Source organism: Melospiza melodia, chromosome 29 (assembly GCF_035770615.1).
Source record: "Melospiza melodia melodia isolate bMelMel2 chromosome 29, bMelMel2.pri, whole genome shotgun sequence".
NCBI classification, from domain to species: domain Eukaryota; kingdom Metazoa; phylum Chordata; class Aves; order Passeriformes; family Passerellidae; genus Melospiza; species Melospiza melodia.
Genome location: NC_086222.1, coordinates 2,390,304 through 2,451,251, shown reverse-complemented (window position 1 = coordinate 2,451,251; position 60,948 = coordinate 2,390,304). Strand labels below are relative to the sequence as shown.

The following is a 60,948-nucleotide window of genomic DNA, read 5'->3' as shown; positions in this document are numbered from 1 at the left end:
TGCTTGAAGAATGCTTTATTCTAGGCGTTCATTTTAATTACAACCCTAATTATTTTGGTGCACGGCTATGACCCAGTTAACAAACCCACCTTGGGCATCTTGTGGACTCCCCGACCCTGCCCATCTCTGCAAGGAAGGAACCAAATTATTTTTGAAACAAGTGGTGGAACTGGTTGCTACATCTTAATGAAAATGCCTTTTTTTTTTCTTTTCTTTTCTCTTCTTTTTTTTTTTTTTTTTTGAAGGAGACATTTCTATGTATATAAACAGCCCTTCCTCCCCAACCTGGTTAGACAAGAATGTTCCTGGGTGTGGACTGCCTTGTATAATTAACTGCACAGCTGGAGCTCTTCTGATCCCTCCACGTCTGCTCCTTCCTTTCCTCCTTCCTTTCTTTCCCCCTTGCATCCACCTGGGCGCGATCCGGGCGCGCTGCTCCTCCTCAGGGAGCGTCACTGGGGCAGGAAGGTTCCCTGAATTCTGCATTCCAGAGCCCTTCCTGGCTGGGAGCAGCACCAGGCAGAGCCTGCCTGCCTTGGAGGGGGCTGAGAGCCGGGAGCTGGAGCAGAGAGCGAGCAGAGAAACCCCTACAAACCCCTGTTTAGGCCATGGAAACGGGGAGTGCAGCCAGGACAAACGGCACCGCCAGCAAGCCCGAGGACGTGAAGAGCCCAACTACCCCCAAAAAAGAAGAGGAGGCCAAGAAGGCCACGAGCCCTGGCGGAGGCGAGAAAGAAGCTATAAAAGGCACGGGCGGCGCTGCGTTGGAGACAGGGCAGATCAAGAGCTCCCTCTTCTCTGGGAGTGACTGGAAGAGGCCCATCATTCAGTTTGTGGAGTCATCCGACGAGAAGAGGTCAACCTACTTCAGCATGGACTCGGCCGACTCCAAGAAGATGCAGTTCAACAGCGGCCAGATCGGAGACATGAGGAGACCAGGCCTCAACTTCCCAGAGAAGGGCGACCTCAGGAAATCCCTGTTCTCCTTGGATTCCAAAAAGAGCTTCCTGCCCGCTGATGGGGAAGGGAGGAAGTCCCTGTTCTCTGCGGGGGACCTGAAGAAATCCTCCCTGCCCCTGGTGGAGACGGGGGACCTGAGGAGACCCTTCAACAAGGCCGAGCGCGCGGCGGGCTCGCGGCCCCGCGTGAAGCTGGAGGACGTTCTCTGCGACTCCTGCATCGACAACAAGCAGAAGGCTGTCAAGTCCTGCCTGGTGTGCCAGGCCTCCTTCTGCGAGCTGCACCTCAAGCCCCACCTGGAGGGAGCGGCATTCCGGGACCACCAGCTGCTGGACCCCATCAGGGACTTCGAGGCCAGAAAGTGCCCCGTGCATGGCAAGACCATGGAGCTGTTCTGCCAGACGGACCAGATGTGCATCTGCTACCTCTGCATGTTCCAGGAGCACAAGAACCACAGCACGGTGACAGTGGAGATCGAGAAGGCGGGCAAAGAGGTAACTTTATTCTCCTCTCATTCCTCCTTTCATTCCTTAAGTTCCTAGCAGCCTGCAGATGTCACGGCACAGCCTTTGCTCCCCTGCTCCCAGGTGATTTTTGGGGTGGAATCCTGGATGCAGTGGTGCTAGTGGGAAGTGTTTAGTGGAAACTGATATTTCCTGGCTGCTGGTGGGAAGTATTTAGTAGAAACTGACATGTCCTGGCTGCTGTTTCCATGGGATTGGTGTTCTCCTGATCCTGCCTGCAGCAGCACAGCTCTGCAAGCTGCATTTAGGGATGGAGAACCTGGCTGCCAGCACACCTGACTTCCAGCAGTGGCTGAAGCAAAGCCCTAAATGCCAAGTTTTTAAAAATTTTCTTGAGTTTTGACAGTGGTTGTGTGGTGTTGCCCACAGAAAGTCAGGATCAGCACCTCCAGAATACAAATTGTCAAATCAGTGGCTGCTAAAATTACTCATGGGTGCTAATGACTATTGAAAATTGCTATCTCAGCTCATTAGAGTGAGATTAGGTTTTGTTGGTTTTTTTTTTCTTTTCTGTTGAGCCACACCTATGGAAAAAATCTTTTGAAGTTTAGATGGAAAAAAAAAAAAAAAAACAAAAAAACAACAAACCCTGGTGCAAGCACGAAACCTGATAATTTCCCCTGAAGTGTTACTACAACACGTTCAGAGGATGAACATCCAGGGAGATTTCACTTTTGTTTGCTAAAAGCCTCTTCTTGTTTGCTTTCTGGGTGGATGAGGAGGATTTCACTTGTTCTAGCAAAAAAATCAGGCTCTCACCACGTTTGTTGCTGCACATCCCCGTGGTAAAAGGAAGAAACTTTCTAAGCAGACAGGACAGGAGAGATGCCAATAAAGAGAGCTGTAAAATTTTAATTATATAAAACAAGGTGCCTGGAGTCACACAGTCAGGAGTAGGAAGGGCACTAAGATCTCCTAAACCCCAAACCAGTGCTGTGATGTGGTGACCAGGCAGACACAGTTCCCTTGAGTTCCCTTCATGGGAAGGACAATTTTACTCTTCCCAAGGAGCTCGGAAGATTCAGCTCATCAGGCTGAGAGAGCATCTTGTGCAGAGCTTATCTCTGGCTGCTCTGGTCTTTTCTTGCCGTGTCATCTCCAGTTTGCAGCCCTGCTGAAACCAGACAAAGCCTTTTCCACGTCTCAGACAGCCTTTCCCAAATTCCTGCAGGGCTTGCCAGCCTTGCTGTTTGTTCCATAATTGCCTGAACTCGTGGTTTTGATGTCAGCCCTGACATAAAGCCCTGCCTGGTGTCTGCCAAGGTGTCCAATTCCTGCCTGCAACGAGGTGAGCAGCTGCTTCCTGAGGAAGCAAAGCTGCTCAGATCCTTCCTCCTGTGCTGGAGACACCTCCAGCACCTTGGTTTTAAAGGCACAGCCGTGGATGAGCAGAGAATGGGGTTTAAATGCTGTTTGATTCCTGTCTCTGAGTCTTTTTGCCACCTTCAGCTCTGCTGCTACTCAGCCTAGAGGATTTAGGATTTATCAACATGAATCATGCCCATGTGTGAGTTTCTCCTGACAGAGTCTGATCATGTTGTAACTCGAGCGAGCATTCACTCAGACAAAAACAATTAGCAGCAAAGCTGTTGCCTACAAATGCTTGTTCCCAGCCCTGATTTATTCTCCAGAGGTGGAGCCTCAGCAGGAGCCACAAAGAGCAATGAATATTTCCAAGCCCCTGGTGTTTAACACCTCTCCTTATCACATCAGCCCAGCTGGAATTTGACCACAGACTGGGAGGGTGCCTGGTGCTGCTGCCCTTTTGGAAGGGATAAATCACAACCTCACACCAGGTCACCCTATCCCTGCCCAGTTCTCCTAGCTTGGCATCCCAGCAGCTGCAGAGGGCCTTTAAAACCTTCAGATCCATCCTGCCGCTGGAATAAAGCTGTGTCCTGGCAGAGCTTTTCACTTTAAAACCTCAAAAATCCATCCTGCCACTGGAATAAAGCTGTTTCCTGACAGAGCTTTTCGCTTTAAAACCTCCAAATCTTGTGCCATTGGAGTGGTGACCGGCACAAAGCTGTGTCCTGACAGAGCCTTTCACACCTTGCTGGGTGTCCAGGATTTATCTGCAGGGATTTCCTCACCCCTGGCTGCTGTGTGGCTCCAGGACTGGGAAGGGTTCCAGAGCTGGGGTTTGCTTTGCTGCACTGCCAACCTGGGAGCTCAGCGATTTGGTGGCACAAGAAGTGTCACAGAATGAGCTTGGTTTGGGTGCATCTGCCCTTCAGACCTGCAGAATTAATGCAGATTTCAGCCTGGCTTTGCTGCGGGGAGGAGAGGGGCTGTGCTGTGGAGAAAGGAATTAGGAAACGCTGCTTGTCGCCTCACGGAGCAGACGGAGCAGAGGAATGCAAACAAGCCAGAACAGACACCTATAGTTAGGGCAGTGCAAACCTGATATCTCTGTCCCAGACAGAGAGCACAGCCCCATCTTCCACTTTTCAGCAGCCTGGGGTGAGAGTCACTCACCCCCTGTTCCTGCTGAGCAGACACAAGTGAAGGAAAGGCACAGGGACTCAGACACAGACATTTGCCTGACTTCCCACCCAGTGCTATTTGCCTATTTTACCCAGCAAACCTTTAATGCTCTCCCCAGATCCACTTTGCATTCATTTCCTGCTGCAGCTTTAGAGGAAAAGTAACAGTTTGCACCAGAACTGGCACAAAAAACCAGCCAGGAAAAAAAAAAAAATCTGTGAGGCTGGGGAATAACAACTCCTACCTGAAAAGTGAGAATGCTCCACAGCAGCTTGTGCAGGCCAATAAAACCCTGGTTTATCAGCAGAGCCCCCCCTTGGAGCCAGCATCCTTCATCCTGAAAGGGGATCCTTCATCCCAAACCTGTTTTACAGGGCTGCTCTCCAAAGGAGACAACTTCACCTCTGCCTGCCAGTCCCAGAGCTGGAAACAACCTGGCATTGCCTTCCAGCTCCAGCCCTGGTGCTCAGCATGCCAGCTCAGCTCTGCTGAAAACCACTTTGATCTGGTTGTGTTTTGCTCTAATTCTTCATCTTTTAAAGCAAAGTTCGCTGTGGGTACAGGAAGGGGAGCTGGGTGTTCCTCCTTCCCACAGAGCTGCTTTGAAAAGGGGTTTTTTACAAAGGCTTTGAAGGAAACCATCCACAGAGATGGATCCAGAGGGGTTCCCATCCCTGCATCAATGGCATTGAGCAGAGAGCAAACAAAATTAAATTTTGGAAGGGTTTGGGGGCATTTCTCAGTGCTGCAGCATGGCTGGGAGGTTTTACCCACACCAGCTGTGGCTGCCCTGTGGGCGCAGCTCAAAATAAATTTGTCTGTTTGCCTGAATTCTGCATTAATCCTCCACACCGAGGACAGAATCCAGGCAAAATCCACTTGTTCTGAAAGCAAGGAATTCCAGTCTTGGAGAGAATTCCTTGCTTTCAAACAAGTGGAATTCCAATAAATTCCACTTGTTTGCAAGCAAGGAATTCTCTCCAAGGAATCAGTTTTTCCAGTGGCATTTTGTGGGATGCTGGCAGAGTTTTCAGGGATTTCAGCCCTCTCTGCTTAACAGAAACTGGGATGGGAAAATGCAGTTGTGCACCCAGAGATGGATCCAGAGGGGTTCCCATCCCTGCATCACTGTCACTGAGCAGAGAGCAAACAAAATTAAACTTTGGAAGGTTTAATTCTATTTAATTCTAACAAATCCACTTGTTTTAAAGCAAGGAATTCTCTCCAAGGACTCAGCTTTTCCAGTGGCATTTCAGGGGATGCTGGCAGAGTTTTCAGGGGTTTCTGCTTAACAGAAACTGAGATGGGAAAATGCAGTTGTGCACTCAGCAGGAATCATATCCCAAACACCCCCCCTGACTTTCCAGCCTGGCCCTGCACTGGGACAACGAGCTGGAGCAGCACTTTGTGCAGCTTTCCCTTGGTTAATGAGCAGAGCTGGGGACACAGGGCTGTTCCCAGGGTGTTCAGGGCATGATGCTGCTTGTGCTGCCGCTGCCTCCTTGCACAAAGCGCTTGCATCATCGCGCAGGGCTCTGTAATCTCCCATCTGCAGCTCCTCCACAGCACCAGGGCTGGGTTCAGCTCCTTGGATGTACACTCTGAACTTTCACTGAAGCCTCTGAGCTGCCCTAATTAGCTGAGGCTCTAATAGGGGATCCAATCTGAGCACGGAGGTTCTCAGCGCCTTCGGTTCTCAGCCTGCTGTGCTCAAAAATTTGTCTAAATGTGAATTTCCTGGCTTTTCCCACACTATTCCTGTTATTTCTGCTCTGGGGGACCCCCACCATGGGGGTGTTGCTGTTTTAGCTCTCATTAGGATCTTCTGAACCCCAAATCCTCCAATGGATTTCTTCTAGAGGGTGCATCAAGGATTTCTGAGCCTGGAAAATCTGAGGAATGTGAAGACAGATGGGAGTTTTCTCTTGAGGCACTGCCTGTCTCTAACCCCTGTGGCCCCCATATTGTGATTATATTTCTGTCATACCCATGGGCAGCCAAAGCAACCTTCCAGACAGAAAAAAGTCATTAAAACCATCAGGAAATCACCTATTGAACCCTTGGTGTTGTGCTTCACCTCCAGAGAACCCTTCTGCCCATGCCACCAGTGCTTCCCCTATTCCAGACTCTCCCTGAACCTCTTTAACATGTTTTCCTATGTTTAGGGTATTTCTTTGTAGTATTTATTTAATTTCTTGCAGCACCCCACAGTCCCACCTCCCCTCCCCTGCCCCTGCTGCACTCTGTGCTGGTGTTTCCCCTTTGCCAGGACTGGCTGAGTGTGGGATTTGCATCCTGGCCATTGGGAGCATCTCTGTAATTTCCATTTGCAAGTCATAAACCTGCTCCAAATTGTTGTGTGCCTCTGCTCCTAAGTGGCTGTTCCACCCCACACCACCTTTCTGGGGGGTGTTTGAACTGCTGGGAGTCACGAGCACTCTTACAAATAATAGTTCCCAAAATTCCTTGGAGACCCATCTTAATTAAAAAGGAAGCATAAAAGCATAATATTGTTATCACCACCTTCCAGCCATCACCTGATTTTTTTTTTCCTGTCATTTTCTCTGTAAATCCCTTGAGTTTGGGAGTGTCTATGTGAAAGTTCTGCTCTTCCCCAAAAATTCCTTCCAATCCTTCTCTGTAGGACTTAACATCCTTAGAAAAGGATTTTACATCCTTTTTTTAAAAGGACGTCCTGATTTTTGGGGATGAGGATGGAAATAATTGCTCTGGAGATGAGCTTTTCACTTCCTAAGCAATCAATGCCTGCTGGATGCAGCTCTGTGGCTCAAGGAAATCCCTGGAATTTGGGTGTAATTTCTCATGTTGGTTAATGCAGTGGATAAAAGGACCTAAACCCTTTTCATCTCATTGCATTTCCCTGCTGTGCAGAGTCCCCATGCACAGGACATCTCCCCCTGCACGTGGCAGTGGAAACCAGCAGGAATTTCTCCAAGCCGCTGTCTTGAAAATGTGAAAATTGTGGGATCAAACTCCTCTCTTTGTTCTTTCCATCAGTAGCAGGGCAGATTTTCTCATCTGGAAGCCAGTGTGGGCTCCCTGGCGAAGCTGTGCCACAAAATCCTTCCCTGTGTGCCCTGAATCCCTGCAGAGGGTGAGAATCAGCTCATGGCAGCGTTCAGGCCTCTGCCGAGGGTGTGTGGGTGATATTTAGAGATCCAGTGCTCTCCTAACTCCTAAAAACAATCTGAGGATGCACTGAGACACCTCTGACCACGCTTCCTTTTTTTCTGCCCACTTTTCCTGTGTTTTACAAGGCAACAAAACCACCATCCAGTCCTTGTCCCTCCACAAGCAGAGATTTTCTGGGTTGGAGCAGCTGGGGCTGTTGGCTCTCAGAGCAGCTGTGCTGGATTCCAGCTCCAGAGGCTGCTCAGACACTTGGCTGGCATCAGGGCAACAGCTCCTGTCTGGGCTGGTTCACGGCTCCTTCCCCGCTCTTCATTTCCAGTGCAGAACTGAAAACCCTCGAACCCTGATCAATAAAAACCCAGATTTTCATGTTCCACCACATTCTTGGATGGACAGCTGGAGTGTGAGAGTGCATTTATCCATCCGTGCCTCTAATTGTTGGCCTGGATTTCAGTGGTTTTGGGTGAATTTAATGATTTTGCAGAAGATCCCACACGACCAGCAGGTTCTCAGGACTCTCCTGACATGGCAGAACACGGAATTTCTGCCAGCTCTGGAATTCCTCAACAGCTCTGGGCTGGGTGTCCCGCAGCCAGATTGCCTCCAGCCATGGCTGAGACCAACCTGCACACACGTGAAATGCAGAAATGCCCCAGCAAAGGGTGGGACAGGGATGGAGAATGGGAACAACCCAGGGAGGGATTGCTGGAGTTAATGGGGTTTTGACAACGTTCAGGTCCAGGGCTGATCCAAGGAAAAAATGATCCAGGGGAAAAATGACCCAGGGAAACAGTGCATGGTCTGCACTGCCACAAATTCCTGTGCAGGTCCCAGCTCTGAGCTTCTCTGGGAATCCACTGCACAACAAAATGCAAATAATCCCAGTGAAATTGCTGATCTCAGCCCAGCAGGTTGACTACACCTCTTCCCTCCTCCTTTTGTGGCTTTCTCTTTTTTTCCTTTTCAATTTTTTTTTTTCCAAGCATTCCCCAGCTCCATCGCTACATGAAAGCTCTCAATTCAGAGCAAATTAATCCACAATCCTGTCTAAACAGAATTCCTGCCGGAGGCATCGTCCTCTTGTTGCAACACTCGTCCAACGTCATTCCGTAATTGCACGAAAACTGTTATTGCTGCACAGGCACACCCTGGGCTGGGCCCTGCTCTGCACACACAGCTGAATTTTGAAACAGCTCCCTTCCCCTGCAGCTCATGACTCCCATGTGATTAAAGGCAGCCTGGGAGGTGGGTGCTGCTGCTTTGCTGAATCTGCTGGGTCGGTGCCCGCTGGCAGCACGTGATGCCAGCTGGACCTCCCTGCTGCTCTGCTCAGCACAGCAGCACGGATTTGTGTCCTGGTTTAGGGCAAACTGGGGAGAAAACCTCCAAAAGGGGGCCCCTCCAGAAAGCAAACCCTCACCGACCAGTCTGGGAGGGATTCCTCGGAGAGAAGTGGAAAGAACCTGTTTATTTGATAGGAAAACACCCCCCAGCACACAAAATGAGCAATACCAGGTGACACCACTCTGTCACCGCTATGACAAATGACAAGATGACAAATTCAGAAAGTCTCTCCTGTGGGTGCTCACTGTGTTATCAATCCCTCGACCACTGGGGCAGCTGCTGCAGCCACAAGGTGCAAATTCTCAGTGTTCCCAGGTCCCAGTCTGGAGCAGGTTCGAGTTGGTCCAAAAAAGGGAGAGGAGAAACAGTCCAGAGAAAACTCAGACTGCTTAGCCAAACTAACTAATGAGCAGAAGCAAGAGCAAAGCGAAAAGCCAAGCAAAAAGCAAAAGCAGCACCATGTACTGCCCTGTCTCTGTGTCCCGCCAGCCAGGGGGGAGCGGCTGATAGCAGAACCAAAAAAAACCAAAACTTCACTTTTCAGAGCCAGTCTTGAAGGCACAGAACATGATATCCAGCATGAACAGCCCACACAAATGGGGGTACAAGCCTCACAATGTCACCCTAGGACAGGGTGATGTGGGACAGAGAGAGAAACAGCAAGGGTTTGTCACAGTGGCTTGTGAGAACTTTCAGGGAGTTGTGAGGATGTGAGAACTTGTTAAGCACAATCAGTTTGCAGGTGGTGTTATTCTACTTTGTCTTTCTGTTCTTCTCAAGGACAGTGTGTGAGAAAGGTGCTTTTGTTAAGCGGCCAATCAAACAGAATCTATCCTATCACTCTATAAAAACCATGTGGTTCTCTTGAATAAAACCTTCTTTTGCTCTTTTTACAATCCTGCCTCTCACCTGTGTCATTCTCTGTGCAAGAGTGACACAGCAGGGCAGGCTGGGGCTGGTGGAAGGGGCCACCAGCTCACCAGGGTCCCTCCCCTCTCATCTCCTCTCCTCTGCTCTCCCCGCAGACGGAGCTGTCCCTGCAGAAGGAGCAGCTGCAGCTGAAGATCATCGAGGTGGAGGATGAGGTGGACAAGTGGCAGAAGGAGAGGGACCGCATCAAGGTGCGTTCGAGGGGCCCCTCCTGTCAGCCCCAATTCCTGCTCCCCTCCTCTCCCTCATCCCTCCATCCCTTCCTCACTCCATCCCTTCCCCAGCCCTTATCTCATCCCCAAACTCCCAGCCAAATCTTGGAAACAACAACTCCCACTGAAGTCATCTTGCGACATTCCCTGCGGGGAGATGCAGCCCTGATACAAAACCGAGGCACCTCCCTGCTCTGGCTCCTTTTTTAGGTCCTTTGTGGCCCTTCCATCACCAGTAGCCAGGCAGATTTAGAAACAAAATCCACAAATAACCTGCAGGAGGGCTCTGGGTTGCCCAAACTGAGATAAGACAGCAGGAGCAGAAGAATTTACCCACACAAACGTCTTATTTATGGTGGAACAGCTTTTTCCATGCTGAGAGAGGGCTCCTTTGTAATTCTTGCACCGTGGTAAGGGTTGGAATAGAGTCATGGTATTATTTTTTTCATTTATAGCCTAACTGAATAAAGCAGTGAAAGCACAAGTTGGAGACACCCCAGAAAATTTGCATAATATTAACAGGCAAAGCCATTCTTCTCCCTTTTATGTGGTGCAAGCACATTGGCTCACCAGCTCTGCTTTTCATCTGCTTTATTATTACTATTATTACTATTATTATTATTATTATTGGAAACCTGACCTAGAAATTCTGACTCTCAATATAGTTACATCCCCGGTCCTTCTGAGGAATATTTCAGAGGCACCTCGAGGTCAGGCTTGTAAAAAGAGTTTCAGCACCTTTCATCCTTTGAAATGGTGGGAATTTGGTCCTCAAATAATCCAGGAGCCAGAGCCCTGATTTAGAAGGTGACAGAGAGTTTTTAAATGTCACCTGTGAGTGCATGAATTGAAATTGGAGATGTGCTCTTACCTCTGGGAAGGCAGTGGCCCTTTTGGATTGCATCCATGTGAATATTGCAGGAACAGGTATTGCTTCTCTTGGCACAACTTTCCTGCAGCTGAGACATGCCTAGCTGGAGTTTCCATACCCTAAATGCTGAATCCTTGGATTTATCCCCCTCTGTGTCTCTCTGCTAGCAAAGAAATCAGTGAAATTTTAATATTTTCTTGCTCCTCTTTCCTGCTGCCTCCTCTCTGTGCCCCTTCCCCACCCAGAATTACACCACCAACGAGAAAGCCACGGTGGACCAGCACTTCAAGGAGCTGATCCGTGACCTGGAGAGGCAGAGGGATGAGGTGAAGGCTGCCCTGGACCAGAGGGAGAAGATTGCCTCGGAGAACGTGAAGGAAATTGTGGATGAGCTGGAGGAGAGGGCGAAGCTGCTGAGAGAAGACAAGGAGAACAGGGAGCAGATCCACCAGATCAGCGACTCCGTGCTCTTCCTGCAGGTGACACAGACCTCATTTCCCTTCCCTTTGTCCTTGTGAGGACAAGATTTGTCCCAAAGACAAGCCCAAAAAAGTGTGAGATGTGTGAACTCTGTAAATAAACAGCTGGCATCAAGAAGGCTTGTAAGGAAAGAGTGGAATGGAATGATAATAAAATCCTGTGACTCTCAGACAGTCTGAGCCACCTGACTGTGATTGGCCATTAATTAGAAACAACCACATGAGACCAATCCCAGATGCACCTGTTGCATTCCACAGCAGCAGATAACCATTTTTTACATTTTGTTCCTGAGGCCTGTCAGCTTCTCAGGAGAAAAAATCCTAAGGAAAGGATTTTCCATAAAACATGTCTGTGACACCTTTCCACTTTTGGATTCCAATACCAACCAGCTTCCTCCAATTCAGCCTCCACACCTTTATGATCCTCATTAATGCCATCCCTTTCTCTGGCAGGAATTTGGGGCTCTGATGAGGAATTATGTGCCCCCTCCATCCCTCCCAACCTACAGCGTGCTGCTGGAAGGGGAGAGCATGAGCCCATCCATGGGGCTGCTCAGGGATGATCTCCTCAACGTCTGCATGAGGCATGTGGAGAAGATCTGCAAGGCAGACCTGGGCCGCAACTTCATCGAGAGGAACCACATGGAGAACGGTAAAACATCCCCAAAATTCCCCTCCCTGCTTCCCCAGAGGGCAGGCTCAGGGCTGGTGAGGATGGTGAGCACTCCTGGTCAAGAGGAAAGCAAGCAAAGACTGGGGGAAGGTGGGAGTAGCAACTCCTGTAGCTGGAATTAATTCTGGAAGGAGCCACATAGAAACGGTAAAACCACATGGAGAACAGTAAAACATCCCCAAAATTCCCCTCCCTGCTCCCCTGGAAGGCAGGGTCAGGGGTGGTGAGGACGGTGAGCACTCCTGGCGAGGAAGAAAACAAGCAAAGACCAGGGGGGGAAGTGGGAGAAGCAACTCCTGTAGCTGGAATTAATTCTGGAAGATGAGAGTTAGAAGAATGTGAATTCTGGAATATCAGAGGGGGATGGAATCAGCTGAACTGCCAGATTTAGGGTATCCCATACAGGACACCAAACTGGCTCCACTTCCCTGATTTTTGGTTCATTTTAGGGTTTCATGTTTAGGATTTAACGTGTGGAGTCAAGAGCAGCCACCCTTCCCTCCTGCCCTGTGCCAGGCTCCAGCAATCCCCTGGAAATTTAGCAGGACATTTTCCAGGAGGGGAAACTCCACAGATCTGCTGAGGCAGCTCAGTGAAGGGTGAATTCACACAGGAGGAATGTGGGATGGCAAGTTTGGAACCCCATTTGTACACTCAGTTAGCACATGGAGGGTGCTGGTGTGACATCAAATATTACAAGTGCAGGGTTTCAGCGCTGGAATACCCTGCAAGCACCTGCCACTGAGAAGGAAATATTCGAAAATGTAATTTTCAAAGTAAAAAATGGCTCAATTTGGGTGTTCAGCTACAGCTTGAGCTGGAATGATTCTGATCATATTCCCTGTTCCACCTGGGACAGCTTTCCTGCCTGCCCTGACCCAGGCTGTTCCCCACACCTCAGTGGTGTTTAAGGTGAACAGAGAGGTCACAGCCACCACCACATCAGCAAAACCAATCTTTTAACTTTATAGCCCACTTCCTCACAATTAGCTGTGAATAAAGGACTTGTCTTGCATCACACCTGAGATCAGGACATCCTGCTCACTCACACCTGAGATCAGGACAGGGCACCACAACAGGGCTGTGCTGTCTGCACTTCCCAGACCTTTGTAACCCTGGGCACGTTGCCTAATCCCAGGGGATGACCTCTGGCAGCAGGGATGGGAATCAGTGGTGACCTCACCTGGATGGTTATCCAGGGACAGCAGGGATGGGAATCAGTGGTGATCCCATCTGGATGGTTATGCAGGAGAACAGGGATGGAAATCAGTGGTGATCTCACCTGGATGGTTGTCCAGGAGAGCAGGGATGAGTGGTTACCTCACCTGGATGGTTATTCAGGGATAGCAGGGATGGAAATCACTGGTTATCTCAGCTGGATGGTTCTCCAGGAGAGCAGGGGTGGGAATCAGTGGTGATCTCACCTGGATGGTTGTCCAGGAGAGCAGGGATGAGTGGTTATCTCACCTGGATAGTTATAGAGGGAGAGCAGGGATGGGAGTGAGGGGTTATCTCACCTGGATGGTTGTCCAGGAGAGCAGGGATGAGTGGTTACCTCACCTGGATGGTTATTCAGGGATAGCAGGGATGGAAATCACTGGTTATCTCAGCTGGATGATTGTCCAGGGACAGCAGGGATGGCAATGAGAGGTTATCTCACCTGGAAGGTTACCCAGGGAGAGCAGGAATGAGTGGTGATCTCACCTGGATGGTTATCAGGACAGCAGCGATAGGAATGAGTGGTTACCTCACCTGGATGGTTCTCCAGGGATGGGAATCAGTGGTTACCTCACCTGGGTGGCTATCCAGGGAGTGCAAAGATGCCAATGAGTGGTTACCTCACCTGGATGGTTGTCCAGGGACAGCAGGGATGGCAGTGAGTGGTTACCTCACCTGGTTATCTCACCTGGATGTAATCTCCCAGCCACTGAGGAAGCCCAATACCAGGGCAGCAGTGGGTGATATCAGGATAAGTGGCACCCTGCTCTTCCAGGAGGATGTGGGAGGCCAAAAGGTGCAGGAATAACCTCAAGGACAGCTCATGCAACTCAGGAGCTGAGGAACTCTGCTGCAGATCTGCAAAATTGTTGATAATTCACTCAAATTCACAGTATTTACTGGAGACCCCTCCTGTGTCAATAATTACAGAGCCATCATTCTCCATCAGACATGAATTAAATGGACCAGATCCTTCTGGACCAACCTTTCAGGAAGGTCAGGGATCCCAGAAGGCTCAGGATGCACAGCTAGATGCAGGTTTCAAAACTCTCCCTGCCTTTAAAGTAGCACCAGAAATTGAATATTACTCATCTTCCATCACTGTAACATTCCTATTAAAATTCCCAACCCTCCACATGCTCCAGAATTACTGAGAAATTTGACAACAACTCAATATCAATAGATGACAAACATGCAAAAATCACTTCTGTGCATTTTTCTTTCTTTGTTCACCTGAAGCTGCGCAGAATTTCCATCTGCTGGGTTTTGCATTTTCCTTGGGCATTTTTAAAACCCAACAAAGTTCTGCAGCTGCTCAGTTCTGGTAGCTCAGGATAAAGCCTGATTACTTCTTGATTATTTTAATTGGGGTCTCTCCCATGTTACTGATGCCCGAAGCCCTCGTTTTTATTTGACATTCATAAAATCCAAGTGCCAAAATTGTTTTTAACTCCTGCCAGAAACCTGGGTGCTTCCAGGTGCTTTACCAGGGACTCAGCTTGGATTCTGCCCTAATGAAAAGTTGGGAAAAGTTATTTATGGCGAGTCCCAGGAGCTTCAGAGCTCTCCATTCTCCAAGCCATGGTTGCAGATGAAAGAGGGCAGCACTCTGCATCCAGTGGCTGCCAGGGAATTAAATCCATTAAGGAACTGTGGAGTTATTAACTCAGACTCCCCCTGAGTCACTGCAACAAATTCATTTGCAGCTGGCTTGATCTTCCACTGTAAAAAAAAAACCTTCCCAGGAAGAAATATTATATTAATGGAATGAAAGCTGCTTAATAGCAGACTCCAAAGGGAATCCATGTCCTTTTAGTTGTCATAACAGGTACCTGTGTGGTGAGGAGACAAATAATCAGGGAGCTTAAATAGCACTGAAAGAAATGGGAGAAATAAAAGAAAAGTTTGTTCAGTGACTTGAGAATCAAAGAATGGAGCTATTTAAACACAAAAACTGAATTTACTTCCTTGCAGAGAACAATAGGTTTGTGGAGGCCTCCAAAGAATGTTTTCATGAGCAAGTGTAGTGATAAAGCCTCATTGCCTGTGAATCAGTGTCAGAAACCCAAACCCAGGCTGTTTGATCCATGAAACCTGAACCAGCCACCCTTGCCCAAGGGTTTAGAGCTGTTTGCAGCTCAGCTTTAGCATCTCTCTCTGAAAACTGGAGAAGCCAACCCATGGAACCCCCCCAGAAGTGATTTCTGGGGCTTTCAAGAGTGGCAATTCTCCATCAGCCACGCTGTGCTCAGGTGAATGCAGTAAAGGAGCCAAACTCAAACTTTTGGAGTCATTTTTAGCCACACATCATCATTTTGGTAAAAATGCCTCAACTCTCAGGTCCCTATGGATTTAAAAGATACTGAGTTTGCTGTGAGGTTGAATGCTTCACCTGGGCTTTGCCTCTGAAGGAATCTTTTATCTTAGACCCTGGCCAGCTCCAGAACTGCTTTGGCTCCCAGACAGAGATGCCCCAGGGGGATTAAAGACCCCCAAAGTGCATCCTGTGCTCCCTGGACCTGGGGGTGCTGGTGACAGCTGGTTGAACATGAGCCAGCAGAGTGGCCAAGAGGCCAATGGCTCTGCCTGGGTCAGGAATGGTGGGGCCAGCAGGACCAGGGAGCTCATTGTGCCCCCGGACCTGGCACTGGTGAGGGCAAACCCTGAATGCTGTTCTGGCCACTTCTGGTCCCTCAGCTTGGGAAGGGTGTTGAGATGCTCAAACACAAGGCTGGAGAGGGGCTTGGAACACAAACCCTGTGAAGAACTTTTGAAGGAACTGGGTTTCTTTAGCCTGGAGAAAAGGAGGCTCAGAGGTGACCTTATTGCTCTCTACACCTTCCTGAAGGGAGGCTGCAGACAGCTGGGGTTGGTCTCTGGCAGAAGCAGAGGACACAGGCTCAAGCTATGGCAGGGAAGGGATAGGTTGGATATTAGGAAAAAAATTTTCACCGGAAGAATAATAAAGCACTGGAATGCTCTTCCCAGGGAGGTGGTGGAATCACCATCTCTGGGTGTGTTTAACAAAGACTGGACACGAAACTTGGTGCTATGGTTGAGGTGTTATGGCACAGGTTGGACTCGATGATCTTGGAGGTCTCTTCCAACCTCATCATTCTGTGATTCTGTGATTATGTGAAATTTCTGTGTCTCTGAGATTCTGTGATTCTGCAATTCTGTGACTCTGTGACTCAGAGATTCTGCGATTCTGTGATTCTGTGATTCTGTGATTCTGTGATTCTGTGTCTCTGAGATTCAGTGGCTCTGTGATTCTGCAGTTCTGTGATTCTGCAGTTCTATGATTCTGCAATTCTGTGACTCTGTGATTCTGCAATTCTGTGATTCAGTGACACTGTGACTCTGTGATTCTGTGATTAATTCTGTGATTAATTCTGTGATTAATTCTGTGATTCATGCCCTGCTCTCCCTCCGCAGGGGATCACCGGTTCATGATGAACAACTACGAGTGGAACCAGCCTGACAACCTGAAGAGATTCTCCATGTTCCTGTCTCCCAAAGGTAAGGATGGCATCCCACAGCTGGGCAGGCTCCCTTCCACCTCAGGAAAGCAACTTCACACAATCCAGCCCAAAATTTGCTATTTTCCATATCTCAGATCCATCCCTCTTCACGTTTTCTCTCCAGTTACAGAGCTTTTGCCTCACAGCAGGCAGAAAATGTTCTCAATTTTATGGGGAAGAGCTGGAGTGGCTGAACTCTATCCAAGAGTGAACACGGGGGAGTTTTGAAATGAGTTTCCAGGATAAAATCAGTGTTTTTCTCCACCCAAAACTTATCTCTCTGTGCTATCAAGTGAAAGCTGCATTCAGATTTTACTTTCACTACCAAACATAATTTTTCCTAACAGTGAAAGGACAGAAGAAGTCAGGAACAACAGAAGTCAGAAGTCCTTAAAAATACCCCAAAACCAGGAGTTTGGAGCTCCTCTGTGAGCTCTGACAAGAGCCCTGGTGATTAGTTTTATGTCCCTCTTGCAGTGTGGCCACTGCAGGGTGAATATTTGGAGTGAACCAATATTTCCAACACACCCAGCTCTAAAATCACAGCTGGCATTCCCAAACTGGCATCCAGAGCAAGGAGCTGAGAGTGCTGAAAGCCCAGGGAAGGCGAGGAACAAATGAACAGGGAGAGTGGCACCAAACAAGTGACCAAATTTCAGCCCTGCTGGGTTTGCCAGGTGTTTCCAGCTGCTGCTCTGGGCAGGGCCATGGCAGCAGGGACAGTCCCTGAGGGCACATTCCTGCCCTGTGCTGGTGTTTCCTGAGGAGAACCCAGACCCCAACACTGAGCCCTTTGTCTGCATTGCCAGTTTGCCCTTCTGTGCCCTCAGCCCACGCCTGGCAGCTCCCTGAGGATGTTTGGAGCAGGGCTGGCATTCCCATTTCAACTTGGCTCTTCCCAAGTTCGGGGGCAGAGTGGTGATTTTTTAGACTTGAGTTTGTTTTTCTGCTCTCTTTCCTCAGGGTTTGCAGGCCCTCTGCTGAGACCACAGGCTCAGCCCTGCACCCAAAACTTTCCAACCCTGAGGGAAATCTGAAAATCAATTTTAACCCAGCACAAGCTGAGCTTATGTCTACCCAAAATCTGGAGCTTTCAGGTGGAAACAGCCCCGAAGGCATTGAAGGGGTGTGACAGGGAGGAACACCAGGCAGTGTCATCCCCTGGGATGGGGACAGTGCCCAACCTGGTAAAAAGGAAGGGAAAAAAGAAGGGATCCAGCTGATCCAGGATTGCACCCAGAGCCTGTGCTGGGTGGGGATTGAGCAGAGAAAAAGGCTCAGAGAGGATCCAGGTGATCCAGGATTGCACTCAGAGCTGTGCTGGATGGGGATGGAGCAGAGAAAGGGCTCAGAAAGGATCCAGGTGATCCAGGATTGCACCCAGAGCCTGTGCTGGATGGGGATGGAGCAGAGAAAAGGCTCAGAGAGGATCCAGGTGATCCAGGATTGCACCCAGAGCCTGTGCTGGGTGGGGATTGAGCAGAGAAAAAGGCTCAGAGAGGATCCAGGTGATCCAGGATTGCACTCAGAGCTGTGCTGGATGGGGATGGAGCAGAGAAAAGGCTCAGAGAGGATCCAGGTGATCCAGGATTGCACTCAGAGCTGTGCTGGATGGGGATGGAGCAGAGAAAGAGCTCAGAAAGGATCCAGGTGATCCAGGATTGCACCCAGAGCCTGTGCTGGGTGGGGATTGAGCAGAGAAAGGGCTCAGAAAGGATCCAGGTGATCCAGGATTGCACTCAGAGCTGTGCTGGATGGGGATGGAGCAGAGAAAGAGCTCAGAAAGGATCCAGGTGATGAAAGATTGCACCCAGAGGCCATCAGGGCCAGGGCTCAGGAGGATCCAGCTGATCCAGGATTGCCTGTGCTGGATGGAGATTTTGCAGGGCCAGGGCTCAGGGAGGATCCAGCTGCTGGAACCATTCTAGGAGAGAATTTAGGAGCAGGGTGAATCAGTAGGCAAAGCAGGAGACGTGACCCGCTTGGCTTGCAGGCTGGCTGGCCAAGGATCACCCCATGAATAATGCGCCATCCTCATCCTCACTGAACCCTCCTGAGCCCTCTGTGCCCTGTCCCTGAGGCAGCCAAGTCCAGCAGCGCAGCTGATTGCATCTCTGCTCAAGAATCCCAAAAAACAGGAGGGAAAAAAAACGAGGACCACCCTCTGCATTGTGTTACACCCTTGGAATCTCCAATATCTCATGGCAGCTCTGCTACACACCCTGTTCTCAGGCTGGGTCACTGCAGATTCTGCCCCAGGCCACAGTGGAAATTCTGTTTGCTGGATTGAGGAATGCTCTGTGCTAATTACAGCAGCCCAGACTGGGGAACTGCTTGGATTCCAGCTGAACCTTCTGGGTTTAAACCCTGCTTAAAATCAAGACTCCTGAATTTCATAATAAATGGCTTCAAGCTGCAAGAGAGGAGGTTTAGATGGGATATTAGGAAGAAATTCTTCCTGTGAGGGTGGTGAGGCCCTGGCACAGAGCAGATGTGGGTGCCCCTGGATCCCTGGAAGTGCCCAAGGCCGGGCTGGACAGGGCTTGGAGCAACCAGGTGTCCCTGTCCATGGCAGGGGCTGGAATGAGATGATTTTTAATCATCTCAACCCTTCCAACCCAAACCATTCTATGCTCCAGTATTTCCTTGCAGGGATGACAGGATGAGGCAGAGGGGCATAAAACACTTCAAACACTGCCCCAAAGACAGAGGGACAATCTGTCCAGCTGCTCCACGCTCCTTTCTGTCCTCTCCCACTGAGCTTTCTTCTCCTGGTGTGTCAAACAGTTTGGCCAAAACCAGGAGGAGGCTGGAAAAATCATCTTGGAATGAAGAGTAGAAGGGACTCAGGCACACAGAGAGAGAATTGTGTGTACAGAAACACATCTTAAACAGAATTGTGCACACAGAAACACATCTTAAATAGAGAAGCAGCCCACAGGATGGCAGCAGAGCAGCTCCAAGGATCCCTCTTTTTGCTCTACTGGGTGCTCAAAGGGCTTTACTGCCTTCCCTACACACCAGTCTGTGTCCTGGTGGGAGCCTGGAGCACTCACTTGGCACAGGGCTGGGAAATGTTCCTGTCCTGGGAAATGTTCCTGTCCTGGGACAGACACAGGGCTGGGAAATGTTCCTGTCCTGGGAAATGTTTCTGTCCTGGAATACACACCTGGCACAGGTCAGGGAAATGTTCCTGTCCTGGTGCACACACCTGGCACAGGGCTGGGAAATGTTTCTGTTCTGGGGAACACAGAGGGCAGGGAAATGTTCCTGTGCTGGGACACACAGGGCTGGGAAATCTTCCTGTCCTGGGGAACACAGGGCTGGGAATTGTTCCTGTCCTGGGAAATGTTCCTGTCCTGGGACAGACACAGGGCTGGGAAATGTTCCTGTCCCGGTGCCTGTGGAGCTCTGAACCCCAAGCTCTGCCTGCAGAGCTCTCATTTGAGTCCCGAAACCCAAACTGCAGCTCTGTGGCACTGGCAGCTCTGATCACTGCAGGAGAAGAGTTTTTCTCTCTCTGTTCCCCACTCCCCATCACCCATTGGTAAAACCCAGGCTCTCCTCTGCTGCCTGGGCCCATATTTCTGCTCTGGGGCTGCTCCCAGCTCGGTGGGCACCTTTCCTAGACCAGTGCCAGGCACAGCCTCGTCAGGAGCCCACTGCTGAACTGGATGCTCTTGTTTTTACAGCCAATTTCAACCCACGGTCATGGGAATTTTCCTCCTTCCAAGCGACCGAGGAAACACTTGGTACGGGTAATTCTGCCTGCAGCCTGAGAGGATCTAACCCCCCGTGCCACAGCTTTCTGCCTCACTAACCCACCCCTCCTGCTGCCCTCTCAGCTGCCCTGGCACCTAAAAACCCCAGAGCCAGCTCCTGCTGGGCTGTCACACACTGCCCAGCCAGGGAAAGGCGCCCCTGGTTCTGCTTGGTCACAGAAAAAAGAGGTGCAAAAACACAGGAGGCAGTTTGTAAAGATGCCCAGAGCACCCAGAGCACCCCGAGGAGCTGGCGGCAGAAGCAGGAGGAGACTCCAAGTACTCCCAGCTGGTCTCAGAAGCACGAGGTGCTTCTTTCTGTCACACCTTTTATTAATAAAAGGTGTTAATACCTCTTAGGTGTCCTTATTCTCTAAGGAGGATATTCCCAAACTGGGCATTAAAACCCCCATTTTTTTCCTGAATTCCGTGCTTATTCCTTCAGTGATGGGGGGATATTAAAACCCCCATTTTTTTCCTGAATTCCATGGTTATTCCTTCAGTCGTGGGGGGATATTCCCAACTGGACATTAAAACCCCCATTTTTTCCTGAATTCCATGGGTATTCCTTCACTAATGTGGGGACATTAAAACCCCCATTTTCCCCTGAATTCCATGGTTATTCCTCCAGTGATGGGGGGATATTAAACCCCTATTTTTTCTTGAATTCCATGGTTATTCCTTCAATGATGGGTAGGATATTCCCAACGGGAATATCGTGTGTTCTCAAAGACACAGCTTGGCCCACGTTCATGCCTTTTCTTCCCAGATCCCCATCTTCCTTTCCCTTCCCATTTCCCTCCTTTGCTTTGTTCCTCCAAGGTCCTCCAAGGTCCTCCAAGGTCCATCCTTTGCCGCTCCCTGGAATCAGCCAGGGCCACCCAGCCTGGGGAGCTCTGGTGACTCAGAGCCACACCTGAGTCAGAGCTGGCTCGCTCTCGTCTCCCTGCTCTCAGGAGGGCAGCAGGGGAAGCTTTGATGGTGTTTGGAGGAAACCTGCAGTGCTGGGAGGAAGGGCAGTGCTGGAGTCATCCCTCCTGCCTCAGGGAGCTGCTCTGCAGCCACACCTGCGCTCTGGGGCTCTCAGGAGCAAGGCTGGGCCCTGCCTGGGGGCTGGCATCACCTCACAGCCACACAGGGCTCACAGGGGTCCCAGGGTGAGGGAAGAGATGAGGATCTGACTCCATCTTTCAGAAGGCTTGACTTATTATTTTATATATAAATACTATATTTATATATTTTATATATTTATATATATACTTATATATATTTTATATATTTATATATATATTTTATATATTTATATATATATTTATATTTTATATTTTATATTTTATATTTTATTTTATATATATTTATATATATTTATCTATATTTTATATATTTTTATATATTTATATATAAATATATATTTTATATATTTTATATCTATTTATATAATTTTTATATTTAATATATTTATATATATATTATATATATATTTATATATATTTATATATATATATTTATTATATTATATTAAAACTATACTGAAAGCATAGAAGAAAGGATTTCATCAGAAATCTGGCTAAGAATAGAAAAGGAATGAAATAGCTCTCGGACAGAGTCTGAGCCAGGTGTCTGTGATTGGCCATTAATTAGGATCAACCACATGAGACCAATCCCAGATGCACCTGTTGCATTCCACAGCAGCAGATAACCATTGTTTACATTTTGTTCCTGAGGCCTCCCAGCTTCTCAGGAGGAAAAAATCCTAAGGAAAGGATTTTTCAGAGAATATCATGGCTGCACAGAGCTGCCTGCCCTCACTTGCCTCTGTTCCTGAGAGAGAAAAGGGACAAGAGGCACAAGGGACTCGTGGCAGTGTCACGGGGGTGTTTGGAACTGTCTCCCCGCAGCCCCGTGGAATAACAAAAACCTCTTTATCTTCCAGTAGGCAATGGCACTAAGCTGCCTTTTCAGTTCTCCTCGGTGGGACAGAATCCGCCCGGTGACTTCAGCAAACAGTCTGATGGGAGCCTCTTCACTAAGACCGGTACTAGGAACTGACTGTCCCCCTTCCTCCTGTCCCTTCGAGGTGCCAAACCCCCTAAAATGCCTTCCTGCTAATAAGAGGTATTAATACCTCTTGGGTGTCCTTATCCTCTAAGGAGGATGTTCCCAACTGGACATTAAACCCCCATTTTTGTCCTGAATTCCATGGTTATTCCTTCAGTGATGGGGGATAATAAAATCCCCATTTTTGTCCTGAATTCCATGGTTATTCCTTCAGTGATGGGGGATAATAAAATCCCCATTTTTGTCCTGAATTCCATGGTTATTCCTTCAGTGATGGGGGATAATAAAATCCCCATTTTTGTCCTGAATTCCATGGTTATTCCTTCAGTGATGGGGGATATTCCCAACTGGACACCTTTTGACACCTTTGAGGTGCCAAACCCCCTCATCCTGATCTGCCTTCCTGCCCCCATTTGAGGTCCCAAATGCCCTAATCCTGCTCTGCATTCCTGCAGAAGTTCCACACCTTGGCCTCACTGCCCATCTCTGAGGCACCTGCACAGGTGAGACTCTGCTGAAGCAGGGCAGCAAGGAGTGCTAAAAACCATTCAAGTTTTATATAAGGAACAGGTGGAGGGATTTTAAATTCTGTTTGTAATGGGCAGGGATAAATTTTAGATGATTCTTGAGGAAGACACCATTTGCTCCTCTGGTTTCATGGCTGAAAAATAACACAAACAGCATAACCTTAAAAAAAAAATTATATGCAGGAGCTGCTTCACCAGAACGAAACCCTCATTCACTATGTCATCTCACTGCTGTCATTTCCCACCAAGGGTGGGATCCAGGATTTTAAATTTTGTGTCTAATGGGCAGGGATAAATTTTAGATGATTCTTGAGGAAGACACCATTTGCCCCTCTAGTTTCATGGCTGAAAAATAACACCAAAAAAAAAAAAAAAAAAAAAAAAAAAAAATATGCAGGAGCTGCCTCACTAGAACCAAACCCTCATTCACCATCTCATCACCCTGCTGTCACTTCCCACCAGAGGTGGGATCCAGGAGCTCCAGAACCTGCCAAGCAGAGTCAGGTGTGATTAACTGGGGATGCTGGGCCATGGTGACACTGGCTGTGACATTTCTGGGGGGCTGCAGGGGGGTCAGGGCACCTCAGGCTGCCAGAGGAGCTGCAGGAGGGCCAGGCTCAGCTCTGTGCGCTAATTAAACAGCCTGCAGCGCTCTCTGCGAGAGCCACCACGCTGACTCTGGGGCTCGGCCTGAATTTAATTGGGCTGATTGCATTCCACCTCTCTGCATTCCTCAGACGTTTTAATTAGCCAGCCCTCCTCTCCTGCCTTTTCCTGCCTGATGGGTTGGTGGCAGAGGCATCTGTCTGACGGCTGTCTGTGTGTCCCACCCGGGGCACGGCTGCGTTTCCACGTTGAGCAATGCAAAACTAATGAGGTGGCGCTTCCAGTCCTGCTGCTGCTCCTGGGGACACCACGGGGGTGGCAGTGGCAGGGGCTGCCACCAGTGTGACTGTGTTTTGTGTTGTCACAGCCTACCCTTCCATAGTGAGGCACCAGTCCGCGAAGGTGACGCCACAGACGTGGAAATCCTCCTCCAAGCAGTCTGTATTGGTAAGGAAAAGAAGAATTTTTATTCTTGGGGGAGCTTCAGGAATAAGGATGGGAGCATAGAAATAAAAGTTTCAGTCCCACTGCTCCTGTTTGGGATCATGGAAATAAAAGTTTCAACGCCACTGCTCTTGTTCAGGATGCAGATTAACCCCCCCCCAGTGCTGATCAATGCTGCAAAAATGATGTTTTGAAAAGGTTTTAGTCTAAAATATGATGCAGAGATAGGGATAGTGTAAATGCTGTAAAATGGTACTGATAGCACTTTTCCCTGTCACCCACCCTGTCCTTTGGGAATGTGGAAATGAAAGTTTCAACCCCACTGCTCCTGTTCAGGATGCAGATTAACACCTCCCAGCTTTCACAGCTCTGATCAGTGCTGCAAAAATGATGTTTTAAAAGGTTTTGGTCTAAAATATGATGCAGGAGATAGGGACAGTGCAAATGCTGTAAAATGGTTCTGATAGCACTTTTCCCTGTCACCCACTCTGTGTCACTCTGCGACATCCACAGAGTGTCAGTGACCCCAGAAACAACCACAGCAAAATTGTCATGTCCTGCAGGATGCCAGACGAGGGGTCAGAAATCCCCACAGCATCTCTGAGCCCCTGGTTTCACACTGACCATGATAAGGGGCACAGGGCAGTGACCTTTCAGGGCTCGTAGTCTCAAATGCACAACCACTGCCTAAGGAGCACCCAGTTCATCTGGTTTTATTCACACTGCGCTGCATTAAGGCCTTGCATGATCTGAATTAAGATTGTGGAGCTTTTGCCATCACAAATGAAACAATTTTTTAATTTATTTTTTTTGTCATCCTGACGTTTGTGAGAGATGATTTAGTGTTTGGTGGAAGTGAGCAGAGATCATTCCCACACTGAGGGAAACCACAGCAGGTAGAAACTGGGGGCTGCAGCTGGATCTGCCCCATTCTCAAGGCTCCCCAGGAGGAGATTTCCTGTGCAAGGGATGTTCCTTGGAAATCCAGCCTGGAGCCTTTGAAGGTGCTGCAGCAAACCAGCAAAACTCTGCCATCCCTTCTGCCTTGGGTTTGATCTAAAACACCACCACCATGGTGTTCCCAGGGATTTTTATTTAATCCCCGCTGAGAAAATCTGAGTAACTTCACCCACCATCCTTTCCCTGTGTCCCTTCCTCTCCTTTTTACACATTTATAATGACCATTTCCTTTTTATAGCAAATATTCACCACACAGCCCTGAACCCAACAACTGAGCTGATAAATATAAGCATTTCAAAGCACCAAAATAGAAAATACATACTGCAGTATCTCTGCAGGAGCTTTTATGGTCTGTTGTGCCAATAATCTGGCTTTTAAACCAGCCTTTAAATGTGTATTTAAGTAATCTACACCCTAAAAGGCCTGTAAATATGAATTTTCACAAAGGATTGTGCTGTTTAAGGAGGAAGGTCTTTTTCACACGCAGGGAGCCATTTTAAATGCAGCCCTCCTCTTTCATATCTTAATTCTGTTGGAAATTAGAGCCATAAAATGAAAATAATCTCGACAAAAGGGAACATTGAGCAGGGAGATGGGCTGGGTTTGCTCTGCTGTTTCCTGCTGTTCAATGGGGCTGCACCAAAAGGGGCCTGTGGGGTTTTCCCACCTTCTGCACCTGAGAACAAACCCAAGGCAGACTGGGCTGAAAAACATCAATTTTTCCTGAATTCCACGGTTATTCCTTCAGTGATTTGGGGATATTTCCAAATGGACATTAAAACCCCCTTTTTTTCCTGAATTCCTGCAGTGGTGGGAGGATATTCACAGCCAGGCTGGAGATTGTGCAGCCAGGGATAATATTTATATATATATATATATATATATATATATATATATATATGTATACTATTTATATATATTTATATATGTATATTATATATATTTTTATATATACTATTTATATATTATAATATAATGAATTAAAATTACAGTATAACGTAAATATATAACATAAAATATTTTAAAAATTAAGTTTAAATAGGAACATTTTACTATATAGTATTTTATTCATTAATACATATTTTTAAAGTCTTATAATAAAAGTGTAGTGTTAAATTAGTAGAATTTAATTAATTAATTATATTTAATTTAAATTCATTTAAAATTTAAATTGATTTAAAAATTTTAAAATTAAATTATTAAAAGACATATCATACTATATAAAAATAAAATAAATTAATAAAATTATTTATTATTAGACTATATAAAAATAAAATAAAATAAAATAAATAAACCACATACAGCTTAGACTATATAAAAATAAAATAAATAGCATCATGAAAAACAATTAAAAAATCCAATTCCTCGTGGTGCTGAGGCAGGAATTAGAGAGATGAGGGTGGATGGGAGGGGTAAAGGAGGGGTCAGACTGACGTGCCCCAAATTGTCCCTTGCAGTCCCATTATCGCCCCTTCTACGTCAACAAAGGCAACGGAGCCACCTCCAACGAGGCGCCCTGAGCTGCTGCGTGAGAGGAGAGCTCAGCTGAGGAATTGTCACAGATGTCCCCGCTCCTGCCGACCCTGCTGCTCCCCCGGGCAGGGCAGGCATGGCCCTGCCCTCAGCACACCAGGACTTCTCCCTCCTTGTGCCCTCCTTGTGCCCTCCTTGTGCCCTCCTTGTCCCCCCGGCTGCTCTGCCCCTCTGGGAATTGTGGATGCTTGGGTGGCACCCCCTGCTAGGCAGCTGTCCCCTTGTCCCCAGAGCTGTCAAACCCTGCTGAGTGCCCCAAAGCTCTTGCCAGGCTCCAGATTTCCTCTCCACCCTTGTGTCACATCCCCTGGTGGCATCAGGGTGCTCTATCAGCTCAGCTCTGCTCCTCATCTCACAAAAATACCCAGCAGGGTTTCCCTAGAGATGTGGGATGTGGCACCCCCTGCTAGGCAGCTGTCCCCTTGTCCCCAGAGCTGTTAAACCCTGCTGGGTGCTCCAAAGCTCTTCCCAGGCTCCAGATTTCCTCTCCATGCTGGGGTCACATCCCCTGATGGCACCAGGGTCCTTTCAAGCTCAGCTCTGCTCCTCATCTCCCAAAAAAAAACCCAACAGGATTTCCCTAGAGCTGGAACTGTGTCACCACCCCCTGCTAGGCAGCTGTCCCCTTGTCCCCAGAGCTGGACACTCCAAAGCTCTTCCCAAGCTCCAGCTTTTCCTTCCATGGTGGGGTCACATCCCCTGGTGAGATGGGACCTCCATCAGCTCAGCCCTGCTCCTCACCTGCCCAGAAACCTCAGCAGGATTTTCCCAGAGCTGGGAATTGTGGCACCTCATGTCCCCAGAGTTCCTCCAGCAACTCAGCTCTGCTCCTCACCTCCCAAAAATACCCAGCAGGATTTTCCCAGAGCTGGAACCGTGGCACCACTCCCTGCTAGGCAGCTGTCCCCTTGTCCCCAAAGCTGGATGCCCCAAAGCTCTTCCCAAGCTCCAGATTTTTCTCTCCACCCTGGGGACACATCCCCTGGTGGCACCTCATGTCCCCAGGGTCCTCCATCAGCTCAGTTCTGCTCCTCACCTGCCCAAAAACCCCATCAGGATTTTTCTAGAGATGTGGAATGTGTCACTCCCTGCTAGGCAGCTGCCCCCTTGTCCCCTGACCTCTTAAACCCTGCTGGACACCCTAAAACCCTTCCCAAGCTCCAGATTTCCTCTCCACCCTTGTGTCACATCCCCTGATGGCATCAGAGTCCTCCAAGCTCAGCTCTGCTCCTCATCTCCCAAAAAACCCAGCGGGATTTTCCCAGAGCTGGGAATTGTGTCACCACCCCCTGCTAGGCAGCTGTCCCCTTGTCCCCAGAGCTGTCAAACCCTGCTGAGTGCCCCAAAGTTTTTCCCTCTCCACCCCGGGGACACCCAGTTCCTGCTTGTGTCACATCCCCTGGTGGCATCTCATGTCCCCAAGGTCCTCCAAGCTCAGCCCTGCTATTGACCTGCCCAAAAACCCCAGCAGGATTTTCCCGGAGCTGGGAATTGTGGCACCTCGTGTCCCCAGAGTTCCTCCATCAACTCAGCTCTGCTCCTCACCTCCCAAAAAAAAACTCCATCAGGATTTTTCCAGAGCTGGGGAATGTGTCACCCCCTGCTAGGCAGCTGTCCCCTTGTCCCCAGAGCTCCTAAACCCTTCCAGACAACCCAAAGCTCTTCCCTCTCCACCCTGGGGACACATCTCCTGCTTGTGTCACATCCCCTGGTGGCATCTCATGTCCACAGGGTCCCCAAGCTCAGCTCTGCTCCTCACCTGCCCCAAAACCCCACCAGGATTTTCCCAGAGCTGGGAATTGGTGCACCCCATGTCCCTAAGCTCAGTTTTGCTCCTCACCTCCCCAAAACCCCACCAGGATTTTCCTAGAGCTGCTGGAGGTTTCCCAGCCCGTTCAAGTGCCCCTCCAGGCACCTCTTGGAATTAAGAAATGAAAAGCAAATCCATCCTAGTGATACAAGATTGATTAGATGCCATAGGTGCTGGGTGCTTTTCTAGCTTGTGGTGGTTTTTCTTAATTCCCTTAAACCAAAATTGATTTATATGCTGTAGTTCATGTATTTTATATATATTTTTCCCCCTGCAGTGAGAATTACTGCTACAGCTTTTTTTTTGCTCAGGATAATATTTTTATATTTGCCCCCTGGACAGATGAATCACATCCAGGGCTGGAGAACCATTCCATGATCTCCCTGAGGGGATTTTCCCTCTGCATGGACAAGCTGAGGGGTTCAGTCCATGCAGTGCAGGGAGAGAAATGGAAATAAGAGCCCTCAAATGCTGAAAACCAAGGCCCAACAGCTCCTTTTCATGGTTTGCTCTATTCAAGCAGCTTTGGAATGGCTTCCCCCCCACTTTTTCCTGCTTGCAGCCCCTTGCTGAGGGAGGTCCCACCTCAAAACTCCTTCCTGGCTCATCCCTTTGCAAAGATACTCCTGGCTTTTAACCTAACACCTCACCCAAAGCTCCTGGGGCTGAATGTTGGTTGTCCAGAGCACTTAAAATGTCACTTTATGATGATTTTTAAGTTTTTTTCCCCCCCATAAAGAGCAGAGGGGGAAGGGGCAGGCGTGGTAATGCAGGATGTGACAGAAAGGATGTGAAAAAAGGGATGGAATTGCTGGGAGAAGCACTGAGGGCTTTGAGGATGCGTGTGAGAAGATAAAATCAGCCCCCTCCAGGTCTCACTGTTTTGCCATTGAGCAGGTCCAGTAAAACCTTGCACCACCTCCTTGTTATGCTCCAAAACATGGAAATATTTTTCCTTTTCCTCCTCAGCTTGGATGTTAAATCCCCCCATCCCTTTGTGGTGCCAGCTGGACCCTCCTGAGGCCACCCCTGTCCCCTCTTTGCTCCCCTTGCCCTCCCAGCCCAAATTCCCACAGGAATGGAGCTGCTCCCTGCTTGCCCCGGCCCTGGAGACACCAGAACCCCCCTGGAAACCCCAATTTCCCCCCGGGATGGGGCTCAGGGGGGTTCTGGAACCTTCCCTGTGCTTCTCAAGGGGTTCCAGCCAGGCTTTGGGGTGTGCAGGAGCTGTTTGTGTCGAGTCTCGGTCAGCAAAGCCCCAGGGATGATGATGATGATGATGATGATGATGATGATGATGATGATGGTGGTGATGATGATGATGATGGTGATTCCTCCTCAGACAGGACAGGTGATGTAAACGAGGCCCCCCACGTGTGCACCACACTGCAGAAATAAAAAAATAAAGGAGAAAGCTCCATGTCTGACCAAACCCAACGGGCTCTGCTCTGTCTTTGGTTTTTCTGTGCTCTCGCTGAGGCTGAGCCTCTCCAAATTATCCTTGAGATCCTTGAATATCCAAATTATCCTTGGGCAGCAGGCTTGGAGAAGACATTTTAGCAGTTCTCTAAGGCTGTTTCGCTGCTTTTTTTGGATATTTGAATTATCTGAATATTGGAATTTCCTTTGGAAATTCCTTTGGAATTTCTATTTTGAATATTGGAATTTCCTTTGGTCAGAGGAAATTGCCACATCCTTGAGACTCTCCTTGAGAGTCAAAAGGTGATGTGCATTTCTAGTTTTGCTGCTTTTTGGATATTTAGGAAATTCCCACATCCTTGAGGGCCAAAAGCTGATGTACATTTCTAATTTTGCTGCTTGTTGGATATTTAAGGAAATTCCCACATTCTTTAGAGTCAAAAGCTGAGGTACATTTCTAGTTTTGCTGCTTTTTTGGATATTTAAAGTCAGAGAAAATTCCAACATTCTTTAGAGTCAAAAACGGATGTACATTTCTAGTTTTGCTGCTTTTTGGATATTTAAGGTCAGAGGAAAGTCCCACACCCTTGAGGGTCAAAAGCTGATGTACATTTCCAGTACCACACCCCAAAATTACCCAGTTAGATCCAGCTCCCAAGCACTGGTGCCACAAAAGTCCTTCCCTACAAGGGCATTTCTGAAAAATCCCTCAGCCTGTGCCAGAGTTGAACCTCCCCAGTTGCCTCTGGAGGGAAATGCTTGTTCCTGTATTTATTGGCCAAAATCAGATTATTTTGGCCCAGCCTGGACCTGGATCTTTCCATGAGGGTTGGTTCTGGGACCCTCCACCCTCTTGAGCCCTTCTGGTTGTGCTCAGCTCAAAGCTCTTGGGTCCATCAGAGCTTCTCCTTCCCCTCAAGGAGAGACAAAACCCCTGTGGGTGTGCTGAAAATGCAGATTCAAGGCAAAACACAAGTAGGTGCAGCTCTGATAGCTGCTGAAAGGAGCAATTGTACGTCCCTCTGTGTGGGCAAGGGTTTTCCACAGATTTCCAGAGGATTCCTGGCATATTTTTTACTCCCAGGCATTAAATACCAGCTGTTTTCCCCCACCACTCACGCTGAAGAGCCAGGGTGCCACCGATCCACTGGAGGAGCTGGCAAATCCTTTTTGTTTACCCCACGAGGGAGCCAGCAGAGGAGAGAGCTCAGCTCTTTGCCATCAATTCCACTCACTGCCTGCGTTACTGTTATTGCTGTGATTAAAAAGCAATCAAAGAGAAATCTCCTGCCCGTCCTGGAGCTGCTGCACAGCGCCTCAGTTCCACCGGTGGAGCAGCAGAAGGGAGAATTTCCAGCACCCCCTGAGCTCCTGGGCTTGGTGACAGCTGGAAATGATGATGGAGCTCCTGGCCTGAGCGGGGAGCAGGGCTGGAATGGAGAAATGAATGTTTTTAGGGCAGGGGGTTGGGTTAAATGAGGGTTTTTTTGGTCTCTTCTCACCCAGATTATTCCATGATCCCCTAAGGAATAGGGGTGATGGGTTATGGGTTTCCCTGGCCCACCCAGTGGGAAAAGCTCAGAGGGCTTTGAGGATGTGTGTGAAAAGACAAAATCAGCCCCCTCCAGGTCTCACTGTTTTGTCATTGAGCAGGTCCAGTAAAGCCTTGCACCACCTCCTTTTTATGCTCCAAAACATGGAAATATCCTTTGGAGCATAAAATATGCAGGGGACACTGGGACACATGAAGGGGCTGTCAGAGCAGGGCTCAGTGACACCCACAGGGTGACTTGGGGTGGCACCAGCACCTGTGACAGCCCTTTGGGGGCCTGTATCAGGGAATCACAGCATGGTTTGGGCTGGAACGGACCTTAAAGGTCACCCTGGGGATAGGAGGTGGCTCTGAGGCTGCTCCTGGGGATGGAGGTGGCTCCAAGATGGATCCTGGGACAGGAGGTGGCTCAGGGCTGGTCCATGGGTCAATCCTGGGGACAGGAGGGTCCTGGGGCTGACCCCAGAGTGGATCCTGGGGCTGGAGCCAGCTCAGCACCGTTGGGAGGGACAATCCTGGGGACGTGCTGGGTCCCTGGACAATGTCAGGGACATTCCCGGGGCCAGGAGGTGGCTCAGGTCCATGGGAGAATCTCAGGACAGGAGGTGGCCCTGCCCCAGGTCGCTGCTGCCAGCAGGTGTCACCGCTCTCCTGCTCTGCGTGCCCAATTCCGGCTGCCCGCCCCGCATCCATCGCTTTTTACCCCAAAACCAACAGCCCCCGGCTCCATCCTCCTCCCTGATGGGGACAATGCCAAGGAAATTGTCACTACCCGGGCACAGGGCCTCTGCCCGAGGTAAATTCCCTGGAATATCCAGCTGAGGATCAAGGCAGCCACTTCCAAAGCTTTTTTCTCTCCTAATCCATTCAGCTCACTCAGCCACTTGACTTCAGTCACCAGAGCAACGCAGGGCACGCTTTTATCTCGGTACATATTAACTATAAAGTTTTAAAATGAACAATCCTTCAGAGGCATAAACAAGAATTACAAAATCTAATTGCCTGCAAACCTTTAAATTCTCGCAATATTTTATAATGCCATAAATTTGCCACTCTCTTGCACAAAGATAACACGGAGATAAAGTGTTTGAATTTGCTAATTAGCAAACATAAAACGCAGGGACGAGGCCTTAATGAAACTATTGGGATGTTCAATCAAAGGCTATGATAGCTCCTGCATTTTCATTGCCAGGACTCACATCTTTGGGCTTTTAGCTCTTCAGCCTACAGACCTGGATAGAGCTTCCTACAGGTTAATATTTCCCTTAACCTGGAAAAAACCAGCCCAGCATTTAAGCCAGCTAAAGCACGCTTGGGTAGTTATGGTAATTAATTTGCACATTTTAGTGCTTTTAAACGAATAATCTTACACTCTTCGTATCTAGACCTGGAGCAGTAAAGCTTCTTATATATGAGAGCAATGGAGGATGAATATTTTGTCCTTTCTGTTTGTTATTACCGGGTCTTCAGTGCTTTGTAAATAAGAGATTTAATGCTGTTGTGACTGGGATTTTCAATGCCTGCCCCTTGAGAGGCCAGGCAGCATCAGGACACAGGTGCACCAAGAGGAGCAGTGCTGATCCTGAACCCCCTGCTCTGGGATGTGCTTTGGGGAGGATTTGCAGCAAATTCTGTCAAACTCTGCCCCAGAGGGTTTGTTTAACCTGATAGGACCCAATCCCAGTCAGTCTTTCCATCAGAAATCCAGTGAAACAATCACTGGCTAATTTATTATTTCATGATACTATATTATATTAAAGGATACTAAACTACATTATACTAAAGAATACAGAAAAGATACTTACAGAAGGTTAAAAAGATAGTAATGAAAACTTGTGACTCTTTCTAGAGTCCTGACACAGCTTGGCCCTGATTGGCCAAAGAGTCAAAACACACCAGAATCCAATGAAACAATCACCAGCTAATTTATTGTTTTATGATACTCTATTATATTAAAGAATACTAAACTATACTAAAGAAAACAGAAAGGATACTTACAGAAGGCTAAAAAGATAATAATAAAAACTCGTGATTCTTTACAGAGTCCCAACACAGCTTGGCACTGATTGGCCAAAGAGTCAAAACAACTCACAGCAGAACCCAATGAAACAATCACCTGTGGGTAAACATTCTCCAAACACATTCCAAAGCAGCAAAACACAGGAGAATCAATCAGATAATTATTTCTTTATTTATTTTCTGAGGCTTCTCAGCTTCCCAGAAGAAAAATCCTGGGCGAAGGGATTTTTCCAGAAGATGTGACTGCCGCATGCAGGGTCACTGCCAGGAGTGTTTTTGTGGGATCCTTGGCCCCAAACCCCAGCAAGATCTCTGGCACTCTGCACCCAGCCCTGCTCCAGCACTCTGACCAACCCCATCACCTTTTCCCTGCCCTTGGCCCCTGTCAGGAGCAGGAAATCTCCTTAAGAAGGACACCTTGAAAGGCCACAGCCTGCCCACGGTGCTCTTTAGGCAAGATTTTCTTCCCATCTCCTCCTCCTGGCTCCTCCAGGGGTCGGCAGCTCCACAGCCCTGCTCTCCCTGCTGCTTGTGGATTCTGTGAGTGCTTTGCCATTGCAAATCCTGCAGGATTTAATATCCACTCTGTAATCTACTGGCACCAACAGGCATTATCTAACTAAAGCTTAAATTGAAAATGCTCCTGTGCTCATTCTCCCCCGGCCGCGCTGAGCAGGACGGGCTCGCTGCGTCTCACTCTAATTAAAATCCAGCAGCTCTGCCCAGTGTGACACTCGGCTGGTGCCACCAGTGTCACAGGGGCTGGGACAGCAGTGCCAGACCTCCAGCCTGACCCTGCTTTACCTCACCTGCCCCTGCCCCATCTCCCATGCAGCATGGGCTGAATTCTGGGCTTTATTTCCCTCTGCTCAGTCACTTTGGGGGCCAGTTTGTCATTGAGGGCATCCAACTCCTTGTCCCAAGGTATCACCAGAACTTAGTGACCAGGGCCATTCTGTTTGATCCAGTTTGTCACTGAGAGTGTCCAATTCCTTGTCCCAAGCCATTAGCAGGTTTTAATGATTCTGTTTGGACCGGTTTGTCATTGAGGGTGTCCAACTCCTTGTCCCAAGCCATTGCCAGACTTTAGTGACCAGGGCCATTTTATTTGGGCCATAGTTTGTCACTGAAAGTAACAATTCCTTGTCCCAAGCCATTACCAGACTCTGATGGTTCTGTTTGGACCAGTTTGTCACTGTGGGTATCCAACTCCTCATCCCAAGCCATCACCAGGCTTTAGTGATCAGCAAGGACATTTTTCAGAGTCCTGTTTGGTTCCACAAGGAAAGGGAACTGAGCAGCATCCTCAGATCCTCCCTCCAGCCCAACGACCTGGCTGGGCTAGAAAATCTCCCAGCTGGGCTGGCAGAGGTGAGCAATGTTTAGGGTTTTTAGTTTTATTAGGGGGAAGAAATGGTCTCAGTCCCAAGCATGGCTGCTGTGTGTATCAGATGGATTGGTCCCCACTGAGACCCTGCAAATGGAAAATGGGAAAATTCTGGAGGGTGAAAATCAATCAGGAGGTGCAAGAACAGAGCAAGGGGGAGGCAGAGCAAGGGCAGCTGCTTGAGAGCACATCTGGAGGAGCAGCTGCTCCTGAACAGCCCAGATGTGGGGGAACTGCCTCTGGAGAGGGTCCCATCAGTGAGCACTTGGCTTGTGGCCCTAATTAATGCCACTTTTAGCACTTTTAATGCCACTTTTAGCACTTTTAAATCCTCTTAACCACACACCAGAGGTGGCTGCCCCTTGGCACAAGCAGCATCTCCACTGGATTGATTTCCCAGCAAATGTGAGTCCCCATTTTACCACCAAACACAGAAAATTGGGAATTTTATCCTCATTTGCCCTGTTTCCCCGGCAGGTGGAAGGAGGATAACATCTCCGCGTTCATCAGAGTGTGCAAATCCCTCTGCCATTCTTACCCTGAGCTTTATCAGGTACTCTGCCACCTTGTGAAATTCCCTTTTTGCCCACAGCAGGGTGAGGAGCCACCAGTGGGGCTGAGATTTGGCACAGAAATCCCACCCTGGCATTTTGCTGTTCCAGAAATAAACTTCAGCTTAGCATTTAGCTGCTCTTGGTGAATGCCTCAGGAAAGCAGCCAAGGAAGAGCCCTGAAGTGCTGTGGACTGGCCCAAGGGGAGCTGGTAGCTAAAAACCAGAGAAATTCTGGCTCCTGAGCCCTGCCCTGTTTGTTTTGTGAAATTTGGAACCCAAATCACTTGGATTTTTGAGCTCAGAGATGCCCCAGGCATGTGCATTGCCTCAATTTCCACCTTGGAGTCACCACTGGCACGTGAAGTTTGGGCTGCAGCGACCCAGAGCTGGAATTTGGTGAAATCTGCCCAAAAATCTGCTCAGGAAACTCTCAGCCCTGGGGGGATTGTGGTGGGCAGAGAGATCCTCTCTGCTCCTGCTTTTCCTGCCAATTTAAAGTTCCCTTTCTGCCCCCAAAGCCTCTCTGAATTGTTATTCTCCCTGACCAGGGAGGGATGGGATGATCCCTGCTCCATCTTTGCCACCTTTTCTCTGTGCTGGGAATTCTCTTCCCAGTTATCCACCTTGTCCCCATAAATTGGGATCTTGCTGACCCCTAAACAAGGGGAAAAAATTTAGTAATACAGGAATCCTTGTGTATTTTGGGATTTTGTGGGATTCAAGGAACACGAAGCAGCGAAATCCTGACCTCCTCTCCCACCGAGGGGGATTGCAAAGGAGACAGCAGCATTAATTATTGATCCCAAATGGAATTAATAAAGGAAGAACATTTCCTACAGCTGATAAAATGCTCTGTGCCAGATCCTTATCCCCGGGTCAGCGGCAGGAATGAGACAACAGTGACAAACAAGATGTGAATCCTCATTTTTCCCAAAGGAGAGAAAAAACCCAGGAGCTGCTGAGGACACAGAGTGAGTTTCAAAGTTTGGGATCAGGAAAAGCTCTTCAGGCCCTGTTAATTCTGGGACAACCACCCCCAAATCCTATGGAAATTTGGGATTTTGGGATGTGCTGTGCTGAGCTCCCAGGAGGAGCTGCCTCTCCCTTTGCTGTGGAATTTGAGCAGCAAAAAACCCTCTTGGAATTATCACAATTCAAGGTTTCTCTGATTTTCTCCCTGTTGAGGTTAAGATGGTTCCTCATGTCCAGAATTAGGGAATTCAGCTGAGCCCCTCCAAATGCTCCCCTCACTCCGGACATCTCTGAAAATGACACAATTTCCCCCTTTTTTCATAATAAATACTGCCAGGGTGCATAAATCTGCATCAATTAGCACCCCTCAATATTAGGAAAGCTCTAATCAGCAGAAAGAAAACAGATTAAAGATAAAGGACTCGCAGCAAGTCTGTGCAAGTCCTGGGATTTTGTCACACCTGATGGAAGATCACAAAAGCACAGGATGGCCCAGGTATAAACTGAATTTTAATTTTATTTCATTTTATGCCACAGTCAGGATGTTTTATGACCTACTTGCATTTATTTGCACCCCCAAACCCACCTGCATCACAAATTATTGGCAAAGAGAGAGAGATTTTTTGTTGTTGATTGTGATTCCATAAATAATTAGAGGTAGTGCTAAGATGCAGAAAAAACCCACCCAAATTATGCTAACGAGCAGGATTTGGGGAAAGTTTAACCCAAATTGTGATTGGGAGTCACAAACAGCAAAAAAAAATGCTGGATTTAAAAAATGAAAGCTTTGGATTCTGTCATTACAAATCCCCTAAAAACAGAGAGAAACAGAAGGTTCAAAGGTTGAGTGTTGGAAATTAAGGCAGGGCACTTTTCTCCTCTAAATATTCTGAATTTGCATTGCCAGCAGCAGCAGCATCAGAGCAGTAAAATGTGATTTTTAAACAGTAAAATGTAATTTTAAAACAGCAAAGTGTGATTTTAAAACAGTAAAATGTGATTTTTAACAGGCCCATTGGAGGAGGGAGTTCAGGACAGGATAAAGGTTTGGGTTTGAGGTTTATAACAATGATGGCACAGCCAGGAGCAGCAGCAGCTCCTGGTTTGGGCTTTGGCTTTTCCCCTTTAGTCTGGAGCCCCAAAAATCAGCTCAGTCCCAACCCATCCTTCCCAAAACCAGTTTGTCCCAGTTTGTCCCCAGCAAAAAAAATAGCACCCAATGAGGTGGGAAAACATCAGAAATCTGAGTGGGTTTCGAAACAATTCTCCTTCTCAAAATCTGGGATTTAAAGGCCATTTTAAGGCCATTTTAAGGCCATTTTGAGGCCATTTTGAGGCCATTTTCCTGCCTGCTCCCAGGGCTCCTCTCAGACCCATCTCAGGAATTTCATGGAGCAGGGAAATGAGGAGGGAGCAGAGCTGGAAATTCCCAGCAGGAAAAGCAGGAGCAGAGAGGATCTCTCTGCCCACCACAATCCCCCCAGGGCTGAGAGTTTCCTGAGCAGATTTTTGGGCAGATTTCCCCAAATTCCAGCTCTGCGTCGCTGCGGCCCAAACTTCACGTGCCAGTGGTGACTCCAAGGTGGAAATTGAGGCAATGCAATCCCTGGGGCATCTCTGAGCTCAAAAATCCAAGTGATTTGGGTTCCAAATTCCACAAAACAAATTCAGGAGCCAGAGTTTCAGCTGGAAATTCTCAATGTTCCACAGCACCCTCAAGGAAAATATTTCAATCCTCCAATGAGGATCTTGAGACAGCTCCCAACTTTCTGAATCCCATTCCAGAAAATTCCAAACTGGCCCAGTTATTCCTGCTCCCAGCCCATCAAATCTCCCAAATCTGCCCATTCTACCTGTCCTTATTTCACTTTTCTTCTGGAATTGCTCTTCCCTCCCTTCTCCAGCACATGGAGACCACCACTGGAGGGCCCACAAGTTGTTTGAAGGAACCTCTCCTATATTTGCCACCCCCTGGAGTTAAAATATAATGAGCTCTATAAATAATAAATAAATCAGCAATTCTTTTTCATGTCTTTGGAAAGGCTATTCTCTAAGGCTACAGAGCTTTTCGAATTTTTAATGGCACTGCAAGGCTGGGGGGAGCCAGAGAGTTTTTCTTTTTGATTTTTCAAGATAAACACATGATTCATGGAGGTGAAGCTTTAAGAAAATCCCAAAAAAAGAATCAAGGAAATCTGATGAAATCATCTTTTTTTTTTTTTTTTTCAGTTCAGTGGAAAGACTGGGGAAAAGTGGACTAAGTTTTGCTTGGAACCTCCTAAGAGAAAACATTTCCTCCCACCAGACAAACAGATCAAGCTTTTTTAATGCATCTACACATGGTATTTTGAACAACTCCCCTACATGAGCACGGTGCTTGAAAGGATGAGCTCAGTGTCTGACACATCCCCAAAAAGGGAGACTCTAAAAGGGGAAGAGGAGACTGAGCTGTGCTTGTTTATTTGGGATTTTTTTGTTGGTGTTGTGACAACAGTTCAGATTGGTTTTAGGGTATCAATAAGAGAAACCCCTCAAATCTGGGGGATTTCTATTATTAATATCCTAATGTCCTATATTACCTTATCCTTAATACCCAAAATATCATGTATCATATATAATGTATCATATATAATGTATCATATATAATGTATAATATATCATATATAATATATCATATATAATATATAATATATCATATATCATATATCATATATCATATATTCAACCCAAACATCCTTGGTGAAAATTGAGTTTCACATCCACAGCTGAGCAAAAATAAAAAATAAAAATAAAAATAAATAAATATTTCTCTGCTAGGTCCTGTCTCAGCAAAGCCTTCCCTGCCTGTTTTTCCTCCCTAATGAGGCATTTTCCAGCCCTGAGGAGAGAATTCCCTGTGGAATGGGAGCACCAGGATGAGAATGTGCTGGAATTTACAGCAGGGCTGCAGGGAAGGGGGCAAAGGGATGGGAATCAAAATAACTCCCACAAACTTTGATATTTCCACTCTCTCTGCTTCCATCTCTGCCCCAGAGAAAATCCCAAACCCAAAACCTGTGGTGGAAAACATCCCCAAACTCCTCAGCTACCCCTGGTCCAGCAGGGTTTTATTTTGCTTCTGTTTTCCCAAGAATCAGAGCAAAACCCTCCAGAGCAATATCAAAATAATCAATGTGAATAAACACCCACGGGAGCATGGCCAAAGGGAGCCAGGGATGGAACAAAAGCAAGGCCAGGGGATTATTCTGGGATTTGTTTTGTTCTTCTGTCATTCCCTATCCATTTCCCCCCACGGAAAATAGAAGTGGAACAGAATTCTTGGGCATTGCCAAGGAAAAAAACAGATTTTAGCTGAGCCTAAAATACCCTGGGTAAAAATCTCTTTTCTTGAGGCAGTGGGAAATACATCACAAAATTATGACCCCAGGAAGGGCTGCTCAAATTTCCTGTCAGTCAAGACTTTGGCTGCTTAATTACCTGTCTAATTACCTGTCTAATCACTTGGACACTGCCTGTCTAATTAGCTGTACCGCTGTGGCAAGGGAGGATGTGTGGGCAGCAATTCTGCTGTCCCAGGAAAAGCTTTTCCAGGTGGGAATCACAGAGCAGAGGCTTCACCTGCATCTTTTCCATTTGAGGAGCCTCAAAAACCCAACACAGCACAAGCAGAGCACCTGAGACTTCCGAAACACTTCCCACAAAACCCTAATTAAGGCAGGTTTGTTTTTTTTTTTTAGTGCTTTCTCATACCTGGATGAGAAGCTGAACATTTCTGAGTCTATATTTGTGGGATGAGTCATTTCCTGCCAATTTGGGAAAACCTGGGGCTTGCTTTGAAGGGGGGGGAGGTTTTGTTTCTGCAGAGCTGGGAGCTGTGGGAGGGGGATTTGTCTCAAATCGAGCTGTGTCTGCATTTTGGGTTGCCAGGCAGGTTCTACCAGAGTGATCACAGCTCACAGCAGCAAACTTGGGGGAAAATCCCCATTTTTTGGGGTCAGCACCTCCTGCTCTGCACCAGCAGCGCCCTTGTCTCACTTTAAATCTCAAATAATTGTTCTAAAAGCTCCGAGATGGTCCCCAGAGGCCAGATGAGAAAACAGGAATTGAAGGAAGGTTAAAATGCTGATTTAGAGCTGCTGATGTCCCTCAGGAGTTCCACAAACATCCACTTGGAGCGGGGCCCATCTGGATAAGAGCAAGAATTGCTCAGGAGCAAACCCTGAAGGTCAATGAACACACCAGATTCCCTCTAGAACTTGGATTTTCTTCATTTTCACCCTGGAAAATGAATTACCTGTCCTGGAGACCACTTCAGATCTCTGAACCTGGGTTTGGGATCCCCGGATTTGGGATTTTATCTGGATTTTATTTATTTGGGTTTTTATGAGGCATTGATGGGGTGGGAGAGCCCTGGATGCTCTTGGTGCCATCCCTGACCTCCCTGAGCCTGTCAGTGAAGGATGGAGGGAGGAATTCAGGGGCATCTTAAACCTGTTGAGGTTCAGATGGCTCCTCACGTCCAGAATTATGGAATTGAGCTCAATAGCCCATTTTTAGGAAGGGTTGGACCAAAACCCTTCCTAAAACCTAAAAACCCTTGGATATCCTCAGTCACACAACCCTCAGCCTCCAAAATTTGGGTTTCCACAGAGCCTGGAGTTTAATCCAGAGAAATTCTGGATCCCTGACCTCCCTGAACCTGTCAGTGAAGGATGAAGGGAGGAATTCAGGGGCATCTTAAACCTGCTGAGGTTCAGATGGTTCCTCATGTCCAGAATTATGGAATTGAGCTCAATAACCCATTTTTAGGAAGGGTTGGGCCAAAACCATGCAAGAAGCAGGCAGAGCTCATCAGGAGAATGGGAGAATTTGGATTTCACCCTTAAAAAGCACCAAAAATGAAGGGCAGGGTCCAGCTGGGATTGATTTACCCTGGCCCTGCACTCATTGTTTCTGTTTCTGCAGGCTCCCTTTCAAGGCAGGCAGGGCTGGGAGCTGAAGAAAGCCTCGGATGCCTTGGCAACCTCTTTTATCTCCCCTTTGATCCCTCCCCGGCCCGTTGCAGCATCAATGCCCGCTTTGATCTCAGCATTTCTCGCCTCTCCCCATTATCTGCCCTTCCCTCGGCAGGAACGCGCTGATTTCCCACCAATTCTGAATTTCCCCTTCTCTCCTTGGCCTGCCAGGCTCACCCTCCTCAGTGCCCACAGAACATTTCTGATTCTTTATATCTGTATTCTGTATTTTTGCATTCTTTATTTTTGTATTCTGTATTTTTGCATTCTGTATTTCTGTATTCTGTATTTTTGTATTCTGTATTTTTGTATTCTGCATTTTGTATTCTGTATTTCTGTATTCTGTATTTTGTATTCTGTATTTCTGCATTCTGTATTTTTGTATTCTTCATTTCTGTACTCTTGATTCAATCTTGGATATCCTCAGTCACGGGGACACTCAATCCTCATCCTCCAAAATTATTTGGGTTTACAAAGCCTTGAGTTTAATCCAGAGAAATTCTGGATTAAAAAAATCTTCTCAGCTGCCCATTACTGCCAAGATCATCACCAACACTCCCACCACCAGCAGCAAGTGTTGAAGGCTAAAAATGTCATTTTTTCCTAGCAAGACAGGACCAGGAGGGGAGATTTCCTGGGAGGAATCTTTTTATTTTTTCCTCTGATAAAAAATAACTTGCGGCCTAAGCCTGTCCTCCTTGGAAAGGTCAGGCTGCTTTCCAAAGAGGGATTTTTAGGTGCTTAAAGGTGAGGAGAAGGACTGGCAGCTCTTTGTTCTCAGGCTGAGCTCTGGGAGGTTCTTGGCCTCACCTCCAGCTTTCTCAGAGTTGTTCTCCTCATCAGTGGAATGAGGAATTTCGATTTGTGTTTCCAAACAATCTGTGGGGCTGCTGGTGGATAAAACCAGCACTGGGAGAGAAAAGAAACAATGGGAAGGGTTCCACTGATTGATGAATGGAAAAGGAAATTGGCTTTTATAAATAAATTTTAGGTTTGCTGATAAATGAGAGGGGACATTGAAAGATGAAAGAAACAAGGGGGAAGAAAAACCCCTAAATTCCATAAGAATTAAAAATTAAAAGGGAGGGTTGTACATTAGAGGGGAATCTTTGGGATCAGGTGTTCTGGGGAGTCTGAACCCCTCAAGTACCTCAGGAATGGGGAAAGAGAGAAGGGAAATGTGGCTGGAAATTGGGATAAAAAGGAGGCTGCACCCTCCAAAAATTGAGAGATCCCAGGGGATGCCCCATGGCCTCTCCCTTGATTGGAATGAAGCCAAAGGACTCCTCTGTCTCCTTTTTGGCCACCAACCCCTGGTGTTTGTGGGTTCATTTTCCTAACATCAGTTTAGCATGTTCTCAATATCTAAATTAAATTCTGTCTCAATCTCACCTGGACACAAGAATTTGAAGGCCAGTGTGGTATTTTCTTGAAATATTTCCCTTTTTATTGCCCCTTCACGAGTGCAAATCCCACTAAAATATTTCCTTTTTCTCCCCCCTTTTCCACGAGTGCCAGTCCCAGTGAAATATTGAAATATTTCCATTTTCTTCCCCCCTTCTCCACGCTGAGAGCTCAGCTGGGTGCACAGGGGGCTGATTAAAGCAATCAGCTGGTGTGTAATTAGTGCCCAAAGCGGCTGCTGAAGGCCCCTGGGATCCAATAACCACCCATGGATCAAATCCAGGATTTTCCCACCCTGTATTTATGGTTAAGAGCCACGAATGATCCTCCAAGCTCAGTTTTTGCTGCTCTCTGAGGCCTTCTGAGGGCACACCAAGAGCTCATTGCTCCCTGCCCTGTTTGGGTCACAAAGACCACAGAAAAATAGAGCAACTGTTCCTCAAACCCACCCTGCAATTCCCACTCTTTTCATTTATTCCCATTATTTTCATTTATTCCCATTTTTATTTATTCCCATTATTTTCATTTATTCCCATTATTTTCATTTATTCCCATTTTTTTATTTATTCCCATTTTTTATTCATTCCCATTATTTTCATTTATTCCTATTATTTTTTCCTTTATTCCCCTTTTTTTTTTTTCATTTATTCCCATTATTTTGTTTTTTCATTTATTCGCTTGGCTTTATTTTTTTTTTTCATGGACAAGAGTTTCATTTGCTGGTGCCATGGGAATCAATACATAATGATAAATTCTCTGTGCCTCAGCAGCTGATTCCCAATCTTTTATCTGAATTACTGCATTGATCCTTGGGTAAAAAAAAAAAAAAAAAAAAAAAAAGAATTGCAAATAAAAATACAAGACAATTAAATGCTGTGCAATTAGCACTAAGCCTCAAGGTAAAAATCACTTAAATATAAAGGGGAGAGCTCAGTAATCTGCTTTTATTCCTATTTTTTTGGAGGATATCAGTCCTGATGTTAGGGAAAAGAAACAGACTCTTGGAGACAGAAGCTCAGGAAAGTTGCTCTGAAGACTCATTTTTATTCCAGAGGGATTTTTCCTTGTCCACAGCAGCTTTTTGATGTAAGGGAATGACCTGGAATAATTTCTTGCCTGGCCAAAGCGGCACTGACAGCTCAAACTGCAGCCCTGGGTTGTGCCACCCATCAGTGGCAATGTGGTGACAGAAACAGAGGGAAAAATGTCCTCAGCTCTGCTCTGGAATGAAAAGATCCAGCCTTACAGGAAAAGGAAAATAAAAAATTAAAGACCATTTAAAACCATTAAAGACCATTTAAGGTATTTTTACCTTTTTCAAGTTGAGGAGCAGCAAGAGCCAGGCTCAGTTTGGGCTATCAGGTGAACCTTCCCCAACACATCCCCTACAAAAATTATTTCATAATAATTAATTTTTTTAAAATTTTCATAAAGTCCCAGAATGGTTTGAGGTGGGAGAAACCTTAAAGTTCATCCAGTTCCAACTCCTCCACCACCCCAGGCTGATCCAACCTGACCTTGGACACTTCCAGGCATCTCTGGGCACCCTGTGCCAATCCCACCTCACTCTTATATTGAAAATATACTGAAATATTTAGGTGGGACATTTCTTCCCAATGTCCCGCCTAAATATTCCAGCATATTTCACTCAATACACTGAAATATTTCTTTGCAGTGTCCACCTAAATCTAATATCTCCAGTGCTACTTATTAGCAGAACAGGCTCCTTTTATGCTGGAAATTTGTGTTCACATGGGGAGATAAATGCTGCTGAAAAGCCTCTGTGATCTTGACCAGAATTAAGCACCATTGGGATAAGTAACAAACAAATGTAGGCAATGAAAGAAAATGGATGAAAGCTCTCGAGATAAGAAGTGTCCAGAGGCTCTTCATGTTGGTTTGGGTTTTTTTTTGTAAAGAATCAAAGTAAATTGATTGCTTTAAAAAAAGTGTCTTTGACACCGTTTTAAGCAGAAAACCAAATCTGAGCTTGAAAATCACAAAAGTTTCTACAGGAAATGATTTATGCTCATCCAATCAGAGATTTAAAACATGCCACCAACAAGAATCAAAGCTGCTCCAAATACTCTTCCCAGACACCCAGAAGTGACAAGCTTTAGGCCAAGATTTATCAGGAGAAACTCTTTTTTGGAAGCTGTTGTTGCCAACACACACACGTCTGAGAAAGTTGCAATCACAGAGTATTCACAGAAAGCAAAGTGTGTGAAACTGCCACTAAAAAATTCATTTCCAATCAAATGAATGAGCAGCTGAATGGGGCCTGTTTTCCATTTGAAAATGTCATTCATCCCCAAGCAAATTATGTTGTGAAATTGTGCTAATTTTGACCAGAGGGGGATAAAAGAATATTGACAATGATGAGGTGTTCTGCTTTGGCAGTTTTGGAATAATTTCTCTGCTGCGGCTCTGGGAGATGATTTAAATTGCAATTTATCATCTGAGAGGTTACAAACACCAACACTGAAGCAAACCTGTTCCCTTTTGAAAGCTGACCAATTTTTACCTAAAAACAGCCGAGGGTTTGTTGTTTTGTTGTTTTTTTTTTATCTGCTCCTGTTAAACCAGTGCTTATAAAAACCTCCTCGTGTCTGAGCTAAATGTATGCATGGACCCATCTGCTGGCTCCTTTTTTAGCTGCAAGGAGCTGACATGGGCTGGGACCTGCAAAAAGTCATCTGCAGGATGAGCAGCACCTCACCAGGGCTGGCTGAAGGGGGGAATCCATCCTGAGAGAGGTTCTCAAAGAGATTTTCCTTCCAAAATCTAAATATTTTGGGACTTTCATTCCCTTCGTCTCCCTTCCTCCACTTTGAAACACTGAGGTGGAACTCGAGGGATGCTTTGTGTGTTTGCTTTGCTTGTGCTGGGCTGTTCCTCCTTTTCACAGCCTTTAACCCACAAAATGTGATATTTACACTAAAAAAACATGCTATTTTTCCTGACCTAAATAGCCAGTGTGGCCAAATGCTTCAGTAAAATGGGAAGGGACTGACTTGGCTCAGTCTTTAGTATTAAATAACTGCGGTTTGGGAATCCCACTCTCCCATTTTTCCCTTTTCCCCCCCTTATTTCTGAGCTTCTCCTTCCCCTCCTCCTGCCCTGGGGATGCACAGCCCCCTCAAAGGTACAGAGGGAAGAAAAAAATCAAAAACCCTTGAAAAGTGCCAAAAATGCTGAAATAAATGGGATGTGGAAAGGGCAGAAGCAGCTCAGGAGCGATTCCCTCAGCAGAGCTTGGGGCTGGTCCCATCCCAACTCTCTGAATTCATCCCCTGGGTCAGGGAGAAGGGAAAAGTCCCTGCCTGGTGACATTTCCTGTCCCTGGTGACATTTCCTGTCCCTGGTGCCATCTGTGGCCGCCCAAAATTGGTGTTGCCTGTCTGGGAGGTGTCAAAGTGAGGAATTTTTGGGGTGCCCAGAACGAAGGAGGAATTGAGAATCTGATTCCATGTTCTTAGAAGGCTAATTTATTATATTACATATTATATTATATTATATTATATTATATTATGTTATGTTATGTTATGTTATATTATATTATATTATATTATATTATATTATATTATATTATATTATATTATATTATATTATATTATATTATATTATATTATATTATATTATATTATATTATATTATATTTATATTATTCTATACTAAAACTATACTAAAGAATAGAAAAAGGATAGACAGAAGGTTACAAAGAATGATAATTAAAAATTCATGACTCCTTCCAGAGTCCCAACACAGCTTGACCATGATTAGCCAATAAGTCGAAATAATTCACATGAAAGCAATCAAACAATGACCAGTTGATAAACAATGAAAGGAATCAAACAATGACCAGTTGATAAACAATGTCCAAACCACATTCCAAAACAGCAAAACACAGGAGAAGCAATCAGATAAATGCTTTCATTTTTCTCTGAGGCTTCTCGGCTTCCCAGGAGAAGAAATCCTGGGCCAAGGGATTTTTCAGAAAATGTGACAGTGACAAAACAGTGCCAGGAAATATTCCCAGGCCATAAACTCCAAAAGGAAAATCTCTGTTGCCCTTGAATATCCAAATTAAAAGGTGGACGTGTGCAGAGATGTGTCCTGGATGTCCTTCCCTGTGTGACAACACCTTCAACCTTGCAGAGATCAGGGAACAGGATCATTTTTAGGAAAGAGAATAGAAAATCTCTGTTCTGCTGCACAGTGGGATTGGGAAAACGAGGAAACAAAAAAAAAAAATGGAGCTGGGTTTTGAAAAGTAAGGCAAAACTTTGGCATTTATTGAGCAAATTATGTGTTGAGTGCCTGAATGTCTGTGAGGGATCCTAGAGAGGGATTGGGATAGATGGGATGCTCCAAGGGACAGCAGGAAGGAGGCACATAAAGGTGTGAATTCAGCCCACACAGCCAGTCCTGCTCATTCCCTCCCAAAATAGGCTCCAAACGCTGTGAATCACCCAATTCCCAATTTAATTCACCAAGTCATTCAAGGGAGGGACAACAACACAGCAACGTCTGTGCTGGTGAGATACACCAGCCCCAGATATTGAACAAGGATTTTGAGCAAATTAAACTTTTTTTCCCTCTCCTCACTGACAAGGATCTCCAAACAACAGAGTGGCAGGAAATAAAAGCATTTAGCAACACCTCAGTGGTTGTTTTTTCCCAGCCAGCTGCTCGAGCAGGGTTTTGATCTGCCCAGAGGTTACAGCTGACTGGTTGTGCTAATGTTATCTCCAAAAAAAAAAAAAAGAAAAAAAATCCCATCAAACCAGCTCTTCTGGAAAACACAAACATCCATTTATCCCCTGCTGGCGTCAGGGAATGGCCTGGCTTGGAAATGACTTCAGAGATTTCCTTTCGAAGGGACACCTTCCACTACCCAAGGCTGCTCCAAACCCTGTCCAACCTGGCCTTGGACATTTCCAGGGATGGGGGAAATCCATTCTGGGCCTCCCCAGCCTCTCAGGGAAGGATTCCTCCCCAGTATTCCACTTAAAACCCTCCAGTTTAGAGAGTGGGGAACTGAGGATGGGTGAGGGAAGGCTGGCTGCAGCTTTAGGGTTCTCCTGGATCCCAATCCCACCCTGGCAGCTCCTCAGGACTGGGACAAGGCCTTGCCTTGCTGCCAGCACAGCTCAGCCCAGGAGGATTTACCAGGATTTGACCCAGACAAAATCCTTCTCATGGAAGGATTCCTCTCCAATATCCCACCAAAAATCCTCCAGTTTGGGCAGCAGGGAACTGAGGATGGGTGAGGGAAGGCTGGCTGCAGCTTTGGGATTCTCCTGGATCCCAATCCCACCCTGGCAGCTCCTCAGGGCTGGGACAAGGCCCAGTACAGCCCAGGAGGATCTCTGTGCTAAAAAATGACTTTGTGGCAACCGTGCCTTGACAAAGTGCCTGCCAAAAGCCAGGGATTCACAGCCAGCAGCTGGATTTCCACAGGAATTCCCAGGATTTGAATCAGACAAAGTGCTGGGGAGGCCACATGGACTTGCTGCTTCTCTGCATGGGCTCATTAATTAAGGGCTCATCTGAAAGCATCCCGTGGCTCTCTCCCATGGTGCCCGGGCTGTTCAGAGCTGCTGCTGCTTTTCCAGGGTTCTTCCTGAGCTCCCAGAGCCATGAGCAGCTGCTGGGCTGTGGGAGAGCAGCCCCAGCACGTCCCAGCTCACAGTGCTGCAGCAAATCTGCTTTTTTCACTGCCATCACTCCCCTCTGATTGATCAAACAGCAGCAGCTCCGAGCACTGCAGGGTTTTTTTGGGAATGTTTGGTTCATTCAGAGGCTGAGTCACGCTGGGGAGAGGCAGCTCTGCTGCTGGGGATGGGGAGGAATAAGGGGGAGGCAGAAATATCCCCTTAAAAAGAGCATTTCGGGCCAAAAAAAGGGTAATTTTCCGTGATGGTGCTCCATTTAGGATTATATACTGAGGTAAAAATAAGTCCCTAAATACCAGGCTGGGGCATTTACAGCCTGGGTTTGGAGATATAGATCCCCAGAGCAAGGCAAATCTTCATCTGCCACAATTCCAAGCCCAAAATCTGCACGCTCCTAGATTTTCCTCTCAGTGCTGCTCTTTTTTTTCCAAGCCCTCTCACAAAAATCAGATTTTTAGTTGCAATTTTGGGGTAGTCAGGGATCTCTCCCTTCCCTCCTACAGCAGGGATGCTTTTTTTTTATTTTTTATTTTTTTATTTTTTTGCTGCTTTCCCTCCTTTTCTGCAGTAAAATTGGCTGCAAACCCAAAAGCAGCCATGATGTCACCTGGGTGGGACTTTCAGGCATCAGGGGCTTGGACATTCCTTCCCTCCTGTCCTTAGCAAGAAATTTCCACTTATCCAGCATTTCCCAGCTCTCTCCCATCCAAATGTATCAGACAGATGCTGCTGGGAGTGAATTCCTAAAAAAAACCCAACCCAGCTCCTTCATTTTTGGAAGCTTTGAGCTTAATTAGGCTCGTTCTGCACCTGTCTTGATGACACGTGAAGGAAATTAATGGGACCAGCAGCCATTTCAGACTTCCCTGTGGCCTGTGGGAGCTTCCAATGACTTCCAGGGTTGGGCTGTGTCAGGGAGAAGAAGAAAGGGCTTTAATTATTGACCCTGCTGTGTTGGGGGATGGCAGGGAAATGGAGATTTGGCTGCATGACACGACCAGCACTTGGAGAGGGACAGGGCAAAGGCTCTCAGGAGCCTTCCAAAAAAATCACAGCTGGAAAATGAACCCAAGCAGAGCTGCAGAAGTTCAGGGCAGAGCTGGTGATGCAAAACCCAGCCCTAAAATAGAGCTGGTGATGCAAAACCCAGCCCTAAAATTACCTGTGCAGGTAAATCTCCTGAATTCCCTGCCCTTGGTTTTCATCCCACTGACTGTGGTGGATGCACGACCTTGAGGGTGAGAGGGAAGAGGGATGATGTGCAAGAAGAGCACAGAAGTCGATATTTTTTCCATCAAAGATGTTTTCCTCCAGTAAAACCCTTTTTCATCAACACAAGAAAAGAATGAGGTGAAAAATAAAAGCCAGAGGTTTGTTACTCTGGATTTTTATGGGTGTCTGGGGAAGTTGGATGGGAAGTGTTTGGCTGCTGATGCAGCAAGGCCAGAGAGGAGGGGATCAGTGAGATCTCGGTGCAGGCAGGTCTGTGTTCCAGCACACAGGTCCCTGAGCTGTTCCCCTGCAGGGCAGGGCTCAGGAGGGAGCTCTGGCTCCTCTGTCGTGCCTCACATCCCCGGGGCTGTCACAGCTCCCAGCCAGGCTGCGTGGGCTGGGCCATATGGAGCCAGGCACAAACATCCACCCAGGGCTGCACTGAGCGGGACTCAGCCTCTTCCTTCCCCCTCCCTGCCCCAGATCTTTCCCTGGGTCAGCTCGTGGTGGCAAATACAAATATTGTGTTTGTGGGGTGCCCAGATGAAGGGAGAAATGATGAATCTGACTCCATGTTCTCCAAAGGCTCATTTATTATTTTATGATTTTTTATTATGTTAAACAAATGCTATACTAAACCATACTAAAGAATACAGAAAGGATACTTACTCAGTGCTAAAAAAAAATAATGAAAACTCGTTACTCTTTCCAGAGCCCTGATACAGCTTGGCACTGGTTGGCCAAAGAGTGAAAACAATTCACATGAAACCAATGAAACAATCACCAGCTAATTTATTATTTTATGATAATATATTATATTAAAGGATACTAAACTATACTATACTAAAGCATACAGAAAGGATACTTACTCAGTGCTAAAAAGATAATAATGAAAACTTGTGACTCCTTCCAGAGCCTTGACACAGCTTGGCCCTGATTGGTCAAAGAGTCAAAACAATTTACATAAAACCAATGAAACAATCACCTGAAACAATCACAGCGTCCAAACACATTCTTTATATAAGCACAACACAGGAGAAGCAAATCAGATAATTATTGTTTTCCTTTTTCTCTGAGGCTTCTCAGCTTCCCAGGAGGAAATCCAAGGGATTTTTCAGAAAATGTGACAGTGAAAGCGTCCCAGCCAGCTTTCCCCACTCTCTTGGAGCACAGGAGAGTTAAAAACAAGACCAAGACTGAAGCTCTGTGGTCATGAGCATCACTTGCACCAGGAAGGCAACTTCACCCTGCACACCCAAAGCTCCACGCTTTGTACCTTTAATTAATTAATGTTATTATCTTCAAATGTGGCCGCCACCCTCTCTCAAGGCTCTGAAGGAAGGTGGAGATGAAACCAATTCCCACTTTCCCAAATCCCAGAATGGTTTGGCTTGGAGGGAACCTGGAAGTTTATCTCATTCCAAACCCCTTGCCGTGATCAGGGACACCTAAACCAGGATTCTCCACACCCTGTCCATGAACACCTCCAGGGATGGGGCAGATTCCTCATTGCAATAATAGATCCCATTCTGCATATCCCAGTTCCCAGGTTCTCCCTTCCCTCCTGGAACAGAGAGAAAATATCTTAATTTTTTGGTCTGGTTTTGGCTGGAATGGAGTTGATTTTCTCTCAGCACATGGAGCTGGAGGGAGGAGAAGGGGAAGGAGGAGAAGGGGAAGGAGGAGAAGGAATAGGAGGAGAAGGAGAAGAAGAAGGAGGAGAAGGAAAAGGAGGAGAAGAAAGAGGAGAAAGAAAAGGAGAAGAAGAAGAAAGAGAAGGAAAAAGAGGAGAAGGAAAAGGAGAAGGAGAAGAAAACAACAACTACACAGGGGATGTTCAGAGCCCATCCTGGCTGAACACCTGATGATGGAATGTGCAAAATTAATTCCTGTTTTCCTTTGCTTTCCTGGCTTTTGCTGTACCTATTAAACCATCTCTAACTCATCCCACGAGTTTTCTCACCTCTCCTCCTCCACCTCATCCCACCCTGGGGGCCGAGCTGAGCTTCTGCCTGGGGTTAAACCACGATGTGTTTTTTGGAGCCACACAAAAACAATGAAGGCTGGCAGGGTTTGTAGGTGGATGTGACATGTGAAGGACAATTTCACTCAATCCTCCAGCTGAATGATGGCTCTTTGGATAATTAGCAGCAGATATTTTTAACCAGATTGGTCCCTCTGGCTGAGGGCAACTCTGAGGTTGAAATCAATCCTGTACAAGCGTTATATTAATTTGCGAGATCTTTGTCTCTGTGGACAAAAGCCCCACTGTCTTCCTGTGAGCGTCGTGATGATGAGACCATTAATATTAGATAATTATGGCTTTGAAAGATTAAATGAAAAACGGTGGTGAGGAGGAAAAGGCATCATGTTAAATAAAACTGCTGCACATGTAGGCTGCTAATGCTCCTCTGTTGACAGATTCACAGTGAAACAATCAAAGCAAGGAGAAGGGAGAGGTGGCTCCTGTGTCTGTCCAGAGAGACAGAGGTGCAGCTCTGAGGCCGGGAAAACAGAGTTAATCACACAGAAAAGGCATTTCACTGATCCCCAGCAGAAATTCAGCCCCCTTTCCCCACTGCTGCTCATCCTCAGAGCCTGCTCTGGGTTTTGATTTGCAGGGCATGCTCAGGGTTTTGATTTGCACCAGACACAGAATCGTCCTCTGAAGGATCTGGGGGAAACATCTGTGGTAGGTTCTGACACCAAACTGGCTCTGCTGCCTTGGATGGCTCCAAACACCCCAAACACCCCTGGCATGGCCACGTTCCTTCCCTACGATTCCAGATTTGTTCAGGATTGTTGCCTGGCTCCCCCTGGATATGCCCAAACTCGGTGAAAACCTCACTTCAAAGAGGCCCAGCCCAACCTGTCCACACCTGTGTCTTTTGCCAGCACAGGGCAGGATTTTAATTGCCAACCCAGCCCCATTCCAGGGCAGCTTTTCCTTTTCCCTCCCTCTTCTTTTTTTTTTTTTTTTTTTTTTCTTGTTTTTGGCTCTCTCTGACGGAATTTTATGAATATAAAAACATTACCAGTGTGTAATAGGCAGAATCCTCTTAGAGCAAATCTGACAGGCACTGAAGGTGTCTTAATGGATGTATTATTTCAAATGCTGCCTTCTGTTTTGGAGCTGGCAAGCAGAGGGAAGCAGAATTACAGGGTGCTGGGGACACTGTGCAGCTGCCCTTCCTTCCCACCTCTCCTACCCAGATTATTTCCCCTCTGTGACTTTTATAATCTTGCTCTGATCTGGATCTGAGCGAAAATTTGTGACCCTTTGATGAGCAAGGTAAAAGAGTTTGTGTGTGCTAAATTCATTTTCTTCTCCTTTAAAAAAAAAAAAAGTTCTTAAATAAGGCTCAACCAAATCCTTTAAGCCAGTTGCTTTTATCTATTTTTATATGGAATTTAAGGATTTGTGTCTTTTTTTTCCCCACCTCCCTGTCGGTTCCTTTTTGATTGAATTACATCAGGAGCTGAGAGTTGCAGCATTCACTGGAGCTGTAGTAAAACTCCAAAAATCACAGAATCTGTGACAATTTCAGCGGGTGAGGATGCAAAATCCTCCTTCGCCCTCCTCATCATTAATATTTCCGTGCACATTTGGCTTCCAGGCTGCATTTTTTCCAGCCAGGAATGCCCAGCCTACCCATGGTCAGTCATTCCTTCACCCCTGGATGGAGAAAATTCTGTTTTGTAACAGATTTTGGAGCTTCGTGAGTTGGGCAAAGCTCCTCCCTTGAGGAACATTATGTCAACAGATTCTCATCAAGCCCCTAATTATAATAATTAGAGCAGGATGATTTGGAGTTAACAAGCATGGAGAAACCACTTCCTTCTCCTCATCCTCCTCACCCAGCAGCCCCCAGCAGAGAGGATTCCTCTCCTTGTCCTTCTTTCTCTTTCCTTCTCCTTCTCCTTCTCCTTCTCCTTCTCCTTCTCCTTCTCCTTCTCCTTCTCCTTCTCCTTCTCCTTCTCCTTCTCCTTCTCCTTCTCCTTCTCCTCTCAAAAAAAAAAAAGGGAAAAATCTCAAAACTAAAATAAAAAAAGCACCTTTTCTCCATTAAGGTTATTGATGGTCTCAGACCACAGCAAGATCAAAGAGAGAGAGGAAAAAGCTTCAGCTAATTAAAGAAATGACCCAAGATGAGATAAAAATCAGGAAAGAAGACAAAAGCCTGACAGAGATGGGGACAGAGCCAAGCCCAGCTCACAGAGGGCAAAGCATTTGCAGGGAGCAAACATTGGGCTGAGAACAAAATCTCAGTCTAAACCCTGTCCTAGGTTAAACCAAGACCTAAATCCTAAATCCCGCACCAGGAAAAGCTTGGACAACAGGAAATGTGACAATTCCAGATCCAAAGGCTGCTCCAATTCTCACCAATAATCACAATTTCAGCCTCCCCTGCCCATCCCTGCTTTGGGATCAGACATTTCCAGAGACATTTGGGATGTGCCAGGAGAACCCCACTGCAAGGGAATTGTGCTTTTAGGGCCATTTGTTCAATTTTGGTTCTTTCCGAGGTGCCAAACAGCTCCTGCCACCTCAGAAAAAATCAGGACAAGGAACTTGCAGGGAACAATTGTGTCCCTGCAGCGCTCTGGGGGCTGTGTGAGGATGAGCAGAACAAGATGAGGATGAGGGCAAGGCTGCTCCAAGGTGTTTGCAACTCCTGGCTATTGGCAAACACTGGCACGTCCCTCTTGAAATAAATCCATCTCACTCACAGCTGCTCTCACACATGGATAAACCTGCACAAATGCTCAGAGAAATTCAAATGAGGGGAAAGGCTTTATTGACATGACAGGCACTACAAGCGCTGCCAAAACACGAGGGGAGAAACCTGGCAGGGGGAGATAGGATTCAGCAAGCCAGGCTGAACGTGCAGCCCTTCACCTGCCTTGGGAATGGGGGAAAATGGCAAAAAAGGGGGGAAAATGGCAGAAAAATTGGGGAAATGGCAGAAAAAGGGGGGGAAAGGGCAGAAAAAGGCGGGATATGAACGAAAAAGGGGGAAAATGGGAGAAAAAGAGGGGAAAATGGCAGAAAAGGGGGAAATGGCAGAAAAAGGGGGGAAATGGAAGAAAAAGTGGGAAAAGCAGCCCTGAGTCACCCTCTGTGCCAGGGTGAGCTGGGGCGGAGCCCTGCTCTCCTCATCCCTGGCACCCACCGGGTATCCCATGCCAAGAGCACCTTTCCTTGTTCTGGAATGCTCCTTCCTGCCTCCAGCACATCCCTCCCTGCCCCGAGGTGTGTTTGCTCCTCAGCTATCACACATTCCTGTCTGCTCCTGCTGCCTCTGCAGCCAGAGCAGCTCCAAACCTTGGCCAGAGCTTCTCCAAACCTTGGCCAGAGCTTCTCGAAACCTTGGCTGGAGCCTCTCCAAACCTTGGCCGGAGCCTCTCCAAACCTTGGCTGGAGCCTCTCCAAACCTTGGCCAGAGCATCTCCAAACCTTGGCCAGAGTATCTCCAAACCTTGGCCAGAGCATCTCCAAACCTTGGCCAGAGTATCTCCAAACCTTGGCCAGAGCACCTCCAAACCTTGGCCAGAGTATCTCCAAACCTTGGCCAGAGCCTCTCCAAACCTTGGCCAGAGCATCTCCAAACCTTGGCCAGAGCCTTTCCAAAGGGGCACCCCTGGGTCCTCTCTCTGCACCCGTCTGAGAGCAACATTTTGGGAGGGTTGAGTGCTCCAGGCTGTGGGTGGGAAGAGCTGGGAAGAGTCCAGCAGCTCGGGAGTGAATCACCCCGGAATGGGATGGAATTTTGCCCCCGGGATCTGAGGGTGCAGCTGAAGGAATCCTCCCCAAGGGACTTTGGCAAGGGAAAGGAGGGCAAAGCCAGGAATTCAGGGAATGTGCTGGTGCTCACCTTCATGGAAATATTCTCCCAGATCAGTCCTGAGTCCCTACAAACACCAGTGCTGCCTCTTGACCATCTGAGCTCCAGGAGATTCATGGATGGGCAGGGGAACCCTGAGGGTGCCTTTGCTGACCCCTCCAGCTCCACATCAACATGAAAATGCCTGAATTGGGTCAGGCTGTGAGCCCTTTGAGCCATTTTTTCATCCCAAAATGCCATCAAGTACCGTGGAACTCAACAGGTAAACAATTATTCCATGGGTTGTGGAGAGCCAAGAGATTTCATCTGGAGTTGAGTGGAAGGGGTCCCTGCCATGGTCCTTAAAGTCTCTTCCAACCTCAGCCAGTCTGGGATTATGATTCTGTCCCAGTTCCAGCTCAGCCCAGCAGCACAAGGAGAGCATTTGGTGTTTCAAGGAGCAATATCTACTCCTGCCTGCTCTGTTAAGGTGGAATTGAAATGAAATGCTGGATGAAAAGCCCTTGTAAGAGCTGAAATGAGAGATGTGGCACTCCAGGCAGCTCTCCAAAATGCAGTTTATTGTGTCCAAGATGTCACAGCAGTCCAGGGTGACAGAGCTGTGCCTACAGCTGTCAGCTCCAGCTGCAGGCAGGCCTGGAGACCCCAAGTTTAGGTTACAAATGCATTATATACTTTTCTTTTGGTGACATTTCATTATATACTTTTCTTTTGGTTACATTGCATTATATACTTTTCTTTGCTGAGCATCTTAACACAGCAGAACCAATCTATACCTTAACTTTTACCTCTAGCCTGTCATAACTACTGTAATTACCATATTCATGTTACTGTTCTCCAATCACTAAAAGTCAGTACATTACAGTTTAAACTAGAAGAGTTTTTCAGTTTTCTTGCACTGGAAAATTCTGAGACCTTTTTCTCCTTGCCACATTTGCTGCCTTGTTTGCCTGTGCTCTCTTTCTGCTTGGTAAAAACATCTTCTTGTTTGGGGTGGGTTTATCCTTTGCTCTAAGCCATAAAAACCCCTTCTAACCAACACACCCTTTGCCTCACTGGTTATCCAGTGAGACTGGCTCAGCAATTCTTTTCTTCTCTATCAAAACTTGCTTTTATTTCTGTTCCTTCTTCAGATTCTACATTTAAAAATCTTTCTGCCAAGCATACAAAACTGTGAGACTTTCTTGTCAAACTCTCCTCCTTCCCAACACCACCTCCATTCCCATGGGAAGGGTTGAGTTCGAGGAGCTTGCGTTGCCTGGGCTGATTGCAATTACACCATGTGCCGGCTGGCTGGAAATAAAATGAAATTGCAACAGAGTTCCAGCTTTAATTGAAATTTCCTGGGATCTGTTATTACACGGCAGTGATTGTTCTGCAGCACTAATGAGCCTTTGCTCAGATGATTATCCAAGTGTCTCTCCAGTCGCTATTTCATTATTGTATTATTAATGATCAGATAGGATTGTCACAGCTGAGATGAAACCTGAACATCAGACAGAGCCAGAGCACACAGACACTGCCTTGACACATCCCCTGCACTGCTGCTGCACCAGCACAACGTGAATACCAATTTTTTTGGGGGTGGGAGAAGGGTTGGATGTTTATTGGTGCTTTGCTGTGTTATTCTGTAGGAATTCTGCCAGCCTGATGATATTTTTGGATAGTTGGGAAGATTGGTGCTCTCCAGGCTTTGTTTTTCAAGTCTTTGGTTATTTCTTGGTTTGGTCATTGAGGTTGATGATTGCTTTTTGTTTTGTGGTGTTCAGGGCTGTCACCTTCTCTTCCCCTGTTAAAGGGTTTTTCTGGGGATCGTGGCTTTTTGTTTCGTGGTGTTCTGGGATGGGGAGACCCTACAGAGCACGGGGGTCACTCCTTTGCTTTGGGTCCATCAGGGATGAGAAGGGGGAGCTGGAAGCAGCTCAAAGTGGTGACACAGCCCAGGTGCCACCGTGTCCTTCCAGCAGCAGCTCTGCCTCCAAAATCCACCCCTGGAGGCAGGGAAAAGCTGCTTCCAAAAGAATCTGGGGCTGCGCCCAGCCAGGGTTCGCCCTGCCATGAAAATCCTGGGATTCTCCCCAAAATGAGCAGCTCCAGCCCCATTCTGAGCCTGATCCTGCCTGATCCCACCCAAGGAGAGGGGGCTGAATTCCTGCCAAGCTGCAGAATGTGGGCTGGGGAACAGCTCCTAAATATTAAAGTTCTTTCAGTGATGAATCCAAGAAATTCAGACAATCAGGGGGAATCCTGGAGGCTCTGATATCCATAAGAGAAATTCTGCTTTTGCTGGGTTGTATTATTTTGGAATTATTTTTTTTTCTCCCTCATTTCACAGATTGCTGGCCGAAATCTCTTCTCTATTCCAGTGACTTCAGATGTAAAAAGGGAGCAAAAGTTCAATGCTGGAGCTGGGTGACATTTCAGTTTCCTTGTGAAATGTATCCAGAACCAGAAAAGGAACAGTTTGCAACCAGCAGGAAGCAACTACAAAAATCAGGCTGAGTTGAGGGAAGCTTTGCAGTCAGCAGAAGAATCTGTAAAAGATTCAGGACTGCCAAAAATTTATTTATTTTTGTCACTGCAATCACTTTTAATTTCTTCTCTTAAATATTTTTTTTTATTATTCTGCTCCTGCTTAAGCCAAATGTGGTGTTAACCCATGAGTGAAAGATAACAGCTCCCTTGGGGCTGCCTGAGTGCTTCAGCCTCTATTAATTTTTTACTGGGGCTTTGCTGCCCAAGATCCTGAGCGTGCATTGGTAATTGGACCAAAAAAAAAAAAAAAAAAAAAAAAATTAAAAAGCTGATTTCCATAATATTTGGATTCATTTGAAATAAATATTCCAATATTTGGATAACCTTCTCCACCCTGCATTGCAGGAAGTTTATGGAGGAAAATCCACTGGGTAAGTGCTTGCTATTGTTCTTAGTGTTGGGAAAAGACAATCTAAATGTCCAGGAATCGTTTCCATAAAATGCTTGCAGAAACTCCTGCTCCTCTTCCCCTCCTTTCTCACAATCACAGCACACACCATTAGATCATTATGGTCTATCAATTTGTCAGATTTCAGCAATTTCTTCCTTTAAGGCTCTGGGATGAGAAGCCACTAAAAAGGCCTAAAACTGGAGAGAAATCATTTCGCAAAAACAATTGCTCTATTTGGATGTCAAAACACACAATATTCTCCTGCTTGGAAAGAACATTTTCTAAAAAATCATCCCCCTCAGCAGCAATCATTCCCCCCTGTGATTCTGGCACTTTGTGGTCATGGATAACTTTCCTGGGAGTGATAACAGAGCTTTAATTTCTGTTGTTTGATTTTTTTTTTAAAGGCTCCAACTTAAATCCTCGCCCGTTTCAGAACATTCCTGTAAATTTATTTATCCTGCATATATAATTATAACTTTTACATTTTTAACTTATTTTATACTGTTATATTACTATACTAGATTTTAAAATAATTATATTGATATAGTTTTTTATTTGTTTAATATATTAAGGATGATATTTTATTTAATGTACATGCATTGCTGGGAGCTGGCTGAGATTGGACAAGGTGATTTCAGCAGATGCTGCTTTCCCAACTTCCCACAAAATCCACATCCTGGGAGGAAAAAGGCTCCAAGGAGAGCTCAGAGCCCTTTCCAGAACCAGATAAGAACCCTCAGTTTCTCCATGTTCTGCTAATCTGGAATGTGATTTGGAGAATTCTTTACCCAGCATGTGAATTGTTTTTAATTAATGACCAATCCCAGTCCAGCTGTGTCTGGACTCTGGTCTGTCATGAGTTTTTATTATTCATTCTTGTTTTAGCCCTCTGAGGTCTACTTTGTTTAGTATCGTTTTAGTATGTCATTTTCACACTATATAACTATAACACAGTACAATATAACATAATTATAATACAAAATATAATACAATACAATACAATATAATTACAATGCAATATATAACACAATACAATGTAATATAATTACAATACAAAATATAATACAAAATATAATATAATACAAAATATAATGCAATACAATATAATACAATACAATGTAATATAATACAATACAATATAATATAATATAATATAATATAATATAATATAATATAATATAATATAATATAATATAATATAATATAATATAATATAATATAATATAAATCTCATTCTTGTTTTAGCCTTCTGATGTCTCCTTCCTTTAGTATCGTTTTAGTATATTATTTTCATATAATATAATACAATTATAATATGATACAATATAATTCAATGCAATATAATATAATATAATATAATGCAATATAATGCAATATAATGCAATATAATGCAATATAATGCAATATAATGCAATATAATGCAATATGATATTATTAATACAATACAATACAATACAGTACAATACACTATCAGCCTTCTGAGAACCTGCATTCAATTCTCATCTCTCATCCCGGGGACCCTCACAACACCCCAAATATTGGTGACCACAGCCAAGCCTGGATTTGGGCTCCCAAACCTCCCCTCGGAGCTGCAGGACAGTGCCCGCCATGCCCAGGGGCTGTGGGATTCCTCCAGCACCAAATGAAGATGTGCTGAGGAGACAGCCCTGAATTAAATCCCGGCCCAGGTTGACTCCCAGAGGAGTCAGAGCAGAGCAGCCCTGATCCATGACAGAGCTAAATTTGCTTTCTCCACCTTCTTCAGGCTATTCCCTGCAGCCCCAGGCCATTAGCAAGCCGTGCTGGCAGCTTGGGGAAGACAAAAAGGTCCCTGTAGCTCCCATCTGCCCCAGCAGCAAGGATGAGCTGATTATGTTCTACATTCAATCACCAGAAAGAATCAATCTGTAATTAAGAGACTCCTCTCCCACCCCTCTGTCAGGTTTTTGCCTCTTCTCCCCTTCCACCCCCAGCAAACCTTCCAGCGCCGAGTCAATTTAATGAGATTTCTCTGTAACAAACGACCAGTTTGTAATAATTATATTTTCTTCTGCAATTGCTGTGGAAATGATTTAAAGCAGAGAAGGCTCCAATTTATTAAGCATCAAATTTTCTGCAGTGAACTTTTAACTACGAGAAGAGCCTGGAGACTGAGGGAGCTCTCCTCCCCCACGCTGGGCCCTGAAATATTGATGGTTTGGAGATCAAGTTTTGGCTCCTTGATGAAAATAAATGAACCCTGTGTCAGACAGGGCCCAGCTGCACTTTCTACCTTTTCATCAAGGCTTGTGGAGAGGGGAGAGTGGGGTAAGAAGTGGTGAAAGGAAAAACAAACCCATCCTTAAGCTGGTCCATCTTTTCTAGTTCATATCTGTAGCATCCCTCACAGGCTGTCAGGGAAAATCCAGAATAAAAGAGCTCAGCTGGAGAAGCCTCAGCATCTCCCAGGGATGCTGAGAACACAACATTCATCCTGAAAAGCATCAAATCATGGCTCCTAAACCTTGGAAAACCAAAATCCTGATGCAGCCCTGAAATATTGATGGTTTGGAGATCAAGATTTGGCTCCTTGATGAAAATAAATGAACCCCGTGTCAGGCAGGGCCCAGCTGCACTTTCTACCCTTTCATCAAGGCTTGTGGAGAGGGGAGAGTGGGGTAAGAAGTGGTGAAAGGAAAAACAAACCCATCCTTAAGCTGTTCCATCTTTTTCATATTTGTAGGTGAAGGTTTCACTGCTGCACCCTCACAGACTGTCAGGGAAAATCCAAAATAAAGGAGCTCAGCTGGGGGAGATGCCAAGATGGCACTTTGTGGTCATGGATAACTTGGGCTGAAAGGGATGCAGAGAACCCAGCTTTGATCCTGAAAAGCATCAAATCATGGCTCCT

The 60,948-nt window shown here is 46.5% G+C and overlaps 1 protein-coding gene across 6 annotated transcripts; it reads left to right on the top strand.

Annotated features, from left to right (window-relative positions):
- Positions 1 to 321: 321 nt before the first annotated feature.
- Positions 322 to 27,993, top strand: TRIM29 (tripartite motif containing 29). Of its 6 annotated transcripts, none has more exons than XM_063178394.1 (9): positions 322 to 1,454; positions 9,494 to 9,589; positions 10,727 to 10,960; positions 11,414 to 11,612; positions 16,287 to 16,370; positions 20,065 to 20,124; positions 22,070 to 22,168; positions 23,692 to 23,771; positions 26,186 to 27,993. In XM_063178394.1, the coding sequence occupies exons 1-9, from the start codon at positions 609 to 611 to the stop codon at positions 26,246 to 26,248; spliced, it is 1,761 nt and encodes a 586-aa protein (XP_063034464.1). In that variant the 5' UTR covers positions 322 to 608; the 3' UTR covers positions 26,249 to 27,993. The 6 variants fall into 6 exon arrangements, with proteins under 6 accessions (XP_063034464.1, XP_063034462.1, XP_063034461.1 ...); XM_063178392.1 differs by having other exon boundaries at positions 20,065 to 20,130; XM_063178391.1 differs by having other exon boundaries at positions 20,065 to 20,130; positions 22,067 to 22,168.
- Positions 27,994 to 60,948: the final 32,955 nt, after the last annotated feature.

Bases quoted from the DNA above. Each gene is read 5' to 3' on its own strand.
- TRIM29 (XM_063178391.1), top strand. From the start codon at position 609: ATGGAAACGGGGAGTGCAGCCAGGACAAACGGCACCGCCAGCAAGCCC. The intron at 9,590-10,726 runs GTGCGTTCGAGG...TTCCCCACCCAG, and splicing joins AGGAGAGGGACCGCATCAAG to AATTACACCACCAACGAGAA. The intron at 23,772-26,185 runs GTAAGGAAAAGA...TGTCCCTTGCAG, and splicing joins CCTCCAAGCAGTCTGTATTG to TCCCATTATCGCCCCTTCTA.